The sequence below is a fragment of the Triplophysa rosa genome, linkage group LG7 (assembly GCF_024868665.1).
Source record: "Triplophysa rosa linkage group LG7, Trosa_1v2, whole genome shotgun sequence".
Classification (NCBI taxonomy): Eukaryota; Metazoa; Chordata; class Actinopteri; order Cypriniformes; family Nemacheilidae; genus Triplophysa; species Triplophysa rosa.
Genome location: NC_079896.1, coordinates 20,589,537 through 20,661,625, shown reverse-complemented (window position 1 = coordinate 20,661,625; position 72,089 = coordinate 20,589,537). Strand labels below are relative to the sequence as shown.

Here is a 72,089-nt window from a genome sequence, read left to right as displayed (position 1 = left end):
CCAGACGTGAACCAATAGGCTTCAGTAATGGATAAATCAGGAGTTTTCCCTAGCGTTTGCTAAACGCAATGCTCGTTCCCGTTATCTCCCGTTACCTTATCATTCTTTGATCGATGGATGTACTTTTTGGAGCTTCAAAAAATGATACCGCTTGGAAGTAAAAGGATACGTGATATTAATAACTCCGACTGCATTATTCTTCAAGAAGAGTCGTATTCAGTTAGGATGCCTTGAGGGTGAGTAAAACAGAGGGACATTTTGTTTCTTGGCTGAAATATCCGTTTCAGTCTTCACAACGCGACAAGTTGGTCTGCAGCTGCCAATCAGTATGGCTTTGGAGCACCAGCATCATATGTTGAAGACAGATCTACAGTAAATAAAGTGTTTTTTTATTATAGAATATTATTCTTGTGTCTTTTGTGTCATTTGAGTAGGCCTATTTTCATGTGTGTTACACCATACTTGATAAATGTATGCACATGTATGTGTCTGCATTTGTGCTCTTTGAAATGGAATTTTCTGATGTAATATAACCTTCAATAAAAACACTGACAATAAACATATTGCCCTGGTGTATTAGAAAGCATTAAATGTATTAGAGCTCCATAATGAAAACAAGCTTTGGAATTTGCTATGGCTACAGAACAGCTGATGCATATTTATGCAGTGTATGTAAGTCATTGTTTGAATGCCTTTTCAATGAGTTTATTAGGAGCTGAAGAAAATACATGTTAACGATATAAATGACAAATACAATTGATTCAAAACAAATATTAGCATGAAAAAAATAAACAAGCAAATAATGTAAATTGCCAAATCTTTTGATTTTACATTCACAATGAACTAACTCTAAATTAAGAGTTCAAAAAACATTTTTTTCTGAGATAATATTACACATTTTTATGATAATAGACCCTGGCATGCACAGAAAGCCCCTTTAAAACTTATTATGTATATAAACCCTTTATTAGACAAAAATTAAAGCTGGAACTTCGATAGAAGAGTTAAAGGTTAGGAAATGCGTTGTGTGATCAGATGTCTTTGACACAGTCAGGGCACAGAATGTCATCTCTCTCAGTCAGGAACCCACGACCCACCAGGGACATTGAGCATTTCTTGCAGTTAAAGCAGTCATTGTGCCACTGTCTCTCTTCAAAGGAGATGTATTTGCTACCTCCTAAGCCTGTAGAGAGGGTCAATAGAAAGCAGGATTCCTGATCACTATTGAAATATTGTAATGTGAAATATGGGTTATTATTTGCTAAAAGGTAAAGAAGAAAAATGTACAGGTGAAGTGTGTAATTTCTGTGCCACTAGATGTCTCATACACAATGTAAATCTGGCATATTCTTATTTTTTCACCAGTGGCATCAAACAGTAACAAACGGCCCCCTCTCATTTTTTTATTGGTCAGTAAAAGTATTAGTCCCACCCAGAATGTAACCATTAAGTCAATATTGTATCATATTATAACATATTGCAATTCCATCTGTTGCAGATCAATTATAAATTTTACCATATAAGTGGATTTTTTATTTATTTATCAAAAGTACGAAATCATTAGTTATTTCATTTAACTTCATAGGCTACAACTTAACAAGAATCTTCAAAAAATAAGATGTAAATATGGAGGCTGATGGGTCATACCACTAATAGGGGTGGTGCAGGCAGCACACTTCTTAGCATACAGGTTGCAGAAACAGTTGAGGCAGTAGGCAAAGTCATCACAAGAGGTAAAACGCTGGCCAGACAACTGCTGCTTACAGCCAGTGCACAGGAAACAGTTCTTATGCCACGGCTGGTCATGGTAGGTCACGCCCCCAGTGGTGATTGGCTAAAGAAGAACAGGAGTTATTGCAGGAGCTCTATCTCAGGTTTTGTATGTTAATTTTAAAAAAGCATACTAAACACGTAACTTAAAATATTTATGTAATTATTTTATAAAATTACGTCAGTCTTGTATCATTATAAAAAGTAAACACAATAAAACTACACCAGCACACATTCTTTGTCAACTATGTAATAAATATATATTTTAAGATAGATTATGTCAGTATGAATCATTTTCATAATTTACAGGTTAAATGTAAATTAAACATCTTTAATACGCTATGTAATGGTGGTGTAATCTTACCTTCTTGCAATGCACACACTGCAGTGCAAACTGCTTTTCATAGCAAGGCACGCAGTAGTTAGTGTTTTCCTTAGGAATGAAGCTTTTGGTACCAATGGGTTGCTGGCAGCGCTGGCAGGTAAAGCAGGTCTCGTGCCAGCTGTTCCCCTTATGCTCCATCTTTCTGGAGCCTAATAGAAAAGAATCAGAGAGACAACAAAGACAATCATACAGAGAAATAACACAAACAAATCTTATAAATCTTATGCTATTTGGTACACAGCATTCAGTTTCCAAAGTTAAATGTTTTCAAGAACAGGTGTGAAAGTCACGATGGGCAAACTACTGTTCCCTCACCTGGCATAATTGTCTTCTTGCACTCATAGCATTTCGAGGAATACTCATTAGAGTAACACTCAGTGCACAGTAGCTGCTCATCCTTGGTTGAAAATGGCTTGTCCACCAGAGAACGAGGACATTTGAAGCAGTGGAAGCATTCATCATGCCAGTGACGATCCTTGTAAGACAGATCCTGGATGGAGACAAACACATTGAAGTATTGAAACTGTGCACCTCACATGCATTAATCTTGGGTTTAACGAAGAAAAGTGCTTGGCCTCGGTGGTCTTTTGGGGTCATTTGGCAGCCCCTTTTTCAAGACTTTGAACAGCTGGTGGGTTTTGCAATGTCAGTTTCACAGCAGGTCGTTCTCCCAATCACAGCATGATCTGCCATTTGAAGTTTGTTAGTGAAATTCTGTCGTGCGCGGTGAGCACACATGGCCTCAGGATAAGTGTATTACACAGCATTTTAATTATCCACCAATTTGGAAAGAAAGACAGAGTGTGTGCTGGCCCAAGGTGGTATGAGGTCATACTGATTGGCTGCTTCTAAAGGGGGGAGGTGGCTAACTGGGCCAAGGACGTGACACACAGATGTGGCCCACCCCAGGCTTGTCTTCTAGCCTCCTCACCAAGACTAATGACCATGTAATGTGACACAGTAATAATAGGAGCACACAGTCTACTCTACACCATCATGTATTAGTAAACTATAGTGTATTGCCATTGACCCTATATATCATCCCCCAAATTTACTGTATTTTCTGGGTGATGCTTGCATTCCAGCGCTATGGATGTGACATTTTGAGTCAAATTCTTAGAGAATGTATTTATTACCAATATGTTTATATTTTACTAAACCCCTGATGATAGAGTCCAGACATCAGAAAAATTAATGCATTATGAATATGACAAAAAAGGACGCACGCACATACTTTGTAGGATTTCTGTGAATTAAAATGAGACAAACAAAAAGCAATATTACCCAACAAATGGAGAAGGGATGGCTCTTCATAGAACAAGTTAATTTTCATAAATTCATAAAGTGCTCATATGAGGAATATGGACTATTATGGATGTGAGAATTCCTGTCAAGAACGGGTGGTGAGACAAGGAGAGAGGACCCAAACGCAGACAGCAGGTAAGGGGTATTAACAAGACATTTATTAACAAAAATACAAAACAAAGACCCACGTGGGGGTAACAACAAAACAGGGGAATCTACAACAGGACAGGACTAAGACTAAATACACCTAACAAGACTAAGATTAGCATAAACATGAACTACAAATGACTAAACTAGACTGACACGGAACAGGCACTCACCATACAAGTGAAATACACGCACAATGAACCAGCACAGGACAGAGAACAAAGGGGCATTAAATAAGGGACCAAATCAAGAAGGGACAGGTGTAGGGCATGAAACCAATTACAAGCAATAATGAGGGATACAAGAGAGCGGGGACAAAGACGAGACCTGGAGAGAGCATGTGGAAGGCCAAAATGCTTCTCTCCACATGGCTCTGCCACAAGATCAAGAAAAGCAAGACAAGATGGGGCAGAACCATGACAGAAGCCCCTCATTAAGGAGCGGCAACCTGACGCCACTCAAGGAACAAACAAGATAAGACAGACTGTGACATTAACAAAAAAACAGGGCAACATGATAAATATAATGGCTCTGGGGGGGGGGATGAGCACAAGAGTCCACAGGAGGAAGGCAAAACTGGGGAACACAAATGTACACACAAGTCCAAAGACACGGACTGTATGCCGGTGCTGCGGCCGGACCTGGACTGGATGCCGGCTGACACATGGACTGGATTGCCGGTTGACACACGGACTGGATGCCGGCTGACACACGGACTGGATGCTGGCTGACACACGGACTGGATGCCGACTGACACACAGACTGGATGCCAGCTGACACACGGACTGGATCGCCGGCTGACACACTGACTGGATCGCCGGCTGACACACGGACTGGATGCTGGCTGACACACGGACTGGATGCCGACTGACACACGGACTGGATGCCAGCTGACACACGGACTGGATCGCCGGCTGACACATGGACTGAATCGCCAGCTGGGCAACCGGCTAAGCAGGGTTGGGCGTCGACAAGACAAGACAGGATGTCGGTGGCTGGGCAGCGCTCTCTGGCAGCTGGGCAGCATTCTCCGACGGCTGGGCAGCGCTCTCTGGCAGCTGGGCAGCAGCTGGGCAGCAGCTAGGACACCGGCTGGATCGCCGGCGGGACAGGAACAACACATAGGACAGGGTGTCGGCTGGACAGGCCTGGGTACCGGTTGGGATGCCGGCAGGGATCTGTGGCGGGAACAGGACACCGGTGGTCTCGACCCTGGAGGGGAACCCGACGACCTCAACCCTGAAAGGGAGCCCGGCGGTCTCGACCCCGGACGGGATTCTGGCGGCCTCAACCCTGGAAGGGAGTCCAGTGGCATCGACCCTGGAGGGGAACCAGGAGGCATCGACCCCTCCCGCTGCAATCCCTCTGTCTGCTGGGTCCAATAAGGGCTGGTTCATTCTGTCAAGTTTCACGTGGTGAGACAAGGAGAGAGGACCCAAACGCAGACAGCGGGTAAGGGGTATTAACAAGACATTTATTAACAAAAATACAAAACAAAGACCCACGTGGGGGTAACATAACAAAACAGGGGAATCTACAACAGGACAGGACTAAGACTAATTACACCTAACAAGACTAAGATTAACATAAACATGAACTACAAATGACTAGACTAGACTAAACTAGACTGAAACGGAACAGGCACTCACCATACAAGAGGCACATACACGCACAATGAACCAGCACAGGACAGAGAACAAAGGGGCATTAAATAAGGGACCAAATCAAGAGGGGACAGGTATAGGGCATGAAACCAATAACAAGCAATAATGAGGGATACAAGAGGGCGGGGACAAAGATGAGACCTGGAGAGAGCATGTGGAAGGCCAAGTGGGCCAAAATGCTTCTCTCCACATGAAACAAGAGGTTCTGCCATGGCTCTGCCACAAGATCAAGAAAAGAAAGACAAGATGGGGCAGAACCATGACAATTCCGTTATAGGTATGACAATTCACTCACATATGGAAAACTATGCTTTATAAACTTTAAGAGAGGGTATTTAAACCACCAACTACTGACATCTGACCTATCAGTATGGTGAAAACCATGGGTAAATTTTTTTTGTAAAAATGTCTTAAGGTTGACATTTGCATGGAATTGCTCATGTGCAAAACTCATTGTCAAAATGATGTGGATGGTTGCTAGGGGGCTGCTAAGGCAGTGTTTCCCAACCGCTGTGCCGTGGCACACTAGTGTGCCGTGACAAGTTGTCCGGTGTGCCGTGGAAAATGGCCAATTTTGAATAATAATAAATAAAATATAGATGTACAGCAATGTTTTACAATTAAAAGTAAACCAACTGTGACCTCATCGCGTATTTGACCACGTATACGTGATCTCATCCAGGAGACTGTACGTATACGTGACCTCGTAGCCCGCGATTTTCCCATGTGTGAATTCCACACATAATTACGACCACGCTACTAAAACCAACGGGAAAACATGGATAAATTCTTGAAAAGAAAATCTAACGACCCTGAATCGGAACCTGGGCCCTCTAGCAGTGGAGACACAGGAAAGAAAGCAAAAACGGTGAGCTCAAGACAATACAGCGACAGTTATCTGTCATATGGATTCACTTTCACCGGGGATCGCTCGGCAGCACTACCCTTATGCTTAGTCTGTGGAGAAAAACTATCTAACCATGCAATGGTTCCTAGCAAGCTTAAACGTCATTTACAAACAAAACATCCATCACTTATTAAAAAAGACATAAACTATTTTGTGCGTTTGAGAGATCAAACGGAGAAACAGGCTTCTTTGATGAGAAAGAGTACCACAGTGTCTGAAAAAGCTCTCGAAGCTAGCTACCTGGTTGCTGGTTTAGTGGCAAAATCGAAAAAGCCACATACGGTGGCGGAGTCATTAATTATGCCTGCATGCAAAGCAATTGTGAAAACAATGTTGGGTCCAAATGCTGCCAAAGAAATTGCAAAAGTGCCCGTTTCAAACAATTCAATCGCCAGACGCATTGACGATATGTCCGCTGACATTGAGAGTGTTGTACTGGAAAAAATAAAAACTAGCGTCAAATTTGCACTCCAAATTGATGAATCAACAGACATAAGTGGGAATGCTCAGCTATTAGCGAACGTGCGCTTTGTGGATGGTGAAATCATCAGAGAGAATTTTTATTTTTGCAAAGAGTTGCCATCAAAAACAACAGGAGAGGAAATATTTCGGGTGACATCCGATTACATTGAACAAGGAGGACTAAAATGGGAAAACTGCGTGAGTGTGTGTACCGACGGAGCAGCATCCATGACTGGGAATACCAAGGGATTCGTCAGTAGAGTCAAAGAAAAAAATCCGAACGTAACGGTCACGCACTGTTTTTTGCATCGCGAGGCAGTTGTTGCCAAGACGTTACCAAAGGAGCTGTCGAATGTGTTGGATGGTGCAGTGCGTATTGTCAACTTTATAAAAACAAGGCCTTTGAAAAGCCGACTAGTTGCTATCTTATGTGAGGAGATGGGGGCAGACCATAAGACTTATTGCTTCATACGGAGGTCCGATGGCTGTCCCGTGGTAAACTTTTGTCGCGTGTGTACGAACTGAGGGAAGAACTGAAAACCTTCTTAACAGCGGAAAAATCGGAGTACGCATTGCTGTTGGCAGATGAGGAATGGTGTGCACGGTTGGCATACATGGCGGACATTTTTGCACACTTGAATGAACTGAACACGCGAATGCAAGAGAGAAATGAAAATGTACTAACTAGCACAGACAAACTGCATGGATTCAGATCAAAGCTTGCCCTCTGGCGACAACATGTGGAAAAAGACTCTCTTGAGATGTTTCCCCTTGCCCAAACTGGACATTCAGACAACTTTGCGGCATTGTGTGAGGTAATTTGTAAGCATCTATCAACTCTCGAAGAAAAATTCTCTTTTTATTTCCCCTTAACATCACCTGAAGCCTTTGACTGGGTTCGAGACCCATTTAGCTCATCTGCAATGGATAACGCAAATGGACTGTCGCTGCAGCAACAAGAGCAGCTCACTGAAATGAGACAGGACCGTGGTTTGAAAATTACATTCAGTGACCTGACAGTTTCTGGTTGACTGCTGCCAAAGAGTACCCAGTCATTGCAGACAGTGCAATCTCAGTGTTGTTATCTTTTTCCACAACCTGCTTATGTGAGCTCAGCTTTTCTAGTTTGACTTATATAAAGAACAAAACTAGAGAAAGTTTGAGAGCAGTTGACCAAGAGCTCCGTGTGTCGTTGTCATCAATTCCAGCGAGGATATCATCTTTGTGTTCATCAAAACAAGCTCAAGTTTCACATTGACATCATATGTGAGTACTACGTTTATTATAATATGCTGTCTTAACAAGCAATTTAAAGCAATGCAGTTTTGTGCCATTTTGTTATATTTTAGTGGTTAATGTGATGCTGGTGTGCCGTGAAATATTTTGCAAATTAAAACTGTGCCGCGGCAGAAAAAAGGTTGGGAAACACTGTGCTAAGGGTTTGGAGTGCTAGGGAATTCTGGATGTCCTGGCTAGAAAATATTTCAATTTAATAACAAGATTTACCAGTATTTACAGTTTTATCTATACATCTAACTTTGCGTACCTTTATATAAATAATAATTATATGTAAACTAATAATTAAATGGCATGTATCTTTTATCCACAAATGCTTTAGTGTACCTCTTAAGTGTAAGTTTTAAGTTACACAGGGTTTGTTTTGTCCTTGATATGACAATAAAGGATTATATGTCCATCACCAGGGTCATGGGGTGCTGGTAATTCCACAAAAGCTCATCTGCTCTCTTTGTTTGGGTTTGGGCTCACACCCCAGCAATGATTTCCTGTGTTCAGCCAAAATGAGCTGGCATTCATTCACCCCTTCCACTCTCCATGTGATCTCATGGCTTTCTGGGGGGAGTCACACAAAGCTCCAGATCATTGTGCAGTGTTACTATATAAAAATGACATTTTAGCAGTTAGATTTATCTAAATGCTCAGATCCAATCAGTTTTGTTTTTAAACTAGTCTGCCAGAAGAGTCATTGGTTGTGCATTTTTCAGAACGTCTAATAAAAGGTGTACCACAACTTCAAGCAAATTTAAGCAATGACAAATTTTACCTTCTCAAGAGCTATTTCTGAATAATATGTGTGATTCCAGTGGACTGTAAAGTATAATTTTTTACCCTGTTGAAAAGCCCAGCATGGTCAAGAAGAAGTTTCGAAGTTGTATCGTTTTGGATGCTCTTAACTAACCGTGCATGACTTTACCATTACTTTTTGCTAGTAAAAAGAAGCCATCACCAGATCAGCATAAAGGTTTCTAACTGTGAAAAAAGCTTACTCTGCTGTTGCAGCCGATGGGTTTCTTGCACTCCTCACATGTGTTTGAGTAAAGGCTTTCATAGCACTTCACACAGTATGGATTTTCATCACGCAGAACATACTTCTTTCCAAACAGAGACTCCTTGCAATAGTGGCAGTCATAGCGCTCTGACATCTTGGGCTTTATGTGCCTGAAAGATAAAAGTTGTGATTTTAAATGTTGCAAACATGCAGGGTTGTTGATAGTCGAAAATACATTTGGAGACGTTTTGGCATGAAACTGATGAGCACATAACCCAGTAGGCCTATAATACCTGTTCTGCTAGATAAAGTCTAACTATGACACACACTTTCTAAAGAAAGAGAGGAAGGCATGCCAGTGTATTAGTCCAGCTGTTCTGTCTCCCTCAGTAAAGCTCTGCTAATATTTCTCTGTTATCCTTCAGAACTGTGTCCAGACTGGAGTTTGTGAACAGAACGCTATGATCTCCACACCAATCATGTGGTCTAATTTCACAGATAGTCTCTTATCATTTCAAAATGTATCTTTTTTAACTTTGATGAAGATTCTCATTGATTTAAATAAAAATAAAAATCACAGCGCTTGAATATTCATCACAGTGACCAAAAAGAAAGCATGATCTCATAGATGCCTGTATTACATTTACATTTAGTCATTTAGCAGACGCTTTAATCCAAAGCGATTTACAGATGAGGGAAACAATGGAAACAATTGGAACAATATAAGGACAACAAAAAGCATAAGTGCAATAAAAGAAAACTGGTCTCATATAGCCACCACAGTATACAGAGCTAAGGTTTTTTTTTTGAAAGAGTAGAAAAGAGATAGAAGTGAGAACTGATCAGTCAGGTGTTGACGGAAGAGATGTGTTTTCAGACGATTCTTAAAGATGGCTACAGAATCTGCTGATCTTGTAGCAGCATTAATACAGTCTCCCACAGAGAGGTAAAAGAGTCCGCTAAATCTATGCCGTGAACAATTGTCAGAGCACACACTGTTGCTTCTGAGCAAATTCTTTGATCTGTCCTAGGTCTTGCAGGCTGGCACTAATACTGGGCACCAGATCAAGAGAGGTTCCAGCTGTCCCATGCCTTACTATCAGGAAAGAGACATATTCCTTTAGTCTAAGACAACAACACACTTACAGAGAATTAGCATGGTATGTAACAGAAGGAGGTGTAAGCACAAGGTCCTTTCATACTAAAGGTCAATCCACACAATCATGCCCAATTAAACCACACGTGATATCGTGAAACATGAAGCTCATTAAAGATAACAAGAGGGTGTCTGTGGGACATTTCAGGACAGGTGGTTGAAAATATGTCTCCAACTAACAAGCCAACTACAATAATTTTCATACCAGACCTGCTGTGCACACTTCATATCATACTAACCCAACATACGCAACACCTACAAACACCAACATTCTAAATGCTAATTCACACTGATCTACAAAATGCCATCAGGGGTTTACATTGATCTAACAAACTCCAGCAAACCATTGAAAGCTCCCATAAAAGTCTTGAACACATACTTTGTAATACCAGCATGCTGGTGCTTTAGCATATAGCATCTGTAATGTAATTCATTTTCAAAATGCTTTAATAAATAAACAACACTAAGCCAGAAAAATAGTTATAGTTACAACTACAAGTTATGTAAGACACTTACAAGCAGTTGTTTTACAGGATTTGAATGCCAAGGAATGCAAAATGTATAGTCTAAATGCATCATGAGTTGCTTTGGATTACTTTATGAATCCAAATACTTTTACATTGGAAAAATACGATAATCATAAAATTGTCTGTATTTTGTTGTTAAATAACAGAATATTGGACTGCTCGTCGCAGACTGCAAATACGTTTATTCCATTAGATACTGTATACTTGCATTCAATATTCTTCGGTGTTAATAAAAGTCAGCATCTTATTATGAAGAAAAAATCTATAATAATTTAGAGAATGCTACATGAAAAAAAATGGAAAATGAGAAAAGACCAGAGGAGAAAAGATCACATGAGAAAAGAAAATAGGAGAGGAGAGGAGAGGAGAAGAGAAGAGAAGAGAAGAGAAGAGAAGAGAAGAGAAGAGAAGAGAAGAGAAGAGTTTCGATGTTCACTTGCCTGTGCTCTTAAGTGGTGTGCTTCTTTGCACTGTCTGGACTGTGTTTCCTGAAAGTGAGCTGGAGGTACTCCTCTTTATTGGATAACTTTTGGATGGGGCAGTGGGGGGATTGAGATGGGATGGACACTTTATCAGACACTATAAATACTGAGTCACTATGCTCTTGAACACATGCAACAATTCAACAACATAATGATTCATCTACATTTGCCTACATCTAATGCTTAATTTTCATTAACTCTCGCAGTAAAAGGGCCAGAATCTACAATAAGTAAACTTCTCCAACAACTTCAAAATAAACAGCAATACAATTATACCACAACATATACTAGGGACTGGACAATAATTTGAACAGTTTGGAAGATCGTTTTTCAGATTCTTATGCATTAGTCATTCAGTTACTTAATTTATTTAGCGTTTTACATAAATAGGTAGAAAATTGAGCACTTATAAAACTTATTTCAAAGAAATGCCCAACTGAAGATCAAGTTTAATGTACTTCTCAAAATCACTTTCAGTGAACAATGGATCTTTACACAATGTAGCAGTAACAAAAACTCTTCAACTCAAAAAAGGTCTCTGCCTTACCCACAGTTCCCACCACCTCAACACCTGAATCTCAGTTACAGACTGTGGACACAATATCAGAGGTTGCTAAGTGATAGAGTGGAGGAATAGATAGGGACTCAAAAAAGCCTTTTTCACAGTAGGTGATGCCTTCTGATGGGACCGTGAAGCTCAACACCTGTTCCTTCATGCCTGTCAACTGTCAGTCTCATGAGTAGTAAGATTTTGCTTACAGCTATAGCTAGAGTCCAAAACGTCATGTATGCAATCAATTAACACATGATTTCCCACAGTCAGATTGCGCTTTGTGCCTCAGAATTTGTCAAATTTTGACAATAAATTTACAGTGTCGCTGATGAGTAGTACAAGATTCTTTATGCACACTTCACGCATTCAGACAAAGATGATTTTTACACACAATCCCTGTTCTTATAACACATGATTGATGCTTTGCCTTTTACTGTATGTCAAGTAACAATTTAAAAAAGCAAGCATTTGATTTGATTTAATGCAATGTATGATCCAATTAATGTTATATAAATGGGTGACATTGCATGGTTGAATGCAATTAAAACTTTAACTCTCAACAATGTTTATATGAACTTTTCAGACACACCAGCCAATCAGCCAAGATCCAAATATAACCCCAATGTCATGAAGCAATCAGAGAATATTCATTCCGGAGTTTGACGGAACAGATAAACTGTTTTGCTTGCTCTGGACTGAAGAAAAAATTTATTTCAACACAATAATGATGTGAACTATGGACACCACCATTCCACCACATGTCCATTTAAGGCTTATCAATAAACATATGCTGTCCTGGAAGTGCAAGCCTTTCTGCCTGGTGATAAGGCTCTAGCAACTCTAGATTACAGTATGAGAGGTACAGCTCAAAATTTCTGACAAGAGATAATGGCTGGAAGAGAAGGTGATCTGTGATCCTCCTGGACCATCGCTCTGGCTGTAAATCACCCAGAGCTGGCAGATCTCACCTGTCGGACAGCAGCTTAGATACAGTCTCTAAAAAAGATGTGTTAATATCAGGATCTGATGTACCTTTATAGTTGTCTGTTATTTGGCCTATAGTACATTATAAGTCAAATGTATTGACCTGGCTTTGATGTATCATTTCACTTTGTGCATGTACGTTGTTTGACTTTAATTCCCAAATAATTGATTACCCAGCAACAGATCAGTAAAATTATGAAATTGTTCTGTGAATCAATGAGCTTCACTTTATTATATTAGAAGATGAACACTACACAGGCATTTTCTAGAATGCCCTAATTTACCACAATATCATCATATGGAGCCAAACAACATGGAGCAGATCCAAGTCAATATCAAGTGTGTTTTGGTGAAGAACGTACATTGGATCTTGTGTTGTAGTAATTTCATTTACATTCCAATGGATTAAAGGGAAGTGTGGCAAATTCTGAATTTTGCTCAACCCTCCAAAACATTTCTTACCTAATGCTTAGGAATGTCACATGTCTCATGTGAAGCCTCTGTGGTAAAATCTTGATTTGTTTGAGGTCTCTATAGGTTTGCTGCAATTGTTATGTGCAACAACAAATAAAACCTCCCCATTTTCATCATTTAAACAAAATATGTTATTTTGAATCAATTTTTTGAAATTGTATCCATATATTATTTTACCGACCTCATTATACCTGTATGTGAGCTCTGTTGTTAAATCAACCCAAAGGCTTTGTATTTGGCAACTGCATTATTGTTTAGTTTGGAACACAATATCACTATCAGAGACTGCATGTACAAGAGAACTCTGACGCATGAAATGAGCCCCCTGTTCTAAAAGACCACCAGTTTCCAGTAGCCACATCCAAACCTCTCGCTGCACATTAAAAGTCTTAAAGGCATAGTTCACCCAAAAATGAAAATTCTATGATGAATTACTCACCCTCTAGTTGTTCCAAACTTGCATAAATGTCTTTGTTTGGTTGAACAAAAAAAAGATATTTGGAAAAATGATAGCAACCGACAGTTCTGAGGCACCATTGACTGCCATAGTAGGAAAAAATATTGTGTAATTTTTTTGTTCTGTTGAACACAAAAGAAGATATTTTTAAGAATGTAGGAAAGCAAACAGTTCTGGGGCACTTTTGACTACCATTGTTATTTTTCCTACTATGGTAGCCAATGCGGTCCAAGAACTTTTCGGTTTCAATCATTTGTCCAATTATATTTCTCTGTGTTTAACCAAACAATGACAGTTATACAAGTTTGGAACAACTAGAGAGTGCGTAATTCATAACAGAATTTTCATTTTTGGGTGAACAGTCCCTTTAATCTTGAAACTAAGTCTGTAATGTTTTTGATTACAATGACAAAAAATTGTCGTTCTTGCTTGTTAAGCCAGAACAAAAAAGATAAGTGTTCAAAACTGTCTCCTTACCTTACTCCTATTCAAATGATTTATAACTTGAAATGTTAGAAAATGTCAGTTTGACTTTGACTTCATTTGACTTAATCCCACATGAAGAAATGTATTTTACAGAAATGGTAGTGAGAATATTTTTCTTTTGAGTTCTGTTTTAGATAAGATTAATTCTGTTTAGAATTGTTTTATTTATTTAGTTAACAAGGACATTGTACATTAATGAACATTACTGTAAATGTACCAGAATTAGCAGAAGCTATTTTTCATCTGTAGTCTCAGGACAGATAAAATTAAGAATGTGGCATTATGGAAAGCAAACACAGATTTCTGTTAAGCAATCCTTTTAAAATGAAGTTTGACTATCGTTTGTCTATTGTACATTGCATGTGTTTTGTGGCCCTTAACTTGAGATCCTCTGAGCCATTATGTAATTTAAAGAACACAATGTTCTGTCCATTAACTACATGAATGTCCAGAGACTTTAACTCTCTTAAGAATATCATATTAACCAGTTCCCTGCTGTTCTTTCTGTTTAAATTTAATTATATGGGGATCAGACCTGCTACTGTTTGGCACTAAGATGTCTCAGTCAACACAAGTATCTGTATTTACTACTGATGTACAATTATTATCCAAAGCACATGCAAGCATGAAAACTTTGCTGTTTAAGTAAATACAACAAAATTCTAAACTCATTAAAGAAAAAATGAAAATTATGTCATCATTATTCACCTAATTGCAACAATTTCCTTGTTCTGCTGAACACAAAGGAAGATATTGGAAGAATGTCAGTAACCAAGCAGATCTCATCCCTCATTGACTCCCATTTAATATTTATTTTTCCTACTATGAAAGTCAATAGGGGATGAGATCTGTCTGGTTACTGACTGTGGCAAGGGGGGCGTGATTCAGCGAAGTCTGCAGCGGGAGAGAGAGTGAGGAGATGAGAGGTGAATGAGTGGCGCTCGCACAAATAATGAACACCTGTGCCTTATTCCAGTAACTGGCGTGGGGAGGCTTAAAAGCCAGCAAGGCAGAAACAGTCGAGGAGGGAGACCGGAGCTGACGGCTGGCAGATTTCGGAACTCTGGACGAGCGAGCTACAGTCTGAGGCGAGAGGCTCGGAGCCAGTAAAAGACTTTTTACCCACGGAAGTGGGAGTATTGATTTATGCGCCTACAGCGCTTATGTTTAGTAACCATAATAAAACTTTGAAGTCGTCAGCTCTACCCCGATTCCAGCCACTTCCTTCCTGTTCCCTTGAACTCTTGTTACACTGGTGCCGAAACCCGGGATGGAAGGAAGTAGGAGCGCCACGACCGGGGGTTCGGGACCGTCCGGTTCGCCATTTGCGGAAGTAATTTCATCGCTCGCGGTCCTCCATCAGGAACAACATCGAGCGCTGCTGCAGCTGAGGGAGGACCAGGATGTACGCTTCCAGGCGGACCTCCTGGCTCAGCAAGAGGACCGCGAGTCGTTCCGGAGCTGGGTGCACCGGGAGGTTCAGACGGGGTCTCGCGCCGACCTGGTCCTCCAGAAAATGGGCCCACAGGATGATCCCGAGGCCTTCCTCGAGCTCTTTGAGCAGGTAGAGGTTGCGAGGGGTTGGCCGGAGGATCAATGGGCCTCATACCGCTTCTTTCTGGAGAGGCCCAGGTGGCGGCGCAGCAACTACCCCCAGAGAATCTCCTGGTGTACACTGAGCTGAAGAAGGCCATCTTGCAGCGGGACCCTACCTGCTAGCTCAGCAGCTCCGGGACTCCTGCCGCAAATGGCTGATGGCCGGGGGAAGCGACGTCGGGAGCGTCATTGACAAGGTGGTACTGGAGCAGTTCACATCATGTCTGCCCCGGAGAACAGCTGCCTGGGTCCAGTGCCACCGCCCGACGTCACTGGACTCGGCCATCCAGCTGGCGGAAGACCACCTGGTTGCGTGCCCTGGAATCGGGGAAGTCTTACCAGCGGTCTCTCTCCCAACTCCCGCGACCCGACCGATACCAGCACCACGGTCCCGCCCACCTGTCCCGCCGAGGGGAGGGCCCTGGGGACGCGGGGCCTACGGGACCGGACCGGCCGACGGAAGGGGGGCCTTGGCCGGGAGGTCTGCCGGGCTGGAGACGTCCAGCCACCTCTACACCCCGCCCTACAACCCGTCTGCCTCGCCCTCCCCACGCCATTTAGCGGGCCCACTTCCTGCCATCGGGGCGGCGGGAAGGCCTGGGCCGGCTTGTTGGCGCTCCGGGGACCCGGACCATTACATAGACCGGTGCCCGATGATGGACGTGGGGACCATGATCCGGGTCCCCGACGAGCCACGAGCTGCCCTTGGTCCGGCTGGCCTGTACCAAATACCCGTGAGTATTGGGGGGGGTACATACCAGGCTTTGGTGGATTCAGGTTGCAACCAAACCTCCATCCACCAAAGCCTGGTTCGTCTCGGGGCATTGGGTAAAAGCCGCGAGGTTAAGGTGCAGTGCATACATGGGGATGTGGTGAAATACCCGTTGTTGAGGCTGCCCATTAAATTTAGGGGGAAAAAGCATAGTGTAGAGGTGGCGGTTAATCCACACCTCAGGCATCCACTAATTTTGGGGACGAATTGGCCGGCTTTTCCTAAATTACTGGGGTTATTGTGTGCGGATGCCTCTTGGAGAAAAAAACACGGTAGGGGAGGCTGTGTGCATGCGGGCAGTGTGGAGCCGGGTCCATCGGAGCCGAACTCCGGGGAGGCGCGCAAGATTGAGAGGTTGGTACTCTCAGATCGCGATGACTTCCCCCTGGAGCAGGCCCAGGATGCAACGCTGAAACGGGCGTTTGAGCAGGTTGCATCCATCGACGGACAGCCGGTTCAGCCCACACGTGCCCTCTCCTACCCATATTTTGCTATAAGAAAGAATTGGTTATATCGAGTGACCCAAGACACTCAGACAAAGGAAGATATAACCCAGTTGTTGATTCCGAAAAGCCTTCGGGAAATGCTTTTCCAGGCGGCTCATAGTAATCCAATGGCAGGTCACTTAGGGCAGGGCAATACACTGAGTCGCCTCATGGCCCGATTCTTTTGGCCGGGCATTCACGACAACGTGCGCAGGTGGTGCGCGTCTTGCCGGGAATGTCAGTTGGTAAACCCACCAGCCACCCCAAAAGCGCCTTTGCGCCCTCTTCCGTTAATGCAGGTTCCCTTCGAGAGAATTGGTATGGACCTCATCGGGCCATTAGAGCGATCTGCACGGGGATATCGCTTTGCATTGGTCCTGGTGGACTATCCCACTCGGTATCCCGAAGCAGTGCAGCTCCGCAGCATTTCCGCGAAGAGTGTTGCGGACGCCCTGTTTCGTATCATCTCCCGGGTGGGGATCCCCCGCGAGATCCTCACCGATCAAGGCACGGCGTTCATGTCACGTACGCTACGCGAACTGTACGAATTGCTGGGCATTAAATTGATTCGCACCAGCGTCTTCCACCCACAGACCGACGGACTGGTGGAACGATTTAATCGCACGTTGAAAACCATGATTCGTAAATTCGTCCACGAGGACGCCAAGAATTGGGATTAATGGTTAGAGCCCCTCTTATTCGCAGTACGAGAGGTCCCCCAAGCCTCCACGGGGTTTTCCCCCTTCGAGCTCCTGTATGGGTGTCAGCCCCGTGGGGTTCTTGACGTCCTGAAGGAGAACTGGGAGGACGGGCCTTCTTCGAGTAAGAATGAAATTCAATATGTCCTGGACCTGAGAGCAAAACTCCAGACACTGGGGCGGCTGTCGCTGGAGAATTTGCTACAGGCCCAGGACAAACAAAGCCATCAGTATAACCGGGGTTCTAACCTGAGGAAATTCACGCCGGGAGAGAAAGTGCTTGTATTGCTCCCGACATTTAGCTCCAAATTACTTGCGAAGTGGCAAGGACCCTTTGAGGTCACACGGCAAGTCGGGGACCTCGACTATGAGGTCATTCGGACGGATAGGGAAGGCGCACGTCAAATATACCACCTCAACCTCCTTAAAAAATGGAGCGAGGAAGAGGCAGTGAAGCTGGCGACGGTGGTATCCGCAGAGGAGGATCTCGGGCCAGAAGCAAATATTAAACCGCATTCCATTGCTCTGGTCCCGAGGGGAGACCACCTCTCACCCTCGCAGCTCACTGACCTGGCCCGCCTACAAGCGGAGTTTGCCGATGTGTTCTCTCCCCTTCCGGGCCGAACGAATCTCATACAGCACCATGTCGAAACCGAACCTGGGGTAGTGGTGCGTAATAGAGCCTACCGTTTACCTGAACACAAAAAAAATGTGGTTCAGGCAGAATTAGAGGCCATGTTAGATTTGGGGGTAATAGAAGAGTCCAACAGTGACTGGGCGAGCCCGATAGTTTTGGTTCCCAAAACAGACGGCTCGGTTAGGTTCTGTGTGGACTACCGCAAAGTTAATACAGTGTCGAAATTCGACGCTTACCCAATGCCCCGGGTCGACGAATTGTTGGACCGGCTCGGCTCGGCTCGTTTTTATTCGACGCTGGACTTAACAAAAGGGTACTGGCAGATCCCCCTAACACCAGTATCCAAAGAAAAGACAGCCTTCACCACGCCATTCGGATTACACCAATTAGTAACACTTCCGTTAGGATTGTTTAAAGCACCGGCAACCTTCCAGCGCCTCATGGACCGTGTACTCCGACCCCATGCGACGTATGCCGCTGCCTACCTAGACGATATCATCATCCATAGTAACGATTGGTAGCGGCATATGGAGCATCTGAGAGCGGTCCTGAGGTCACTAAGGGAGTCTGGCCTCACGGCTAATCCGAAGAAGTGTGCGATTGGGTGGGTGGAGGTCAAGTATCTGGGCTTCCACTTAGGTCATGGGCAGGTGCGTCCCCAAATTGATAAGACCGCAGCAATTGTGGCCTGCCCGAGGCCTAAGACCAGGGTGGTGAGACAGTTCCTGGGGTTGGCGGGATATTATAGACGGTTTGTACCTAAATATTCGGAACTCACCAACCCGCTCACTGATCTCACTAAAAAGGAAGTACCAGATACGGTCCATTGGACGGAGCGGTGCCAGCAGGCCTTTACCAAATTGAAGGCTGCCCTGTGTGGCGGGCCGCTCTTACATTCTCCTAACTTTTCTCTCCCTTTTATCCTGCAGACCGGTCTGTAGTCAAGGTCTAGACGCCACCGTTTGAACCCATCTGGCGATTCATGACAACTTTGTAGGATTGGAGAATCTTATCCAGTACACCGTCCGCATGTCGCAATGCCTCGCGGCTGTTCCCCCGACTTAACCCGCTGCATCTCTTCCACTCACCCCCATCAGGACACCCCAGAATCCTCCAGACCCAGAATCCACGCAAATTGACCAGTCCCGCCTTTCTCTCTGTTTCAGCAAGAGCCCTTATAGATTCTGGTGCTGCAGGAAACTTCATTTCCCTTTCTGTCGGTCTCTCGACGTTGTGTCAAACCGACAGATGGGGTTCGCTCTTGAGAACCTATTGCTTCCGACTATTTTAGAAAAGGCCAATGAAATTGGCGAATGAAATTTGCATGCCGGACTCAGCTCCCGGATATCTGGGTATAAAAGGGAGACGGCGTGCTGCATTCATTCACCTTTTGTTCTTCGGAGCCTTCACACTGGATCGACTTCGAGACTTCAAACTCTACGCTGAATTACTGCTGGAATCTTACGACGTGGTACAGCGGACTGTCCCTTCCTGCGGCGACTTCCCCTGGGCATCTCGGCAGTGCCAGAAGTGTTCGAGTTTTTTTCTCTAAAAGAGCAAATTTCTCCGGCATGGCATGTCCCGCTGTTCTCAAGGGTGCAACACACTCATCGAGGAGGGGACGGACACAATGTCTGCTTCCAGCATGCTGGGGCAGACGTTGTGGATACGTCCTGCCCGCACTGAGGCCAACACATCGTCTGCTTCCCGTTATGTGACGGTAGGACTACGGCCCTGCTGTCCACTACGGCGAGCAGCGAGGGTGATATGAGGATTACTGTGAGCGTTAATCCATCAGCCACTGGCTCGTGGACCGTTCGCACCTCGTCTCGCTCGTCAGCTGGAGCAGACCATATGGTACTGTAACAAGCTCTCCACAGCTGCCAGCCACACCCCTGGCATCTGCACCTTTCCCCCGGTTCACACGTTCCCATTCACCGGACTTTTAACAATCACTGACTACACTCCCCATAATCCTTTGCACCAGTTTATCACCATGATTGCACCTGATCATCATTCCTTGGACTCTTTATAACCCTTGTGTTTTGTTCTGTTCAGTGTCAGGTCAAGTTGTATTATGTTTGCTCTAGATCCGACATTTTGACTTAGCCGTGGATGTTACCTGTTGTCTTTGGAATTACTTACCTGTCTGCTGTTCACCCGATCCCTGCAATAAACATTCATCAGTCTACTTCAGTTTCCCTGTGTGGCATCGTCCTTCAGTCTGTTGGTATTGTTACAACATCACTGTACTATACACTCTTAAAAATAAAGGTGCTTCACGATGCCATAGAAGAACTAATTGTCTAAATGGTTCCATAAAGAACCGTTAACACCCAAAAGGTTCTTTGAGGTGAAAAAAGGTTCTTCAGATCATCAAAAAGTAAGAAAGAGATGGTTCTTTGTGGAACCAAAAATGGTTCTTCTATGGCAGGGGTGTCCAAACTACGGCCCGCGGGCCATCTGCGGCCCGTTGTCAATCCTGTGGCGGCCCCCGAGGGATTTAAAAAAATTATACAGATCTGGCCCGTTATAGGGAAAAATAAATGAAATTCACTAAATACCCATCGGGTGTCGCTATCACATGCAGCCAAGGCAGTTAGTACGTAATCGGGCTAAAAAACAACAAATTATTGTTGATCACATTTTGGTAAGTCATGGCGCAACAAAGAAAACGGAAAATCGAAAGTGAATGCAGGAGATTTCAAACACGTTGGGGAAATGAATATTTCTTCACTGAGGCCAGCGGGAAATGTGTCTGCTTAATTTGCCAGGAGTCTGTTGGGGTGATGAAGGAATATAATTTTAAAAGACATTATGAAACAAAACATCAGTCTTTCAAATCTTACACTGGTGCCGAGCGCAAACAAAAGGTGAAACAACTGGAAGCTACCTTGTCAGCACAACAACAACAATTTTTTCGTGCTAATAAAGCACAGGAAAATTCTACATTAGCTAGTTATGAGGTAGCTCACCTAATGGCGCAGCACGGAAAACCCTTCACTGGTGGCGAATTTGTAAAGGAGTGTCTGATGAAAGTTGCCACTATAATTTGCCCAGAAAAGATGCAAGATTTTAAAAACATCAGTCTTTCAAGGAACACAGTCGGACGGCGAATTGAAGACTTGTCGGCAAATCTAAAAGAACAAGTGACAGACAAAGTACCCACGTTTGATTTTTACTCAATTGCGTGCGATGACAGCACTGACTCGACAGACACTGCACAGCTGTTAATTTTTTTGCGAGGTGTGGACAGTGATTTTTGCATTACAGAAGAGCTTCTTGATATGAAGAGCCTTAAGAGTACAACAACTGGAAAAGATCTTTTTGAAGCCGTATCATGTGCGATTGAGAGCATGAATCTCCCTTGGGCCAAGCTCTGTGGCATTACAACGGATGGAGCGCCATCCATGATCGGCGAGCGGAAAGGAATGGCTTCCATGGTATGCAACAAAGTTCGCGAAAGTGGAGGTGAGGCTGTAAAAATGCACTGTATCATACACCAGGAAGCGCTCTGTGCCAAAGCCATCCAGATGGACGATGTGATGACCACTGTGGTGAAAACTATAAACTTGATTCGTTCAAGAGCGCTCAACCACAGAGAATTCCGGGCATTTCTGTCTGATATTGACGCAGAATACGGTGACGTAATATATCACTCTAACGTGCGGTGGCTGAGTCGCGGCTCGGTTCTACAGCGATTCTATTCGGTGGGGTCTGAAATTGACCAGTTTTTGAAAGAAAAAAACCTGACACTTGATCAACTCAATGACCCTGACTGGCTGGCAGACCTTGCTTTTTTAGTTGATTTGACCAGTCACCTAAACACACTAAATAAAAGCCTGCAAGGCAAGGACCAGCTGATATCGGAAATGTATGCGCTCCTGAAATCCTTTGCAATGAAGCTAAGACTTTTTGAGAGACAAATCAGTGACTGCAACGCTGTGCACTTTCCTAGTTTGTCCGAAATTATCTAGAGTTTTTCAGACTCCAACATCCTTGGAAAAATGGATAAATATTCGATAGTGCTCACATCTCTAATCACAGAATTTAATCAGCGTTTTCAAGACTTTTCCGCTATTGATAACGACATCAAACTGTTCTCAACCCCTTTATCTGTTAACGTAGAAGAAGTGCAAGAGAATGTGCAGCTGGAACTCGTTGAACTGCAGTGCGATGATTCTCTTCGCAGCCGCCACCAGCTTCTTCCCGTGCCTGAGTTTTACAAGAGTTTGGAAACATCCAGATTCCCCTTAATCAAACGTCATGCACAAAGGATGATGAGCCTGTTTGGCTCCACATACATATGTGAGCAAACATTTTCGCTGATGACGCTGAACAATAGTCCACTGAGAGCCAGTCTGACTGACAACCATCTCTGTGACCTGCTTCGTATCTCTACTACACGACTTACTACGGACTTGACATCACTTCTGAAATCCAAGGCACAACATCACTGTTCACATTAATAAAGTTAATGGTGAGTAAAAGAAAAAATATTGCAAGCAATATTTTGTAATGTAGCCTAATGATTCCTAGGTTAAAAATGTATGTAATATCATGGGGCATATATAAATATATATTTAGCACACACATAACATTTTAAAAAAATAGCACATTTAAAATATAAGTAGACAAAGACAAATTAATGGCAATAAATTAATTAGCTTGTCTAATAGTAGCTTTTTATTATTATTACAGACATGCGGCCCAAGACAAGAAATTTTTATGCACCTGGCCCCCAGCAGAAAAAGTTTGGACACCCCTGTTCTATGGCATCGCTGTGAAGAACCTTTTAAGCACCTTTGTGAACCTTAGTGAACAGCTTGTCACTTTTGTGTATTTTAGATTTAGAATACCCCGTTCTAATAACAAACAGAAAAACAAATTTCTGAACTTGCACAATGATAGGTTTTGTTTTATGGTGAGTATCAGATGAAGTTGGAGGATGGAATACTTCACTCAAAATCCACAAAGCTTTTAATGACATGCCAAAACAAAACAGAACCATAAACACAAAATATTTGCAGTAACAAATAGTATTTGAAGGGTATGGTTAGGTGTATGTATTCCATTTTTTTAAGAATGTCTAGCTGACTAGCACATTTGGAGAAACTCTTCAAATCCTGTCTTATTTACAGTATATGTGGGAGACTGTTGGTCTATGGATTGACTGATTCAATTTAGCAGCATGATAATTTGACAAATTAACAACATTTGCATTGCAAAAAAGAATGCTTGTCTTTGAGGTTTTTGCCAGTAATGGCATCATGATGATGTCAATCAATATAAAATATCAAAAACCTTGTAATCACAAAATCAAATTTTGAATAATTAAATTCCTTACAACTTTACAGAGAACTCATTATATTTTCAGAGAATTTGTGGTGTTGTTTGTAAACACAGGAAAAGTGTAATCCTTTGGCAACTATCCAAGGATTTGATGTAAAGTGATGAAGTTTAGTTTTATTTGGATAAGGCGAAACACTGTCTAGGGCAGGGCTAGTCAACTGGCGGCCCACGGGCCAAATGCGGCCCGTCAATCATCTTTACCTGGCCCGCCTTAACATTTCAAATAAGTGGAGAAACTTTAAGAACGGTGTGCTTTAAATGCACGTCCTCCTGAGACGCCACATCTTTAAAAGCCCAAAACGCTGCTACATTCAATACGAAAGTAATTCCCGCGGCTCATAATGATACGTCTTATAAAGCGATTTGATCGGTCAGTCCAAGAAACTTAATGTTATTTACAACGTTATAATCAGCAATGCATTGCACAGCCACAGGCAATCGGTTTGCGCACGCGATAGGTCGGTTCTAAAACGCGTTTTGTGCCCTTGAAAGTAGGCTAACTGTAGGAAGGGTACACCACGTGAACGGTTGTCTCAGATAAGGGGAAAACGGTGTTGTTTTTATTACTGCATTCATTATGTATAATCGGCTATATTTACGAAAAACAGCTGTTCATCTCCCCCAGAACTCGCACTATACAAAGGCTCTGCCCTATAAGTGCGTGGGGCACATGAATGCGATTGGAATTCACCCGAAGATGTGATAATAGCGTTCAGTTTCTTGCACAGATCAATTGACTCGTTTATAAGACGCTTATTTAACGTCACAAGGGGCAGGGATTACTTTTGTGTTGAATGTATTTGCGTTTTTTACTTTTATTGATTTAACTTTAATTAATTCAATCTTCTTGAAAAAACAATGCCACCCACATCTTGATGTACTGGAGAACTGTGGGTGAGTAAATTAGTAGCATTTTTGGGTAAAGTAATGCATTAAGGAATATAAAATACAGTTCCCTTTCTGTCGGTCTCTCGACGTTGTGTCGAACCGACAGATGGGGTTCGTCCCTGAGAACCAATCGCTTCCGACTACTTAGAAAAGGCCAATGAAAATTGGCGAATGAAATTTGCATGCCGGACTCCGCCCCCGGAAATCCGGGTATAAAAGGGAGACGGCGTGCTTCATTCATTCACCTTTTGTTCTTTGGAGCCTTCGCTTGTGAAGATCAACTCTCGCTACTACTTAGCAACTTCAGATTGCCGGTTCTACGACGTGGTGCAGCGGACGGTCCCTTCCTGGGCGACTTCCCCTGGCGTCTCGGGGTTCCAGAGGTGTTTGAGCTAGCAGACGGTGCCACATCGTCTGCATTCTAAAAGACAAATTTCTCCAGCGTGGCATGTCCCGCTGTTCTCGTGGGTGCAACACACTCATCGAGGAGGGGGACGGACACGAGGTCTGCTTCCAGTACGCTGGGGCAGCCCTTGTGGATACGTCCTGCCCGCACTGCGGGCGTTGACGATTCAGACGTTGCGTCACGGGTGGCTGTGTTCCCACGGGCTCAGCCACCACCTCGTCTGCTTCCCGTTCCGTGACGGCAGGACTACGGCCCTGCTGCCCGCTACGGCGAGCAGCGAGGGTGATATGAGGATTACTGTGAGCGCTAATCGTAGCACTGCTCCACCGTCCACTTTGCTCGTCGACCGTTCCATGGACGTCCGCCGTCTTATTCCTCAATCACGTATCGGACACGGTACGTGATGATGAGATGTCTGTTGCAGCATCGGAGGGTGACTTACTGGCATCAGATCCGACGATTCCTTGAGCTCCCTCCCTCGGGGGTCGAGATCAGGAAGAAGCGGACGTCGAAATGTCAGCCATGCTTTCCCGGGCCGCCGGCAGTTGGGTTGCAGTGCCCGCACTGCCTCTCCCAATGCTCGCGGCTGGATACATGGTACCTCGGGTTTGAGAGCGGCTCCATGCCGTACTCGCCCCTGCCTGTTTCCCCGGAAGTGCATGAGGAACTTAGTACGACCTGGAACGCCCCCTTCGGCGCGTGCACGTCAACTAGTTCCATCACCCTTTCTTCCCTCGATGGTGGGGCAGCTAGAGGATAGTCGAGTCCCCCTGGGGCTCGACCTAGACTCCCGTCCAAAGCACGTAGGCTTTTCGGCATCCAGGATGTCGAGAGCTTACTCTGCTGCGGGCCAAGCTGTCCCCTCTCTCCACGCTATGGCCATCCTGAGGCAAGGCGTTCAGAGAGCTCCACGAGGGTAAGACCGACCCAGCGCTTATGCAGGAACTCCCGCCGTCACCGCCTCGGTCTACGGGCGACCAACGTGACCGCCGGGCCCTGGGTCGGGCGATGTCCACACATGTGGTCCAGGAGAGACACCTCTGGCCAAACCCTGCACAGATGGGTTGCGAGAAAGTCCGCTTTCTCGAGCACCCATCTCGCAAGGGGGGGCTGTTTGGTGATACTGCCGAGCCACAGTTCTCGACAGTAAAAGGAGCAGACAGAGGATATCAAGCATATCCTCCCCCGCCCGACTCGGCCGCCCCCTGGCCGTCGAGATCCCTGCACCCTCTGCTTCCCAGCAGCCCTGGTCTCTTCGACACTCGTCGGGCCAGACTCAAGGAGACCACCACCCCATCAGCAGCCGCGCGGAAGCCGTAACGGCCCTCATGGGAAGACCCGAGGGAGATCGAGAACACCTTTTGGGCCCGACCCCAGCCATTCCATTGCTGGTTGGTCGATCCGGGACGGTTCCTGCCCCGTCCCAACTACCCACTTCTAAAGGTTTTTCTCTCTCTCTCTGGGTGTTTATCACAGCCGCTCTCACCCTCTACATGACGGTGTTCGGCAACTCGACGTTGCGTCATGGCGAGGCGCAACATCGAATGTACATTGCAGCCCTCAGCACTCTCAAATCGACGGTGGTGGAGCTGCATCGCCAGGCAGGCGAACCAGCAGAGCCAGTCTTCTTCCCGGGGGCCCGCCCCGGGAGAGACCCGCACTGCCAGCCATCGAACCACCCCCCGGGGGGTCGATGAAGCAGATCGTACCCTTAGTCCCCCTGTCGCGGTCCCTGGGAGCTTGGCTCGAGCTTCCCACACCGTCACGGTGGCTGAGGAGAAGATCCGTCTCGGCTAGCGATCCAGTTCGCCAGAAACCCGCCCAAGTTTCGGGGCATCCTCGCCACCTCGGTCAGAGGCCGGGATGCTCCCGTACTACGGGGCGAGGTCGCCACCCTGGCCCATGAGATCAGGAAGAAGCGGACGTCGAAATGTCAGCCATGCTTTCCCGGGCCGCCGGCGTTGGGTTGCAGTGCCCGCACTGCCTCTCCCAATGCTCGCGGCTGGATACATGGTACCTCGGGTTTGAGAGCGGCTCCATGCCGTACTCGCCCCAGTGCCGTGTTTCCCCAGAAGTGCATGAGGAACTTAGTACGACCTGGAACGCCCCCTTCGGCGCGTCAACTAGTTCCATCACCCTTTCTTCCCTCGAAGGTGGGGCAGCTAGAGGATACGTCGAGTCCCCCTGGGGCTCAACCTAGACTCCCGTCCAAAGCACGTAGGCTTTTCGGCATCCAGGATGTCGAGAGCTTACTCTGCTGCGGGCCAAGCTGTCCCCTCTCTCCACGCTATGACCATCCTGCAGGCCCGTACTACGGGGCGAGGTCGCCACCCTTCTGGCGTAGGGTGCGATCGAGTCCGTCCCCCTAGCCGAGATGTCCAAGGGGTTTTACAGCCCTACTTCATCGTCCCCAAAAGAGGCGGGGGGGTGCGCCCCATCCTAGATCTGCGTACCCTGAACAGACACCTGCACAAGCTGCCGTTCAGGATGCTCACGCAGAAGCGCATCCTGACATCTGACAGATGTCAGGATTAGTTCATGGCAATCGACCTAAAGGACGCTTACTTTCATGTCTCGATTCTCCCTCGTCATCGCCCGTTCCTACGGTTCGCTTTCGAGAGTCAGGCATATCAGTACAGAGTCCTCCCCTTCGGTCTGTCTCAGTCTCCACGAGTCTTTATGAAGATCGTGGAAGCCGCCCTCTCTCCCCTCAGGGTGAAGGGTGTGCGGGTACTCAACTATCTCGACGACTGGCTTATCTTGGCACACTCGCGAGATCTGTTGTCGGAGCACACAGGGACCTGGTGCTCCGGCACCTAGATCGATGGGGGCTACAGGTCAACCGAGAGAAGAGCAAGCTCTCCCCTGTGCAGAGCATCCTCTATCTTGGTATGGAACTCAACTCTGTCACCATGACAGCGCGACTGTCCACAGCATGCGCCCAGTCGGTGTTGAACTGCCTGGATCATTTCAAGCAGTCAGCGGATCCCCTAAAACTATTTCAGAGGCTCCTGAGACACATGGCATCCTCGGGGGCGGTGATACCCCTCGGGTTGATGTACATGAGACCGCTCCAACACTGGCTTCAGAGTCGAGTTCCCTGGAGAGTGTGGCACACCGGCAGCAGGCGGATGGTGATTACGCCTCTCTGCCGACGCACCCTAACCCCTTGGACTTCCATGACCTTCCTTCGGGCAGGGGTTCCCCTAGGGCAGGTTACGAGGCATGTCGTGGTGACGACGGCCGCCTCCCTGCAGGGTTGGGGTGCAGTGTGCAACGGGCACGCAGTGTCAAGGCTATGGACGGGCCCCCGCCTGCGATGGCATATCAGTTGCCTAGAGTTGTGGACCGTGCTACTCGCACTGAAGAGGCTGCAACCTCTCGGGCAGGGCAAGCACGTGCTGGTCCGGTCAGACAGCACTACGGAAGTAGCGTATATTAATCGTCAGGGTGGCGTTCGCTCACTGCAGTTAACACGACTCGCCCGACGCCTCCTCCGGTGGAGTCAGCAGGTGACCCGCTCCCTGCGTGCCATGTATATCCCAGGCGACCGGAACCAGACAGCTGATGCACTCTCTCGTCAGTCGACGCCTCGCGGAGAGTGGCGACTCCACCCCCGCGCAGTCCAGCTCATTTGGGTGCAGTTCGGGCAGTTCGGGCTTCCCTCGAAACCACCCATTGCCCGCTTTGTTACTCTCTGACCGAGGGACCCCTCGGCACGGATGCCCTAGCGCACAGCTGGCCGCGGGACAAGTGGAAGTACGCCTTCCCCCCAGTGAGCCTCATTGCACAGACCCTGTGCAAGGTCAGGGAAGAGGAGCAGCAAGTGTTACTCGTTGCGCCACACTGGCCCAACCGGACTTGGTTCTCGGAGCTAATGCTCTTGACGACAGCTCCCCCTTGGCCGATTCCCCTGGCGAAGGACACGTTATGGCATCCCAGGCCAGACCTCCGGAACCTCCATGTCTGGCCTCTGGATGGGACGAGGAGATCCTGGACGAGTGGTCTGCCCCCAGCGGTGGTAGCTACCATTTCTCAGGCTAGGGCACCTGCCACTAGGCGACTGTACGCCTACAAGTGGCGCCTCTTCTCGACCTGGTGTGCTTCTCGAGGAGAAGACCCAAGGAATTGTGCGATAGGGTCCGTGCTGTCCTTCCTACAAGAGAGACTCGAGACTAACCTCTCCCCCTCCACACTGAAAGTGTATGTAGCCGCCATTGCCGCTCATCACAACTCAGTTGCTGGGAAGTCTCTAGAGCAGCACGACCTGGTTATTAGGTTCCTAAAGGGCGCTAGGAGGCACAATCCGCCTCGTCCGCGCTCCATACCCTCTTGGGACCTGGATGTAGCCCTGACAGGTCTCACCAGGCCCCCCTTCGAGCCCCTAGGGGATGCCACTCTTCCTCATCTTACGATGAAGACGGTTCTCCTTATGGCGCTCGTCTTCATCAAGAGGGTAGGGGACCTACAGTCATTCTCCATGTCCCCTGACTGCCTAGAGTTTGGACCCAGGGATTCTCACGTTATCCTGAGACCTCGGCCCGGCTACGTGCCCAAGGTTCCCATCGCTCCTTTTCGGGACCAGGTGGTGAACTTACAGGCGCTCCCCACTGGGGAGGAAGACCCAACCCCGTCCATGTTGGTTTCAGTACGCGCACTGCGCCTTTACTTAGACTGCACGCAGAGCCACAGGAGCTATGAGCAGCTCTTTGTCTGTTTTGGAGATCAGCAGGGAGGGCTGTCTCAAACAGAGATTGGCGCAATGGATCATGGACACCGTCACTATGGCGTACCTGTCCTAAGATCGCCTACGCCCACTGGGTGAGAGCTCTCTCCACATGGAGTACAGCCTCCTCGTGGGCACTGGCTCGAGGCGCCTCTCTGGCAGACATCTGCAGAGCTGCGGGTTGGGCTACACCCATCACCTTCGCGAGGTCCTACAGCCTCCACGTAAAACCAGTATCGGCTCGAGTCTTGCAGGCATCAGGCAAGACTGGCGGCCGGTAGGGTGTACGCCTATGACAGTACCTTCCCCCTTTCTCCTAAGGGGGTCAGCGTACTAACTAGCCTCCCTTCTTCCCCCACTGGGTGAAGAACAGGCACTCCATCCATCACTAGCAAGCACCTCCTGTGGGCGGGCTGGGCAGAGCAGCCCTGCCCCTTAGGCCGGGTATCACCTGAGTTATTCGCAACATAGCTCTAACCGGACCTAGTGCTACCAGACGTTGCAACCCCCCAGTAGGGCGGTTCCGTCTGATGTATCCTCATGCTGGTTCCCACCTTGGTAACCCATGACCTCCTTAGGTGGACCTCCACCTCGCGGTTAACTCCTTCAGTCCGCACTTTCTTCCCATGAGTTCTCCCCCATCGGTGAGACCATGTTGGTATCTCCACTAGTCTCCTCCCTGCGGTAGGAAGTGGTCTCTGTAGCGCATCCCCCACTTGAGGAAGTAGCGCTTACCCAGTGGCCTTACGGTTCCGGGCGGCTTCTCGCTGTTAGAGAAACAAGGCCGCCGCCTGTGAGGCCGAAGGTAGGGGCCTTCCCACCTTTCAAGAAAGCTCTGGGACCCCCTACCTACCCACTGGTAGGTTACAATTTTGCGGTAGCGCTCACGGCTGACACGCCCAGGCCAGTCACCGTCGCTTCGTTGAGATTGTGACAGGGCACAGTGTTATGGCGTTTTCCATTGGAACCCCATCTGTCGGTTCGACACAACGTCGAGAGACCGACAGAAAGGGAACGTCTGGGTTACGTTAGTAACCTCGGTTCCCTGATGGAGGGAACGAGACATTGTGTCCTCCTTGCCACAACACGTGCTGTCCTCTGCAGCAGTCGTGAGAGGTCTCAGGCTCCTCAGAACAAAGGTGAATGAATGAAGCATTCATCCCTTTTATACCCGGATTTCCGGGGGCGGAGTCCGGCATGCAAATTTCATTTGCCAATTTTCATTGGCCTTTTCTAAGTAGTCGGAAGCGATTGGTTCTCAGGGACGAACCCCATCTGTCGGTTCGACACAACGTCTCGTTCCCTCCATCAGGGAACCGAGGTTACAAACGTAACCGAGACGTTAAAAAGACAATTTCCTTTTAATTTAATATCATGAAAAGGCACAAATACTGGATGCAATATTTGTGTGCATGTTTTAATATATGGCCTATACGTAACAGCAACAAAAACAGTATAAAAGGAACAAAACGAAATGAATAACAGAAATACAAAATAACAGAAGAAATGAGTATATGCTAAAAAACTGGCCCGCTTCCTATTTATACTTTTGGAGTCTGGCCCTCAAAGAAAAGTAGTTGAAGACCCCTGGTCTAGGGTCTGGCATTCATGCTGGACATTCAAGGTCTGGATCATGGGCTGCGTTTCCCAAAAGCATTGCAACCTACAGTAGGGATAGTTCACCCAAATATGAAAATTCTGTCATCATTTATTCACCCTAAAGTTGTTTCAACGTTGTATACATTTCTTTGTTCTGTTAAACGCAAAGAAAGATATTTGGAAAAATGTTAGCAATTTTCAGTTCTGGGACATCATCCGCTACCTTAGTAGAAAAAATATTGTGTATTTTTTGTTCTGTTGATCAAAAAATGAGATACTTTGAACAATTTAGGGAAAAAAAACAGTTCTGGGCCACTTTTGACTACAATTTTTTCTACTATGGTAGTCAATGATGTTCCAGAACTGAAAATTGCTAACATTATTCCAAATATCTTTCTCTGTGTTCATCAAAACAAAGGAATGTATACAGGTATGAAATTACACGAGGGTGAGTAAATAATTACATAATTTTCATTTTTTGGTGAACTATCCCTTTAAGCCATCTTAGAACCATTGTCACCAATGGAGCTACAATCAACGTAGGCTTATGTTGCTTTTAGGAAACGCAGCAGAGGACTGATTCAACTCACCACCCCACCCTCCAAATTCTACAGTTGGCACAAACCTGTCAGGTAGGTAACAAGTCTGTGACTCGCCAAATAGAGAAGTGATTTGTCACTCCCCAGAAGATGATTCCACTGCTCTATCGTTCAATGACTGCAGTGTTTTTGCACCATACATATTTTTGCACATGTCTACATTTACTGTTAATGGGTCAGCAACGTATAACGACCACTCATCATGTGGTGTCACCAATAAATTGCTATAATAATTTCTGTGGCTGAAATATTGACTGTCATGTTTACCCAGAGACCAGACAGGAGTGAAATCCAAACGGTATTTTATTCCAAAGGTAAACAGTAAACAGGTAAGTTATCCAAAACCATCCAAAAACAGGTGAGTAATCCAAGAACATGTGACAAATGGCTAAGTGTACAACATAACATGGAATAGGATGAGTGTAGGTAATGGTGAACAGGGGTTATGGCTAGAAGGCCTGTAGCTGTATCCCTTCTAGCCACAACCGTGAACAGGTGCAGGTGAAAATCCATGATGGCTGACAGGCTGCAAGGGATTCTGGGAGATGTAATCCGGGTAGTGAGAAGACAGGGAAACAGACAGGGATGTGACACTGATACACCCTGCATCCCAATTCGTCTACTTATACTATGCCCTAATAGTAAGTACTGTTTTTATGTTGGAATAGTAGGTACTTTTGAGTGCATAGCAAAAGAGAATGCACACACTTGGACATACGCTCTATTGAGTGACAGAAACATCAAAATACAACTCCTTTTTGCATTTAAACATTTATTAATTTATTATTTGTCATGTAATGTTTACTGTATAGTTTAATTTATTGATTTACTTACGCATCATGCATTTAATTTATTACATTGCAACTAAACTCCACCCCTTTCACGGTGGGTTGTGGGTAATATCAGCCGTTTGAGTGTGTATTGATCTACACTTCGAATTTTCACCAAAAACAATAGACCACACGGGAACTTTTTGGATATTCATTTCAACATACTATGATTTGGGACATACTAATAGAATTTTCGAATACTATACTTTCGAATCAATATAGAGGATCTAGATAACAACTACTAAATTCACTTTTTATTCTGCATTTATGTGCATCACATTCTATTTTAATTATTGCAATAGATATTATTACTTTTTAACATTTTTAAAATTGCTGGCTGTGATTAGGCCAGAGGCCGAAAGCAATCACAGCCCATGATTTAGAGCACTATCATAAGACTACGAGAGCGATATTGTATATATATACAACAGTTCTACGGCACAGGTGTGTAGATCAATCAGAAACAACATTGGAGTGTCTTTCAAACACTCCTGTTTTTAAAGGAAATGGGGACTTCCGACACGAATTTGAGCCCAACAGTTGAGCAAAACGTCCGTTGAGCAAAATGTCCATTACTAATTCCAAACCATCATGTCTTTTAAATTAGTGCAGTACTGCTTCAGTGAAGTTATGAGAAATGACATGCGTGTGAATGAAAGAGGGAGATTGTAAAAGGACACTCTCCGAGAATGCGTTATTCCCTTTGCACTGCTGCACTTTCCATTGTTTTTTAATGTAAACATGTACTTGGTTACAGTAGCGAGTTCTCTTTCTCACTCTCTGTTTATATGGCGGGTCACAACCAACTTGTTTAGATGCATACTGTACACTGCAGTGGTGTAAAGTATTGGAGTAAATGTACTTAGTTACTTTACTTAAGTATCTTTTTGGCTACTTTGTAGTTGTACTGAGTATTAAAGATATTAGCAACTTTTACTCTCTACTTCTAGTATCTCTACCCTACTTTGTAGGTCACACATCTACAAAAGCTCTTATTTTTAAAACTAACTCTTCCTAAATGTGCTCTAAACATGTTTGCTCAAAATTTGACCATATGGTGGGACTATTGCCATGAAGTGATGTAAACCAGTAAAAAGAATGTATAGTATTTCAATTTTCAAAAGTGCTCTCACACTATATAGACAAAATATTAACCTATAGAATGAGTCGGACACAGAGAAATGAACAATCCACATATGAATCTCAACAATGGTGACAATCAACTGAACAGCTTCATGCTGCAATGCATGCTGGGTACATAGTACAAAACTCATTCATGATTGTTTGTCACCATTGATGAAGTTTGTATGTCAAGTGTCTAACTGTGTCTCAATTGCAAAGAAAGATTTTCTGACAAAGATCTTTCCATTATAACATGTAATCACTTAACCAAACATATCTTAATAAATCTTAAATGCTATATTATTATTATTTAATGATTGAATTCTTTCAGATGTATCTTCAGTTACTAAGCAAACATAAAGTTGCGGTTCCTGTAAAGTCCCTTTCAGTGTTATTGTATAAGTGTACATTTTAAAGCTACAAGAAAGTCAAAGAGTCCAACCAAAGCACACACTGATCACCATAATGTTGACTTAAAACATAATTGAACCACTATGAACTAGAGTTAAATCTCAATAAGATCTTACAGAGATGACAGAAATAAAGTGAAAGTGGTGTCTGTAATATGTGAAGATGTTATTGATGTTTGTGTTTAATTCTCCTCTGGTGAAATCTTGACAGATTTATTGTGTTCATCTGTTATTTACACTTGTTCATCTAAGACTGTGTGACATAAGTGCGTTAATAGATTCTTTAATAATGTATCTTCAAAAAGCCATTGCAGTAGTTTACTGTAAAACATCTACAGTAACTAGCTGGCAACAGTGTTGCCAATATATTACTGTAGAAATGGCAGGTAAGGGCTAACAGTGTATGTGAAATGAGGACATGACTGCAGCTGGCGATGAGGCCCAAACCAGCATGTCCAGTGCAAAAAGGCTTTGACTTTTTAATTCTACTTAACATAATTTTATTTATCAGTTATATTGAAGAGACCTTTTTGAAGGAGTTTGGTTTACTTATGAGCACTTGAGCTTAAATGAGAATTAGGGTGTTTGTAATGACGTAGGTTATGGTGTCGACCATGATTTGTTGCAGTTTTGAGGTGTTCAGTCTTATTATGATTTAAGAAAATAAATGCGATTGCTCTCCTCACAAATCAACTGTTTCTAGTTTTTCACTGACGTGTCTCTTAAGTGTTGAGGACTAGTGCTTCTTTGAGCCTACATTCAGTATGAGTAAAATACCCAAGTACTGTTAAAATCAGATACTCAAAGACTTTTACTGAAGTCGTTTTGGAATTGGTGACTTGTAACTTAATGGAGTAATTTTCACTGCAAGGTATCTGTACTTTTACTTAAGTATGGTTTTCAGGTACTCTTTACACCTCTGGCATACTGTAACAGCTGTGAGTTGCTCTGAGAGACACTGCCAAATGTGTGTGTTTAACTTAGTTTCATAAGTCCACAAGTTTACTAGTTTCATAAGTCCGGCGGAGTGATACAAATGGTGAAGCGGTTTCCGTGGTGATGCTGGTGGAATATCGCGTGGCTGGAATGACTAAGAAACTTTATTTTGGTCTTCACATGAAAGCTTCTGGCTTCAAGAGGAAGACTTCTACCTGGAAGATCTATCGTCTATACTAGTTACTTAGTAATCAAAGACAAACACTTGTGACAACACATTTCAATAAAACGTTTTTTTAGTTTAGTTGTGTTGGATGTGCCACCTTGCTTAGACATTTGCCTTGGGGTGTCCCTTACTGTCCCTTTCCCATAAAGAAATTAGATTACCTCTTATTTTCTTTTGTTGAAGTTGGCAAGCTGTTCCTTAACACGTTCACTTTCCAGTAATATGCTTACAGTTGACCTTGTAATGTCTAGCAGGGTGGGATGACGATTTACTGCTTTATTGCAAAGCTGGCCTCTTATCACAGGACCATAATTGAATTTATTTAGCTTTTCATAATCACCCTTTTTTCTGTTTTTTTTCCCAGAAATGCTTATATATGCAGACTGTATGGTATTACTGTAACAATAAGAAGGCGCGAAATAATGTATAATCATAGGATATGAATATGTCTCCCTCTGGTGGCTAAAATGAGACCATCTAGTGTTGTTTGATGACGTCACATTTCTGCGACATTGTCGTCACAGGAGGCGCATGTTGAATCAGCGGCTTGCTGTAGTTTAAGTAGTGTTCGAACAAATTAAATAGATAACACATGTCGGTATTTCACGACGAAGTTGAAATTGAAGATTTTGAATATGACGAAGAAACAGAGACGTATTATTTCCCCTGTCCATGTGGGGACAGATTCGCCATAACGAAGGTTAGTGATCAAGCAAGCAATACTGGACACTCATAACTTGACAGGTTACTCAGACCAGCGAATAACGTTAGGATATATCATGGAATATCTACAATAGATTATTTTCCCACTTATTGTGTTGTGGTTTAAATGAACGAATAAAGTTATAAACTTATAGATTTACTATACACAACCAGAGAAACCATACATATAGTACAATATAGTGGCAAACTTTCACTTATCTCTTAGTTCTGGCGATTTATGTTTAATAAGGAAAGTTATGTTTTTCAGGAGGATCTTGAGAATGGTGAAGAAGTGGCAACCTGTCCCAGCTGCTCACTAATAGTGAAAGTCATCTATGATAAGGTAAGATAGCTGGAGTGTGTAATATAATTTGATATTTGTGAATAGTGAAATTGCTCGGTTGTAAAAAGTCACCACCAAACACAGTATTTCTAAATTGGAACCTTTTAGTACTGTTGAAGAAAGTAAGCAATACAGAATTAAACATAAGGGTGGATAAATAAATTTGAAATGATTATTTGAAACTTAAATCGACTAAACATGCCATTTTGTGTTGCAGGATCAGTTCATGTGTGGAGAAGTAATTGAAGCACCAAAAACGGAAAGAAAAGTGGAGCTGGCCCAGAGCTGAGACATGGATGTAACGCCTAATCTTCAACTCTGACAATGGACTTGACACACACAGTTCTCATTTCATAGAGCTACTTGCTTCCAAATACTTTGTGAGAAGCACTGCCTGGACGTCATGGACACTTTTAGCGCCAAGATATTGCACATAAAGTAGCCTTCTGTTGGTTATTTATTTTTTTAACTCTTTTAAAATGGTTTCTGTTCTTATTTGAAAATAAATTGTTGAGAATTTGAGCACAATTATATATTTTTATATATACACAAAACAAGGGACTAACAATTAGAAACAAAATACCACTTTTTTCTAACTTGACATGAATAAAACAGTATGTTACATAGGATTGCTTTTTAAACACTAGATGGCGGCACTTAAACATACATATTATGTCCAATGGTCCCATAATTATATAGCCATATATTACAGTTTACAAAGTAGTGTAGTAGCCCAGATGTAAATATTTGTTTGAGGTAAGGCCAAGAAAACTTGTTAAGTGAAATACGTCAAAATAATAAGTAATGCACAAGACATGCTGCAAGATAACCTTTTTCAGTTAATTAAAAATTGCTTCAGAGTTTTTAGTAGGGCAATCAGTTCAGACATCAGGCCAAATTCAAAAGGTTGAATGTACCGTAATGGCCGGCCACACCTCTAATGTCAATATAAATTAGAATATGTTACACTGTTTGTAGTGCACATGCATTATCAGAACATCTCAGAGCACATTAGCATAAGCCTTAAGGCAATGCGCTGACATAATACTGTATATGAAGCTGTATGCAAAGCTTTTACATAAATAACCCCAAATAACAAAATATGTTGCGGCTGCAAAAAGCGGCTTTGTAAAATGTTGCATGAGTTGCCTTTATATTCCTTTAGCTCAACTAGAGTGTGATCTTATGACATTTTCAACTGTATAGAATCTTAAGGAAGTCACTTTGTATAAATTCAATTTACATGCAAAAAACAGTTTTGCATATTTCAGTGTTTGCTGTTATTAATGGAGTTTTTTTATAATCAAATAACCATACATGAAGATTAATTTTGAGTCTCATCTAAATATAAATATAACACAGATGCACAGTAAAATATGTTTTGGCATGGTTAGTCCAACCCTGCACAGTAATGTATCCTATTTGCAACTGCATACGGTATATTCACAAATCACAATTTGGCTTTTATTGAATTTCTGTCATCTAGATTTTGTTGTACGGCCTGTCAGCAGCCAGTCGTGGTGAGTGCACAGCAGTATGCTGCCCTTCAGATGATATTGAAGGGCAATGATGACCGTGGCTTCCTTCATGAGCCAGCATCACAGACACTGCTCTGTCAATAGCATTTTAACTCTGTTTCTCACTGAGCCGATCAGGGACGTGGACAGCTGCACACACACACTCCCTTTACTGAAAGAATTGTCTTTAAAAGCATAGTTAAAGGGATAGTTCACCCAAAAATGAAAATTCTGTCATCAAGTACTCACCCTTAGATTGTTCCAAACCTGTTTAAATTTATTTGTTTTGCTAAACACAAAGGAAGATATTTGGAAGAATGCCAGTAACCAAACAAATCTCATCCCCCATTGACTCCCATAGTATTTATTTTCCCTACTATGGCAGTCAATAGGGGATGAGATCTGTTTGGTAACTGACATTCTTCCTAATATCTTACTTTGTGTTTAGCAGAACAAATAAATTACTACAGATTTGGAACAACCTGAGTTTGAGATGAATTTTCATTTTTGGGTGAACTATCCCTTTAAAGGATACACAACAAAATGGCATACAATGTACATTCGACAATTATTATTTTTTAAAGGGGCATATGCACAAAAGAATAAGAAAAAAACAACACAAAAAATATATATGAAAATAAAGAAATAAACAGACAAAAATAAAACAAAAAAGTAAATAACTAGAAAAAATAAAAATAAACACCATATTATTAAATATAGATCATACAAAGGGGAAAATATCATAATAGATTATGCCCCGGTTTCACAAACAAGGTTTAAGATTAGTCCCAGACTACAATTAATTTTGAGCTGTATTAACTGAAAATAACTGGCCCTGACGTATCTTAAAACATGTCAGTGCCATTGTTTTGTTTCAAGATGGATATCAGTAATGTTTTTTTCTACGGCATTTTAATAATAGTGAGTTAAATAGCCTAAATTAACTAAGGCATAGTCCTGGCTTAGGCTAAGCCTTGTCTATGAAACCAGGCCTATATTTATCAAATAGATCTAATAGGACTCTAGCTTTTTTATTCTTAGTTTTTATGTATTGTCTTCAATCATTTTTAAATACAACAAACAGGGGGGTGATTAAAAAAACTTGCATTTGTTAATCAAAAAACATTTTTGACCATCTTCTTCATAGTTTCCATACTTAATGTAGGACTATATAAAAGAAAGACTCACTTCCACCACATTTTCTCCTTTTTAACCACAGTTTTCTGGAAATGAATTACAAAAATTACATCGTATCGTTTCAAAATTAAATCGAATCCTTAACTCCAGATGGGTTTGAATCACGAATAGCGCTCGCCCGGGGCAGCAGTGACGTCATCAAGCGCTGGGTAGTGCAGGAGAGACAGCGGGAGCGCGCTGCGGCGGAGTTCCTACAGGGCCTGCGAGATAGGAGGGAGGACAACGCAAAGCAAGACGAACAGGAATTGTCGTCGCCTTGGTCTGCATGCATTCACACCGGAGCTCATCGGTATAGAGGCCGTCTTCTTCAGCATCCCTTCTCTCCCCGATCCGCCAGGAGTTAACCTGTAAGGTAAAAACAACGAGCGCTTAAAGTTGGTGCGTGAGTGTGTGTGGCAGCTTCAGGCGGATTCGGTGTTTCGCTGTTACTAGAGGTTTCCCTAGAAAAAGTCTAACCGAAAAGCGAAAGATTCATTTAAATTGCGCATAAACCACAGAAGACGTTTAAAGTAACACACAGTGATTATATATTTTCTTACTGCCGCTGATAAATACTGAATGAAGCTTTTGTGTACCCACGCCAGTACAATAGCAGCGAGGTCAATAAGAATCGAGTCCTTGAACCTTCAGTCGCAATATCCGCGAGCGATCAGATCGCAACGCTATTGTTTTTTTATTAATGCCATAAACAAGTACAACACAATGAGAAATATCGCGACGCTGTTGTTATTGCACCGCAGTCTGCTGTCTTTTCTAGTGTGGTTTTGGTTGATGATGCTGTGAATCAAATATTTTTCTGTTCTAATTATTTGCTTTGTTTGTATTATTGTCATTTTTAACATTAGTTTATGCTACTCAGCCCCTATTCTACTGTGATCTTTTGTGAAAGGAGCAGACTCTGTAGCTTTCTAGGCAATGTGCATAAACAGAATTGAATCGAGTGTCATTGCTCTTATTTGAGATGAAACATGGTACACCGGTCACATTGCTCTCTGTTGTTTTTCTGGTAAATAATGTAAATCGTATCAGTCATATTCAGTAGTCACATTATGGGATATAATGTAAGGTCAAAGATTTCCCTTCTCAGCCCTTCCAGAGATTTACCTTGACAGATAAAATTTCATTTCACACCAACAGAAAGTCACGCTTTAATGTGCTTCTCATATCTCATGTATTAGAGTAACAACATGTTGTACAATCCCTCACTTTTCACTCAATGGCAAGTTGAATTCGTTGCGGATTTTAGCCGAATCTCTCTCAAAGGGAAGTTCTCTTAAGACTCTGCTGGATCTCATCCTTATTCCAATATAAATACCGAAGAACTGTGTTTGTTTGGCCAGTTTAACAGAGAGAGATACACATTGTCAGTGGGCTCTTTGGTAAAGGGGGTGTGTGAAAATAATTATGCTCTCACTCTTTCACGATATTCTTGTTACTGCTTCGTCTCTCTGTTGGGATCAAGACTGCCAGACATAACATCCTCCCCCTATATCTGAACCCCGGAACCTCTTCCCTGTTGAGGGTTTAATTGCTGAATGTAAAATAGCATCTCTGAGCCTTTCCAATTGATCACAGATGATGCTAATGAATATGAAAACACTTTAGCTCTAACCAACAAGATTACTTGGATAACAACCAACAGGCGCCAGAAAAATAAACAAGTAGCATATATTTCGTTTCAAAGCTTATCAAGTTGATATACTTTTAGGGAGCTTTTTCCACCATCTTCCCCATATTTCTTAGGAGTTTTCTGCAACATTCTGCCTTCTCTGTTATTCACACATTGCATGTGAAGAGAATAGCTGTAAACTATACGTTCTGTCCTCATTACAGTCTCATATCTAACCCCCAACCGCCCAGCCACCAACCCCCCCCCAGCGCAGGAAAAGAACAGTTAGCTACTCAGCATGGATGATGCATGTTTTATTAACAGTCTGGGAAAATGTAGCATCTCAATATTTCATCAGTGCACAGCTTGTCATTAGTGCCAGGAAAAAAAGCGTTTCTATAAATAGGCTCTGTTAAAAGTTACCGGGAGGAGGACAAATTACAAAAGTTTTGGATCCTTGTCTCGTTGACAGGACGTTAAAACTCTGGCTCCCGCTGAGCAGTAATGGCAGAAAAGACCTTTCTGAAAACCGTTTTGGCAGAAGTATTGGAATAGAAAGGCCACATAATAGAAACAAGAGAGGAAAGATTGTTGATGTTGCACTTCATCAGATTTTTTATTATTGCTCATTTTTAATACTACGTGTACTTCAGTGTATATATAAATGTGTTTGGCATGGCAGATTACACAATGGCTGACTTTCTGTTATAACACCGTGTAAAGGCATGTTTGGGAACATGAGAAGAATTGTGACATTGGACTTTGTTTACGTAGCTTCCTTCATTCCACTGTGCCTGACACTGCAAAATATGTCATGGCTCGGACTGTTTAAGTGAGAGGTTTTTAAAGGTGAAGTGTTTTATTTTTTTATGTTAAACTAATACCTGACCCGTTCCTTTACCAGTTTATTACTGAGAGGCTGCTATAAAGCCACGTGTAGGGACTCTTGCCTAATAGTTTAAGCACTGTGGCTTTTTACAATCTTCAAAAAAAAACACGTTTAAACGTTACATCATCCAAAGTCTCTTTAAGGGAAGTCATCCCACTCTGCGGGCGTTTTTACAACACCTCCGGACAGCTATTTTAGTGCAGATTTACAAGTGGTAGTTTTATATTTCTGTGTGGTTTAAACCAACCAGCAAGTCATTTGTCATTATTGTGTTTTTCCTCACCAATTAGACGATTCCAAACTAAACTAGAGTTGTATTAACAAAATACTTGATTTGGCCATTGTGGCTAGCTAAAAGAATTAGCAGTCATCCACCCACCAAGCCTTGCAGAAAGTGGCAAATGAGGACAAATGTGATATTATCCCAGTTAAATGGTGGAGCCCATCACAGACCCAGATGTTTCAGCACAGATCATGGACCAAGTAACACAATGATCTCCTCTGTTCACAGGCAAGTGCGGATTTGGAGCATGTCAAGCCTGTGGATCGTGGAGACATGAAACTTCTCTTGCCTCAAGCCGAGCAGGCTAAAGGGCTCAGCATACTACATTCGAAACAGAAAAACGACCGTCTGTGACCTGATTTCGAACAAAATCTGGTCCAAACGACAATTCGTTTCACTAGTTCGCCACAGCAAACCAAACAGAACTTTCCGGGAAAGTTCATGTTGGCCGGGAAAGACCCTCGAGCCACCATTGGTCCATGGTCATTACGTAATAGGTGGGTGTGTTGTTTGTGTGGCCACGTGCGCAGAGGCTATTTGCATACGTCATGTAAACCCCACCTCCAGAAACAAAGGGGTGTTGGATTGTTCGAAAACACTATACCGTCTCTCAGCGTTTTCGAGCTTCGTTTTACCCCAAAACGTAGAACGAAAGCACAATTCGCCTGGACTATGCTGAGCCCTTAAGTCAAGCACCCCAGATTCAGCTCTTCCGCAGTTGCGCAATTGTGAAAAACTAAAAAATATTTCATTGAGCTGCAATCCTGTTGCATTAAAAGTGATTATTTACACTGCAGTTACATGTATTTTAAGAGCATGAATGCAACTGAGACGTTTTGTGCAGCTAATTCACAGTGTTGTTGGATTGTAAATTCTTTTAAAAAAAGGATCAATGTTCATTCCACAACAAAAAAAATAAAAAACAATACGTGCATGTTTAGCTGTGGGTCACATAATGCTATAGCATCCTAACGTTATAATCCAATGCTTTTAATTTATGAAAATGAAGCATTTTAGATTTGTGCTTATAATCTTATGCACTTTGGAAACTGTAGTTAAGGACTAGTTGTAGTATAATTTGGTCAGGTTTGTTTACTAGTGGAGTTTAAAAATTGTTTGGTATATCAATTTACAAAAACAATAGTCTATAATTCGTTTTGTGTGCAGTGTGAGTTGCAAGGAATTTATTAATTATTAAATAAATGTAGATGTATTTAGAACTGGATGTGCGCAGGTTTGTGTTACACCGTGTCTACATCAGATGCGGCGCGGTGCGATGCAACACGATAAAAGACAATACAACGCATTAGAACTTATTATAATTTTACATTTTGTGCACACTGGATGCGGCGCGATGCGACACAACAAACACATTAAGAACAAGCCGTTGTCGTGTCGTGCCAGTCGCATCCAGTGTTCACAGTGTCAGGATATCTTGTTTCATTCCCCTTTTAGTTTTGCTTTGTTTCTTTGTTTGGTAAAGGTAGAGATGTCACAAGCTTTAATTATCAAACAGAACCTTTAAATGCATGTAGCTGAAAGCTCTTCAGCCTAGAAACATGTGTTTATGTGTCCCTTTATGTGCAGAAATGCTTCAGAATATGACCCTTGCGTGGAGAAGCAGGACTGTCTGGCAGATATGGGGAGGGCAGAGTGAAGGAGAGGGGTGGAAAAAGAGGTTCTGCTTGACCGTAAAACAGCCTGTCAAACAAAAATACAGCTTGTCGTCCTTGCTGGCTCTCCATCCTTCTTTTTCTGCTCCCTCTCGGGTGTGAAGTGATAGCAGGCTGCTGGTTCTTTAAATGACTTAATTAAGTAAGATGACCTTAACTGCTTTCTGTGAAATCGGCCAAGAGCGTGTCAGTTTCTCTCACTTGATGATGTCTGACAGTTTAAAGGCTCGATGCTAGAGGGTCTTAACCGTGAAAATGATGCTATCATGCTAATGGTGTTTTATTTTACTTTTTAATTAGAATAAAATCAGATTTTTTTAATGTTGCTGCTTTGATAGATATTTGTATCAGTGATACAAACACATAGGTGTTAATACTTTATAGTAATACTGTGGTGGCAAATATTTGCAGGCGATGTGAAGAGCGCGCTTGTAATTGATGTGTGAAATCATTTGTTTCCTGGCTGTGTTGCAGCAGTTGTTAAGGTCACAGGATTTCATTTATTCACTAATATTTCAGTGTTTCACAGCTTGGTTGTGATTTCTCTATGGACTTTTTATTTTCCTGTTGTTTCTCTGTCTAATATACCTGTTTCCCCCTGGTTTCTCCTGACCTTTTTCTTACACAATTTGATTTATCTCACGAAAGTCTCATACTTGGCAGCCATGTTTGCAACGCCTCCAGGCAGTTATTTCAGTCACAGCAAGACCACAGTCCTCCTATCTCTACTTGAATAGAGGAAAACAGACATTTCTGAAATCGCCGGCAAAAATCACAATTCAATCACATATTTCAGACCAACAGTTAAACCTGACATCAACTGTATCATAACAATTGTTTTCTAAGCTTAAATTGTGCAAAAAACCACCTTTAGCTACCGAAGTAATTTATGAGACTCTGTGTAGAGCCAAAGATATAAAAGGAACCCAGGGTATAGAGAGATGTATGGCTTAATGCGTTGTAATACAGTTTACACTATTTTTTTAATTTCACATTAAAGTCAATGCCATTGTTAATATATTAAGCCATACATCTCTCTATACCCAAGGTTCCTTTTAATATTAACAAGATGAGCCACATCTATTTTCCTGAGTTTTTTTTGTTTGTTGAGGGAACCAGAGTTTGGGTTATTTTTTAAATACAAACACAAAGTTATGGAAATAACAAGGTGTGCACTAAAAATCATCAAAATGCTACTGGAACATAACTTTCAACAGTATAAAATGAGGAATGAAGTATGCAAAATATGCAACTGTATATTGGGACATGTTAATGTTAATGTATGGATGGTGTTCTGATCACTGACTAGGAATAGTTTCAGAAGTTTGGTGGAAGTCTCTAGACTACTGCTGAATAATCTTATTTTTTCTTTATTTCCTCCTTCAGACATGCTTTTAGTCTATTTTTACCCATTTGTCTCAGACCAGACTAAAGCAGAGAACAATCTTGAACTGCTACTGAATCACCCCTGCTGTTCCTCTCTATGGCTTATTTTTAGGCAGCTGATGTCTTCATTAATTCGCATTAAGAATTCATAAAATCTGAATTAGCTGTCGTTTCGCAGATAATACATCTTGTCATCCATTTGTGCGGTCACCTTCGTACTTGCATGACTCATGCTTCACGGTTTTCCAGACATGTACACATCTATGCCACATTACATAGTCACCTCAGGCCAGATTTTATTTGTTTATTATTTTCCCCATTTGGAATGTTTGCTTGGTTTCTTGGCCAATATCTCTTCACCGTTCGGAACAGAAAGGCTTGTTTTATGTATGTGCCAGTGAGTAAATTTCAGCTGCAAAACAGACATGCTTAAATCTGTACTGAGCCGCAACCTCTCTCAGTTCTCAGAGTTGCGGCATGACTTCTCAATTGTTCTGTTATTATCTAACTTAATAATGAAGCCTCTTTTCTGATCAAACAGGAAGCAGAAAAGTAGGAGGAAGCCTGCAAACCGCATTTTGTCATCAGAAGTGAGGCACACCAGATGCATGCTAAAATTGTGTGTGTGGGGGATCCATAAAGAAGCTAACAATCAAAAGCTTGTAATATTGTTGAATAGAAGATTTAGAAACATTAAGTCTCCTGCTCTCCCCGTCTCCTCTATGACCAACTTTACTAATTCATTTTTTTTGTCAGAGTGGGGAAAGTATTCTCAAACTTTTTCTCAAACCTTGCTTCAGAATTTGTTTAAACCATGTGCCAAGTCACAGTTTCTTTGGTCACACTTTATTTTACAGTGCCCGTGTTACAGTGTAATTATACATTTAATTACTGAGTAATAAAAATTAACTACATGTACAGTACTTACTATAGGGTTAGGATTAGGGTTTGGTTCAGGGTTATTTACATGTAATTATGCATAATATATAGTAAATACTAAGTAAATACATGTAACAAGTGTAACAAGGACACCATAAAATAAAGTGTTATCTTTTTTTGTAGCACTGATGTATAAATTTGTCACCTGTTGGGTCAGCAAACATTGGAGGGATGGACTTGTGGTTGTTAATGCACTATTTTGGATGTTGCATTTAGTTGGAAACTTATTTACATTTAGTCATTTAGCAGACGCTTTTATCCAAAGCGACTTACAGAGAGTTCAAGGAGCAATAAGCGATATGTCATACAGGAGCAAGGTGCTAATACAAAGGTACTAGTTTCAACAAAAGCTAGACTAATACCTGTTGAGAGAAAGAGAGAGGGTTAGTGTTTTTTTTCCCTCATTTGTCTGTCAAGTATTCACAGAAGAGATGGGTTTTAAGTAGTTTTTTGAATGTTGTGAGAGATGTGGTTGACCGGACTGAGTTAGGAAGAATGTTCCACCAGGAAGGAGTCGTGAAGGAGAATGAGCGGTAAAGCAATTTACTGCCCTTATGAGAAGGCAATACAAGACGCCGCTCGTTTGCTGAACGCAGGGTTCTTGATGGGGTGTAGGAGGGTTGCAGTACAGCAATGACTTGTTACAGAAACCCTGCAAATGTCTGCACTAGAGGATCATCTGTGAAGTGCATGTGCTGGCGAGTGGACTAATATAACACGTAAGATATTGCATTTTGCACGAAGAACATTTGACAAGCTTATTTTTTCTAACTGGTCAACCATTGATGGATAATTTTAGCTTACTTTATAATCATGCGGTCAGTCCATTGGCCAATCACGGTTTTTGGTTGCAGCCACTCCTTCAGTATCTGTTTGGGTGATGTGAAAATGACTAATGGTGAGCTGTCAGCTGTGAGCAAAATGTGAAGCAATTAATGAACACATCACTTCTGATGAGACTGCAGTCGTCATCTTCACCTGCCTGGTGACAAAGCTCATTTAGCGCTGTAGTTATCTGATGTGTTAAACATTATCATTCTACTACAGTAGCCATTGTGTAACTATGGTATTTGTGGTAAAACCATAATAAACAAAAATAGTTTCAGATTATAGTGTCAGTATAGTCATCATAATTAAACCATAATGTCTGTAGTAAAGCTATAAATTAACCTGCATCAAATATCACATGCTGTGACAGTAAGTACTGAATAAGTATGTTCTAGTGTACACTCTATATAGTGTGTGTAGTTGCAGAATACATTCTGGACATAATAAGTCCACCTTGTTTTCATTGTCATGTGACCTGGATGCTCTTTGACCTGTGACATATTAACAACAGGCCTAAAAATAATGCACTTAGAAGTCATAAACAAGCACAAATTAATCACTATGAGCAAATTTCTGAATTTGAAAAAAAGGGTCATATTACAGTTTTCCTCTACTTTTAGTTCGACTTTTCGACTTTGGCGGCTGCTCTGCTCCCATGGGATATTGGGAATGGAAAGAATAGTGTCCATCCAATTAGGGGGGTTTCAATAATTTCATATTTGAATATTTGAGCTCATAAAAAACGAATATTCGAATATTGGTTTATTTAAATGAAGTTAATAATGACGTAATTTGTTACGTTTTTATTTAGTCACAATTTCACATCAAGCTTATAATTATCATTAAATATTCATAATGCATTAATATTATATCCTGTATATCGTTTTTTTATGTTGAAAAAATAGAAAAATACATAAAAACTGCATTTAAACCTGCGCGGAATGGTATAATACAAAAAGAAAACAGACAAAACAAAACAAACAAAACCCAACGTATATTAACAGTCTGTGATATATGGTTATCTTGTTTATTTTGTTTTACATGTTCTTGATAAGAAAAACAAGCACATAGGTCTATTCTACTCTGGTGAAAGTCTGTTCAACAAGCCGACGGTTAACAAGCCGACAGCAGAGAAAACGCGCTGCTCTTCTCTAACTCCCGGTAACAAAACCCAGATCTGACAAGAATATCTGGCTTTATTGTTTATAATGTTGATAATAAATAAAGTAAACGGGCTCGATACCTCATGCCGACTGTTAAAATCCTAAAAAATACCCCGCAACAAAGACGGAGCCATGGTGCTTGATTCCCTGATTACGTGACCGTCATCTGAGGAAGATATGCTGATAAGCACGCATATAAATATTTTTTTCTTTTGTCGTTCTTTTGTCAGTGTATGTCTTGTTTAGCTTTGCATTGGATTTGCATCAATAAATAAGGTAGGCAAAAAAAGCATCCGTGCGAATTTATTTGCAGGCTCTAACTTCAAGGCGACGACCCTATTTGAACTTCTAGAAGGAAAATTCTTGCTTTTAGGTATCTTATGTTAAGGCCAAATTCATTAACATTTGTTGGAGTGAAATGTACATTTTCATGTTTCAAGTTGTTGAAATTAGCATTACTTGATATTTTTAACGAACGAATATGAATTTACTAAGAACAACCGCTCCAAACAAGTAATGGTAATACATAAATTAATTATTGTTAATCATTTAACATTACTTTGATATTTTTAAACCTAATGTAAGTAATGTTAACGAATTCCGTGGCTCACCAGTTTTGAAACATTTGAATATGGTGTTGCATAAAACGCGATCCGGGCATCCAGTGTGTAAACTTAAAATATTTAAACTAGCTTGCGATCTGAGTGAACAAAGATTTAGGAACTCATACAAATGATTTTTTATATTTTCTGTACATTAAAAAAGCATTACAGAAGAAGCGTTAAATAAGACGTGACAACTCTAATGTCTTCTGGGTAACTTAACCTTGTGGTGACGCAGCTTTATTCTTATGAAAAATAGGAATATTCGAGCATTTTTAATAGTCGAATAGTTATTGCGGATCGAATATTCGTGCACATCCCTACATCCAATGCAAACTCACAAATCTCAGCAAAACCAGTAGAGCTTCCGGGTATTTCTCACTCACTATTTTTGCATACTTTGTTTCAAGCATATTATTTATGACTGATTTTTGCCTACTATGCGATACTATACTATATAGTAGGAGATTTTGGACTCCGGGATTGTTTTATTGTCAGATAATATACTAATCATGTTTTTGGCAGATTAACAACCATTTGTATAACAACAGTTTTGCTGCAAAGTTAATGGCTACTGTAGCAAAACCATGGTTAATTTGTGGATTCCATGGTTTAACTATAGCAACCATGTTTCTTGTTATATTTGTTGTAAAACCATGTTTTTTGTAAGGCATGCTTGCTAGTATAAAACAGTGGTTAACTGTTGGCCGGTATGGTTTGGTTGGGTTATGACTGATGACTTGAAGATGTAAGCCCACAATGTACTGTAAGTTAGTCTGTCAATGGTATACATTTATTAATGATGCAATCCATATTTTTCTTTGTTTAAAACAACAAATTAATTAGGCAAGTATGCCAAAAATCTTTGTTATAGTCTTACAATAATGATTTATAAGTCAAGCCCATATAATGATACTAAAGAAATACAGAACAGCAGCCTGCAATTTTAGGTTTCAAACAGAGATGCTGATATGGAAAGCTGAGCATTGCAGTGGTCCTCTGGCAGACCCTCGGGATTATTCTTTGCATCTGTATGGAGTCAAGTACCTTGAATGGAAAGATAGAAAGGCTTCTTCTGTCCTTTCACTTTCACGTCTGGTGTGCCATTCTGTTTTTCTCTCTTTTTGTCATAGAAAAGAAAATGTACCTCCTGTTTATCTAACACCATCAACAACATCTCCAAACTCGGCCTGAGTTTAACGCCCCCAGAGGAAACAATAGAAATGCGATGTATCTCTTAAGTTAACATCTCTATTGCTTACCAAAGCAAGTAAACCCTTTTGTTAAAAGATAGCATGTTATTAGTTTGTGAAGCGTAGTGAGGGTGTCATCAACTTTGCGTCAATTGCCAGTAAAATACCAGTTCCCTCCAGCACAGGTGATTGATAACAACAAAACAATGATTCTTTCCATACAAATCAATTTACCCTGGGATCAAACCCATGACCTTGGCGTTGTTAGCGCCATGCTCTAACCACTGAGCTACAGGAAAGTTATAAATAAATGTCATCAGGCACACAGAGCTATCTGTACAATCAGTTGCAGGGTTTATAGTACAGAAGTTTTCATATTTCCTTTATATAGTATTCGACAAACCAGTTTTTCAACTCGTCATACACATATGATTGTTTTTGGAGCTTTCAATGTGTCAAGACTTGTTTTTGTTCTTTATGCACCACTATAAACACTCATTTTTGAACTTACAGTTAAAGGGTCTGTCTCAGGGTTTTTCCTGGCTCAAAATGAGACGGAGGTGGTGCCATCCTTATCTTGTACAAACATGCACTTGTAGGCCTACCGTACCTTTAAATGGCTTAACCAAACACTACTTATTAAAACATAAAAATGAGATGAAAATTACAATTATTGAGTTATATAAAACATAACTTTTATTCAACCAAACAGAAATGTTCTAAATCAAATAAAGCTTTTTATCGTTTTCATCTAACGTTTCAGCCCACAATAGCAAACTAACCAGTCTTACTAAATGAGCAAAGCTCATTCACATCCTGCGTTCTCTTGTGGCACTGAGCTTTGAAAGATTCACTTATCTTTATATTCGCTAGTGACTGAAAAGTTTAAACATTTTAAACAAATCGGTTCAAAGGAGTCATTTGTTTTACGAGTCGTTCTGATCGCAATGTGCGTTCATACCGGCGAACTCGCGGTGTACAGTATAAGGGGCGAATCACATTTCGTGCACGCACAAATAGGAAGCGACGCTGGCACATTTTTCTAGGCGCGTCGGTGCCGCATTGAGATGGAAATAGTTCAACTTTACAAACGGAGCGGCTCGCGTTTTCCGCGCGGTTTCAGATGCGAAATGTGAAAACGCTGTTTCAACGAGCCAACTGCACAGCTTAAAAAATTACAATGATGTACGCCACGTTAATTTAAGAAACCTTTTAAGAAATTGAACGTACTTGCAAGCAAAACAAACAATATTCAGCTCCTATTAGCTCTTGTACACTAACTCTGCCACCTCACTGGGCTGATAACAAAACAGCGCCACCTCTGCGGCGTAATGCCGCAACTGCAGTTATAAATGAAAGTCCTTTGACAGAATACACGTGTTTTTTGTGAAGACACCCGACATAATTTGGGCGAGAGTCTGAGGCGGCACGAAAGTTGACGGAGGCGGCCGCCTCTAATTTTTTCTATGCAGGAAAAACCCTGCTGTCTTCACTTATTATTTAAAATGTATAACATCTTTTACATGTCTTGGTGCTTTTGAGGTACTGAGAGGTTATCAGTGAAACTGTCTGTTTTTGCCAATGATATTGTTTAACTTTCCCAGTATGGGGTCTAGAAGCATTTTTTGTATTTGTAGTTCTTCGTTTTTATGGCAACTGCATTTCATACATGTTTAGAGTAGTCTCTTTTTTTTTTTGGCATTTTGTGTCAAGCATGCACTGGCGCCTGGTTGCTTGAAAATGGGTAAAGAATAATCAGTTAACTACACATACTTTTATACTGACATGCTTGGCTCAATAGGTATTTCAAAGTAAGTCATAATGTATCTCAACTGCATTTAATTAACCCAACCGTTTATTGAGCCAAGACCATGCCTATAAAATATTACTACAATATTAATACTATTATCATCAACAAATGTTAATAAAATATTTGCTTAAAGGTACAGTGCGGGATGTTTTGTATGATCTATTAACAGAAATGCAATATAACATACAAAACTGTGTCTTTAGATGTGTATAAAAACCTTACATAATGAAAAGTTGTTTTTATTACCTTAGAATAAACCAGTTGTATCTACATAGGGAGCGGGCCTATCTACATGGAATTTGTTATGTTGCGCAGCCATGTTTTGTACAGTAAGCTCTAATGGACAAACAGCTCTACTGAGCGCGTTTCGTATATGTTGGTCTTCTTCTGTGTTTTTTTTAGACGCAGCTTGCGTCATCACTGAGTTGAAGATGCACAAAGTAGTAAGTCGTAGTACGGAGAGAAGGAGGAGTAGTCGTCGTCTAGCTGAAGCAATTGATTGTTCTGTCTTAGAAGTTTTGATAAAATGGAGGACCATGCGTATTGTGCACAAGAGCCGACAGAGCGTGAATCTCCGTCGTCAAAGAAGCGCAAACGTGATGCTGCCAGACGAATTGGAGACAAACGGCGGCAGAAATCCAGGATAAACATCGGCGTATCTATTAAGTTACCAGATGGAAGGCACTGTTGAAAGACAAATGTTTTCAAGGCGACTCCGAAGTTGCCTGTTTTCTGCTAGACTGGTAAGATAATTCAACATTTTCAATGTTTCCACTTTTTCAATGTTTACCAAACAACTGTTTTGTTGAAACGGAAACGTTAGCATTTTATACAAATGGCCATATAACCTCCGAATAATAATGTTTTTCCGTCCCTGCGGTACGTACTCCGGTTGTTCCTGACTTTACAAAGGGGGAGACAAACGTCTACTAACTTACACCTAACTGCCTATGTCGCTGTCAGATCAAACGCTTTGAACAGCGTTGCTATTTATGATTAGCTAACTTTAGTTATTTCACTACTCTCAGCGTGTACTAGATAGCACGCAAGAAATATATCTAATTATAGAATTGTAACAGTAACTTTCGCAATAGAATACATGTTAAATGATTAATTACGTTAATATAGTGCCTTACCTTTGTAAAGAAACATCGTTGCTTGTATCACTGCTATCCGCTGTCTCAGTAGACGACATCTTTTTTTTACTGTTGCGGCCACCGTCGTACTTCGAAAGGGAGGGGTGAGCAAATGACTCAGAGATTCGTTGCAAAACTATAATACATCGCTAGTGGCCGCTGATTTTCAAGAACTGCGCCTTTAAATTGTTGTCAATGAATGCTTTTTGTTTTTGCTTTTTTGTATATTAAGTTTAGAATAAACCCATATTCCCTGATATCCTTTTTGCCGAATCATTTTGCCCAATTATAAATGCCTTAGTTGTGTTTTGTCAAAAAGAGGCTGGCGATAAACAGAAAATTGAATCCTGACAGCTGTTTGTTTCTCCAGTGCCAAGTTCAGAGTTGTCATAGTTGAAATTATAATTTTTTCCCTGTCTGGTGCAGTTGATTAGATCATGACAGATTTAGAGCGCTTTGTGCTTTCCCACTCAGAGCATTCTTCATGGTACTGTGATGTCAATCAAATTTGTTAGCTTCCCATTGCAGCTTTTGTTTCCTGTTGGCGCAAGAGTGCCGTGGGGCTGAGCTGGGCTATCTGCACCTGCATTTCAAATCAGGATGGGAAAGGAGGGGTTTGTTCTCAGTTGGAGCTAAGACTGCAGCTGGACCATTTGGGATCTGCGGTTTGAACCAGTAGATCAGGGAACGCAGAAGTTTTAAACTGGGGCTTAAATCCCTCGTGCAGTATGACCTCGTGCAAAACATCCCATGATTCCGTCGTGATGGACACATTTTCAGCAGTGTTGGTAATGTTTAATGTGGTTAATGTTTTAGTAGTGACCACAATATTTAATATTCAATATCAGTAATTGAATAAAAATGAATTGAACAAAAAAAAATTCTTGAGCTTGTTCCTTTGCATTCTTGGATAGCCTTCTTCAAGGAGTATACATAAGTGATGCTGTCATATTATTTGACCTGAAAGACTTTTGCCTGCAGTTTTGGAACAGAGCACATATTAGTCACTTTGTTGTGTAGCATGTCTTATTTGTTAAACTGTTTGCTTGGCCACATACACAGAACACCAATAGAGCTTCAGGGATTGTTTTCAGAATGGCCATTTGTGGATTTGATGCAGAATCAAACTTTTGTTTATATCCCCAAATAAAGGATTAGGTGTTCCTTTTTGTCACTATCAAATTTTTATTTGAAAAAACGGTAGTGACAATTTTTGAATTCTTATGAGCCTAGCTCAAAGATGCTAATCAGCACATGGTTAGCAAGCACAGTTCTGAACAGCCATTTAGTTTTTATGTACACACATAAAACTACATTTTATGGAATAACGACCAAAATGATTGCTTAATTGCAGAAAAAAAACATGTTTGGTAGTGACGTTCCTTAAAGTTACACACCGACTTCTGAACACATTTACTTCAAATTAATAAGACCGATCTACTCACCATGTAGCTATTAGAGAGAGGGACACAGAAGTTATTCTTGATAAAAAATGTAGGCGTGTGGCTTAAATCAGTCTCAGCCAATGGACCAAAACATAAACTGTTTCGGTGACATGAAAATGCGGGACACATTTTTTTTACATAGTTTAATCATTTTAAAATAAAATAAATATTTTTTGAACTTATAAAACCTCAAAAATGTATTTAGTAAAACAACTATGGAAAAAAATGAAAAATATATTTTAATATTTACATAAGTTGAAATTTAGGGGTTGGGGTTCGGGACAGCCCTCTCCCAATTGAAAGTACCCAATAAATGATAATTTTATATATATATTAAGCTTAGTGATATTTTAAATATTATTGTGGGTTTCTATAGAGAAAATAAGGATTTTGGTAAACAATTGAGATTTGAATACTTGAATCCTTTTTAAATGTGTTTAAATGTGGGACAGCAGTTTGCACAAATTCTGTAGAATGGCCCATATATATATATATAGCCCATAACAGGAAGTTAGTCATACTGGATTGAGTAGATAAAGACATCATTTTTTATTTTTGTGAACTGTCCCTTTAAGGTCACATCTCTGACTTCCTCTGTGTCACAGCTGGCCCATGTGGCCTCATTCCCCTCCCCCTTCCTCTGTTTTCTTCCCTCTTGGTCCCTTCTTCTCCTCAGGGTCAAGGTTTTCCCAGCAACTCGGATACAAGAGCAGAGAGTCGTGCAGTTTAGCTTCATCCACTGAGTGCTGAAAAATGAACACACAAACACATTAAACATGGTTGACAAAAATACACAGCTTTTCCTCCCTTCCTCTTTCCCTTTTCTCATTTGACTAGTCACTGTCCTTTATCTCCACAAAATGCCACATTATTAAGGATCCCTTGCTAGTTGCACTCAGAACTGTGGAAGCAGAAATCTAAAGGCTTGAAACATCAACTTCTATTGTCCAAATTTGGTGAGCTCTGTAGCTTTAGTTCTTTCTGTTCTCGGCACTTGGTGTGGCCATTCTCAGTATGATGGTTATGAATGAAAATCCTAGTTGATGAGCACTTTCTAAATTACTCCAACCAGCCCGTCTATCACTAACAACCATGCCAAGTGTGGAAAAGGCCATTTTCACAATGACAGTTAACTTCCGCCTTTCCGCAAAGCACTAGTTCCGGAAATAATATTAGTGGTAAAGTTAATGTTTTCATGTTCATGTAATATCGTGTTCTTTTGGTAACTTTGTTGATAATTTCTAATTCACCATTCTGTAAATGCTTAAGATAAAAGTAGGCTAAAGCTAGCAGCTACAAGAAAAAAAAACGTGCATCGATACTGGCCTGGGCTGTATCAATATATCTAGCACTATTTTATATTAATTTATAACCACTCACCTTTTCAAACTCCAATGTTTACGAGATATTGAAAGATAATCTAAGCTAAACGCTTATCCAATAATACCATATGCTCAGTGCTTAATTTGTCAATTCCGAGGTGCCGGAATAAGGGGGCGTGGCACATCCGGCAATTAGTGGGGTGGTGAGAAGTAACGGAATGTGCAATCTCTAAATGGAAACGGACATGCGATGATAATCTCAGAATTATCAAAGAAATTGACGGGGTCACAACCATGGTAAATATGTGGTTGCCATATATTTTCGGTTTTATTTGTGGTAAAAATGTGGTTAATCTTCATTAGAGATTTGCAAATGAGCAAATTAACAGAATGATAACTTCTACACTTATCCTAGTACCTTAGCTAACGCAAAAAAAGACAAAAATGTGTACCTTCTCTAACCAAACAGGTACTGCTAAATGAAGAATTTAAGGCCATTGTCAAGTTTAGATTGTCTTGTGAGAAAAATCTGCCGCACCATCACTAAGGGATAATGGGCAGCCGGTTGTTATCGCAGAAATAAGCCCCGACAGTGTGATCACTGATCAGGACCCGACCCGAAGCGGAGGGTCTTGTATCACACTGAAGGCTGCTTTACAGCCGGCTGCTTGTAAATTATCCCGTTTTTTTACACGGCTACTTGCCACATGAGAAAAAAAAAACTGGACGTGAATTTGAAATATTTTATTAGCTCATTTTTACTGAATGCAGACCTTCCGCGAGGTAAACGACGTTCAAACGTCACGAACAGGCAAATTGGTTTAATCATTTGTAAATATAATATCATGTATGTTATTAAAATACATATTTATAATTTATTTTTGTGTAATATTAAACTGCCCCTCTCAAAATGATTAAAAAATGCTACCTTATTTTCGCGGGTTTTTAAGGATGGAACGAATGTATCCTTCACAGCTTTGGCTATCCCGAGATTCATTGCGCGCCTGTAACGGCTTGAAATTTGTCAATAATCATTCAAAACTTTAGTTAAATAAAAGTATGTAATTCACAATAGTTACATACTTTTTCTTATATTTCAAAGAATTACCATAAAAGCATGTGTAAAGCAGGTGTTCACAAGTGAGCCAAAAGTTCTTTGTCTGAAAACTTCTTTGTTTCTTGAAGCTGTGATAGATCCTTGTTCATTCAAGTGCTCTCTGGAGTTGTTCAGCTGATGGGACCTTCCAGCTGCCAGTTCAAGGTTCTGTAAAAATGAGTTCCCATACAACATCCCCGTGATCCTGCTTCTCTGTGCATTAGGAAAGACTTGGGATATGGATAAGCATGATTCAGATTCTGTACCGTAAAACTGCTTTTAATCAATCTGTGTTGTCATAAAGCACTATATAAATAAAAGTGGCTTGACTTCCTATCATAACATTATGCTCGCCGGTCATTAGTGCTATGTTTAGTGGTAATGGAGATTGATTTTTAACCGCGTTGGCTATACTATTAAAGAGAGTATTTGTGATCCATAATCATATTGCATAACAGGATTTTGATTTTAGAGGATGTGATTGAGCTTAGCACCATGATTGAGTAACATTGTTATAACACTGAATTACAAGCACTCCCTTACGAAAATTAACCATGTTTTTTTTTTGTGGTACAAGTGTAGTAACCATGTTTTTTTGGTGCATTGATTACTTGGGGCAAAACCATGGTTTTACTACAGTAACCATCGTTTACTATGGTTTTTACAAAAAACGTGGTTTTCAAAACCATGGTTATTTTGTGATAACCATTGTTTTACTACAGTAACCGTGTTTTTTTTTTGGTTTTAACTGTAGTAAAACCATGGTAAATTTTTGTAAGGGGTAAACAAACCTGGTGGTAGCTGTAGTGTACCCCATGTGTTAGAATTTAATAATTATATGAGAAACTGACTCTCTCGATTTGACAGGTGAGTGTCAAACCTGTTCTCATGTCAGTATTCACAGCAGGATTCTCCTTCAACACCACACGAGGAATGGAACCTAGAAGAAAGCGCGTTTATCAGGGCTCCAGACTAACTTTTTTTACTAGGAGTGCTGTAGCCCCTGACTGAAATGTGCAGTTTTATTTTCATTTCAGAGGGATATGACATCACCACTCAATAACAGGGACATACGGAATCGGCAGACTTCTTTGTTAATTCTGTGCTTAAATTTAGGAAAAATCTGCAGAATTCTGTTGAACAGTTTTAAATGCGTTTACATTTGTACAGAAATGTAAATGTGTTAAAATAGTTTTAAAATACTACCTGTCTATGCATTTAACTGCAGGTGACAGTGGTTTGGTTCTGCTCATCATTTAAAAAGAGGCAGAGCTTACAGAGAAGCTTTAAGTGCTAAGTAAAGAGACCGTTTAAACTCTAAACACAACAGACCAAATTAGTACTGAATTCATTTGAACCAACAGAATATGTGCATGTCATTGTGTATGAAAAAGTATATATTTTATTGTGTATAGTGTTAAAGCAAAACGAAAGGGCTCGTCTTAATACGTTCTTATGATGATTTTATTGTGTATTGAGGACACTTTTCATCATGTTCACAACACAATGTAAAGATAACTTCATATAAAGTTAACAAGTTCATTCTTGTTGTGAACGGGTTGGAAATGATTCAGCGCTGTCTCAGTAATCAACAGATAATGGCGTATTCTGAACTCTTCTCGGTTAGTTTCGTTTTAGGCCGATTCACATCGCATATTCATTATTTAAATGTAGATGCGTGACAGGCGCGCGCAAATAGGTTTCTACCTGTCGTCCTGTTCGCTGCTTTTTGTCAGCTGTTGTTTTGTATATGATTTGTGGAGATTTGCGGAGATGCGGCGACCTGCCACTATAACAGTTGAATGTCATTTTGCTTCAGCATTATGGATGAGATTCCCGCTGACACTGATGCGAGGAGCAGGCGGGCATGAAGCAATGAAATGACGAGTATTTGTGTATGGTATCATGAAGTATCCGCTGTTCCCTGCTGACTAGCGCTCAGCCAGCATGTGTGTGTGTGGCAGCTGTCAGAGTGATTGGACAGCAACACGCTGAATGTCCATGAAGCAGGAAGCAACCCTGTCACAGCACCATCACGGCCCAGTAAAGCCTCTTTCATACACAGTGCCATTGAATGCGACATTTGAGCAATTGCTTTTTAAAGCCACTCTTTTTGTAACCCGTTTCCTCTTTTTTTTTTTTTTTTTTTTTTCTCAATTTGCTCATTATGTAAGTTGCTCAATATGGTCATTTCGATTACACACTTTGGCCCGGTTTCACAGACAAGGCTTAGCCTAAGCCAGGACTATGCCTTTTAAGAAATTAGCCTATTTAAGTCAGTTATGGCGCTTATATATTTTAAGTTGTGTCAGGGAAAGTTATTTTCAGTTAAGACCGCTCAAAATTATTTTTTGTCTGGGACTAACCTTAAGCCTTGTCTGTGAAACCGAGGCTTTATGTAATTTTGCTGAGAACAAGCTACAGAAGTGATGTGCATGAAGGATTTGTGTTTAACTGTTAAAGCTAAGTACTGTATAAAGACCTTAATTTGGCAACATTTACAACCTGTTTCCATTTTCTGTCAATAGTTATGTTTTGACACCCCAATAAACTGGTTTTAAGCCAGTTGTTTGCATCTTTTGCTGTAGTTTGTCAGGCAACATTTTTGAACATTCCTTTTGCCATTATTTGTAATAATCCAGTGAGAGTTTAGAGTGTCACAGCAGCCACATGGAGATCTGGTCCCATCATCATCAAGTCTATATATTATATTACATGAAGAAGGAGAAAAAATGATACAAACTAAATCGAAAATAACTGTGGCAATGTCTCCCAGACGCTAGAAGAAACGTACCTACTGATTGAAATTCTTTTATAGCTCATTTGTAACAAAACATATTTGTAACCTGGCATGAGAAAAGAGACAGCGGAGTGATGCATTAAGGTTCCAGTGTATGAAATTTAGCAGCATCTAGTGGTGAGGTTGCGAATTGCAACCAACGGCACACTCCACTGGTCACCCCTCCTTTCTTTTAAAGCACTATGGTGGCTGACACAGGCCTAAAATGTGGTCATGTTTTGGCTTCTTTGCCGAAGGAGATAGCGTATTTACGAAACCCGCTCTGTAGAGAGGTTTGTCCGTTTAGGGCTACTGTAGAAACAACATTGCGAATTCCAAGGGGACCCGCGCTGTATGTACAGTAGATAGAAATAGCTCATTCTAATGTAATAAAAACATAACGCTTCATTATGTAAGGTATACACCTCTGAAGACATAATTATGTATATCATATTGCATTTCTGTTAATAGATCTTAGACTTTTAAATATGAGTAGTATCAGTCAAGGTACCCGGATGAATGGGTTTGTGATCAGGTTTAGATGTTATCGGGGGACAACAAACCTCTGAATGTTGTGTCTAACCAATCAGAATCAAATTTCCTAAAGCACTGTGTAATAATTTCAGGGAATTCATTTTTTTATTACCAATTGCAAGTAGAGTTGTGTGACATGTTTTGCCTCATGTCTCTTATTCTTGAGTGATTGGACTTATTCTTTATTAATTCTAGTTTCTTTATAGTCATTCAGATACCAGCTTGGATCATTCTTGCTCTGTTTTTCAATGTCCCTCTTCCTTTCTCTCTGCTTCAATGTGTCTGTTGAATAATTCACTGCATTTAAGATGGGAAGGTGAAAAGGGGAATAGCTTTAAAAGCTGTGGAGGGCCAAAGATGCTGTTAGTGCAGAGTGTGTAAATGTAGACTTAATGTTGTGTGTATGTGTGAGAAAGGGAAAGCCGTTCAGGGCTGTTTGTACAGAAACAAGCTAACTTCCAAACTCGACTGCAGGGCTCTTGATCCTTCCTGTCACTCAGCCCTGCGGCCGCTACTTGGTGTCTAGGGATTGCGAGACAACATCTGTTTGGAGAAGCGCTGCTGGCTGCACGATAGCTAGCGCAACACTGAGACAATCTACATGAGCGTACGGGAGTCCAGAGCCCTACTTTGTCTGTTAAAAAATCTTTTGGCTTGACAGCTGCCAACCTGCTGAAAATATGCTTAGTTAGAGAGCATGTTTGCATCAGTGTGTTGCGTCTGAATTGGGAGGGATTCCAATTTTTCTTGTTTTGTTTAAATTGCAGAGAGACTCCATGAAAGATGTCAGAGGAGACAATTGTTATTGCCAAGTGGGACTACACGGCGCAACAGGACCAGGAACTTGACATTAGGAAAAACGAGCGTCTGTGGCTCCTGGACGACTCCAAAACATGGTGGCGGGTACGAAATGCATCCAACAGGATGGGCTACGTTCCTTCCAACTACGTAGAGCGCAAGAACAGTTTGAAAAAAGGCTCCCTGGTGAAAAATCTTAAAGACACACTTGGTAAGAGACCTACTGACCTTTTTTCAAAAGCAAGAATTACTTGCAGCAACAGAGCAAGTGGTGATGTGTCGTGCTTGCAACAGAGTTGTTATGAGTTCGACTCCTGTGAACCACCACTTCATAAAACCGTCTGCAAAATGAATCAGATATGTAACATTTGACTTTATAATATTCCAAAATTTCAATGTATTTGGTATAAACCTCCACTTTTTTCCGCTTGAGATCTGTACTTTAAGGACCTTCAGAGGTGCACAATTAAAAGAACCTTCAACGTTAAAAGGGTGCAAGCAGGAGACAGTAATTTAAAGGCTTTTGTTGTAAAACCTAATTAGTTTCCTGGCAGTTAATCACACAGGGGAGAGAAGTGAACAGATCAATCAAGCGTGTCTCGAGGCGTAATGTGTGCGTGTGAGTTCAGAGGTTTCAGCCTCAACTATCCTGTGGTTGGCCAGCACAAAATAATAATGCTGTTATTTGCTAAATCATATTGACGTCGGAGAGGCGCCTGATTATTTGTTAGGTCACAAAAATCACTTGTGGTGCAACGTCGAGCACTGTGGTTTTGTTTTTATTGCTCAGTTGTTGTTGTGAAGATTTGATTACTTTTTAACCACTTGGGCTTACAAGCTAAAGGCATTTTGATAATATGCAGACAACAGGAAATGAGCCGTGCTAATAGCATGAATGATTTTTCCTCAGCTTCTTGTTTAATCTCCATGTCCTAATTTTTATGAATATTTCATGGGTAAATTGAAATGAAGCAGAGACTCTTGATTTGATTTGTGTTTAAAGATGAGATGCTGAGAGGGCATTTTAATTTATTCTGTATGAGAGTTGAGGGAAAGGCTTGTGCAGGGGAATGTGGGATTGCACTGCATTGCATTTGGAGCAAGTGCTGGGAAAATGTAAAATTTATGCAAACGAGAGGAAAAAATGTCAGCCGCAGTGAGGTGTAGGTAACGACGGGTGTCAAGTGCTTCAAAATTTGCATATCAATTCTAGCCATAGCCTTGTGGCAGAACGCTTCGGGCCCATGAGTTCACCCATATTGGCCAAATATTGGCCAATTCTGCTGTAGTTTCGGTTGCCTAAATCACATATATCATTATTTCATTTGGATTTCAGGATCAGTTTGTATGTTTCAGAGATATTACAAGTTTGTAGTTTGATTAATTTGTATTAGACTTGATTTTTATATTTTTTGTTTTCATGTTCATTTTAGTTTAATATTTAGCCATTTGGTAGCCATGTGCTTTAGTTGTTTGAAATTTTCTTTATTTTATGTTGCAATATAAGGTGAATCGATTTTTATTTCAGGTTTAGCTTTTTAGATTTAGTCAGTTTTTTATTTATGTTCAGTTGATGATTTTAGAACTCAGCTTATTTCAATTTATTGCTGAGTTAACATTTCAAATTTTTGTTTAATTAAAGGTTTGTTATTTTATTTTATTTCAATTAACAGACATGTTTTGATAGTTTTGGTAAACTACAACAACCTTGCTGTGTTTTCTTTGCGGCTAGGCTGGTAATTAAAGGGACACTTCAACCAAAAATGAAAATTCTGTCAGCATTTACTCACCCTAAGATTGTTCCAAACCTGTAGAAATGTCTTTGTTTTGCTGAACACACATGAAGAAATTTGAAAGAATGTCAGATCTCGTCCCCCATTTACTGCCATAGTAGGGAAAATACAAATAACGGGAGTCAATGGGGGATGACCCATATATGCAGTACGGTGACTTAATTGAAAGTATTGAAAAGATTCATAGATCAAACTGATGATACGTGTTAATGGACACACCCTCAATATGCCAGACCTATTGCGTTTTGAGTGCTATCAAGAGTCTTTCTAAATGCCAGTAAACATGTACCATAAGGATCAGGCATGGCTTTTCATGCGAATGCAGGTAGAATGCTAAGGTGAAAGAATACATCAATACATCCCTACAAAGAAAAAGAAAGGGTTGTTTTGTGAGTGCAAAGTCATCACTTTCTAAGACAGGCAGAGCAATTAGGAGCATATTCTACATCATTCTCCTTTCCAGCTGACAGCTATTTACAAGTTGTCCACACAAACACACTGCACCATCCTTTCTCTGTCAGGATAAGTGGGCCGCAGCTCTCTGCCCCCTGTAGCATTGACCTCTCTAGAGCATTCCCTTTTCTCTCCTCCCTCGCTCTTCTTATGAAAAGCATTACAAGCGGTGCTTAATTACTGACACACAAGACTCCGCATGGACTCAGCCCATCTCCAAGAACGACAGGAAATGGGGGAGTGGCGGTTGAAGACCTCTGTGTGCTTAACCCAGTGAGATACTGCAGACTCTGTCTCCAGCTATTGGACTAATGGCTGTTTTGATGATGTTTCGGGGGTCTGGCTTTTGGGTCATTGGCAGATGCACCCCTGCTGGTCAGGAATATTTAAGAAATCATATCCACTACTATTGGCCAATTGATCCTAAACTGTAGGTCTGTGTGATGACTCTTTCATTATTTCAGCATGCTTTATGTACTCTTGACATGCACACGCACACACACACACACACACACGCACACACACACACACACGCACACACACGCACACACACACACACACACACACACACACACACCCTTCTCACCCTCATGGTTTACTTAGCTAGCTCCCATCAGTACAGAAAATGTAAATGTGGTGTCAAACTCCAAAAATAACAAAACAATATCATGACCAATACACCTTTGCTCTCAAATGTCATTTTTGATGTCAGGTGTGGTGAATATTTGAATATATTAATATTTAAACATCAAATTTATTATTTAAAAAAGAGCAGCCACACTTTCTAAAGCTTTTTGAGCAGCTGTATATTTCTGAATGTGTGAATGTAATGTTCTGAATAAAATTTGCAATAATACCATGTATTCTATATATTTGTTATATTTCATAGTTTCTTGTTTTTCTTTTTTCCTTTTTGTCACTGCTTTCCGTATTAATATGCATTTAATGCAAAGCTGCATGCTTTGCAGCATGCGCTATATAAAAGGGGATAAAAGTGCTATAGAAATAAATTGGAATGGCAGAATAACTCATAGGATATTGTGTTCAACAGACGGTTTGGAAAAACATGGGGATGAGGAAATTCATTGAATTCATTTTTTATTAAGGTTAGTATAATCTTTGTTTTCATGCGCATGAAATACAGTACAAGTTTATTAATACCATGACAGTTAAAATCTCAATTTTAACATGTTGTGAAAACAGCCTGAGGTGTGAAGGTTAATTTTTCTTCTCTGTTGAAAGAGCGGCATGTTCTGTGCTCCTGCTGGGACTTGCGTGATTGACAGCTTGCCTCTCTTCCTCTAAAACACCCTTTAACCTCTGGTACATGACACACACTCCCCGATGACTTGGCAATAAATGTGTAACCCTACTGACGTCTATAAAATCATATTAAAGTCCATCAATCACTGCAATTATATCAACAGTTCTGTGAGTGTCAGATGTGTTTTTCAAAATCAGATTTGCCACCAATAAATAAACTAGTTTGGCGTTATTATGTTTGTCAAGTCATTCGCCTGATTGAAAAAGTCTGCAAGGTGACGGGAGCATAAAGAGGCAAAACATGTTGTCCTTTTGGGTGTCGAGTTTGAATGTGCGGTAGCCAATGAAATGACAGAAGTGCCTGGGCCACGCCATGCTTTTTTGCATGTAAGCAACATGACTCAGTTTCTCCAACCAGCCATAAATGGTTGGGCAGGCTCACTTTTGTTACCAGGAGTGCTTGATAAGATGTGGCGTTTGGTCTGCATATGAAACTAGAATGGTAGATTTAATTTGCCTAATTCTGACTTCAATCCTGAACTTGTCTAAATATCCTATGTATTCGATAGTTTTGGTTTCACTGTTCGAATCTGTTAAACCACTGAAATGTTTCGCACTGACTTTAGACAGAAGTCCGGCTGTGGGAGCTGCATCCTGCTGTCTTGAGAAACTGTTTCTGTGGAAAACATTGACCTTAAATTCCCAGAGCTGCTTTCTTTGGTGAATTCCCACTCTTTTTTTTTCTGGTCCAGCACTTTCTCATGCCACAAAACCCATTACTGCCTTAATGAAGCATGAGATCTTCATTGCTGGTTTAACAGTGGCTGAGGGACAAAATGTTTGAGGTTTCTGTCGATAAGAGTGTCGTTGTCTCTTGGGAAGTGAAATCTGCTTCCTCTCTTGACTTTCTCTTTCTTCTCTGATTGTTTCTAGAAAAAAGATCTTTATCTTTAAATTCTCTGATAAACAAGGGGTAAACAAAAGAAATGCTAGATATAATTTACGTTCCCTTTTGTTAAATGTCTGAAGCGGCTTTGTGTCATTTCTGTGACACTAGCAGAGGTGGACAGTACTTCCGTATTTTTACTCTACCTTTACTCAAGTACATTTTTTGGAGTAGAAATACTAGAGTAAAAGTAAGGAAGTACTAGATATTTAATGTATCTAAGCATTAAAGAAAAGAATACATGTATTTATCAAATATAGTGGCGTAAACAGGGGTTTTCAAACTTTTTCATGCCAAGGAACCCCAAATATGATTAATCTTTTGTGAGGGACCCACTTTCTAAACATTTTTTTTGCATAAAGCAGCATTTAAAAGTAAATGTTTAAACAAATAGTAAGTGTGATATAATAAAGACAACATATTGGCTGTAGAAATAACGTTCAGTAGATTTGTACAACTTTTGCTGTCTTTTTTGGGGGGGACCCCATAGAACATTCTGGAGGTCCCAGTTTGAAAACCCCTGCTTTATAATGTAGAAAAGTACAAATTACCCAAAGTAAAAAGCACAGATAAATAAAGTACTTGAGAGTAAAAATACTTAAGTAATGTCCACCTCTGGCCACTAGCAGCATCAAACAGAATAAAAAAAATATTGACTGTTTCCAATCAGATTTCCTAAACACTATCCAGGTCTTCGATTGTTTGGACAAAAGGATACTTCTATCTCAAACCCAAGGGTTGAGACAAAAGAACCTGTAAATGGCTTTATTATAAATTAATAAATAATATTATAAAATTATATATTATTAAGTATTTTTAATTAACATTGAACAAATTATATTTATCAACCTGTGAAATTGTCTCTGGGACAAAACAAAATTTTCGCTGAAACCTGCAAAAACGATTAGATTTATTCCCTCTGAAGAAAGTCATTGTCATTTAGTGTGCTCTGCAGGTGTGCACTGAGATGGGGGTTGTGGAGGGCTTTGTTTGTGTGAGTGTTGTTTTTACTGAGTGAGAAAGGCAGTGGCAAAATGAAGTGTGTGCAGGCAGGTGCAGAGAAGTGCATACAAGGCATGGATCATATGCACACAGGAAGGAAACTGCTTACTGGGTACTATTGTGTGTGTGCACGTGCATGCAAGCAAGTGTATATTTATACTGTACAAATTTGAGTCAGGAACGTAATTACATGTTTTGTAATTTGATGAAGCTGCCCATATTAGGTGGATGATGGGTTAGGATACCTTTTAGTTTTTTTTTATCATATGCTGACCAAGGTCACAATAAAACATTTCAAACCAACAATTAAACCTGACGTTAAATGTACCATAAATTCCATACATTTACGAAATTGTTTTTGAATTTTTTGGTCTGCAGATGCTGTGCAGATGCGAAGACGCTGAAGATGTGTAACAGTGCTCCCTAGCATATTACAGTGAAAACATGGATTGTCCTAAATTTACGTCAATGCCAATGCATAAATGACAAAAAATTCTGTTGATGGTGGGGAAAGAGTTTACATCAGGTCATCTACAAAGCTTGGTTTACAACATTCATTACAGAACCCCTCTCGTAGGAAATCGTCAGTCTTTAACAACCCCCAGTTAACTTCTTGTTTGTGTTTGGCTAGTGTCTAATAATATAACTATTTTATTTCATTTTTGTTAATATTAATTTGTATTTTGCTGTATAACAATTGCATTAGATAAACGAATTGTTGTATGTTCATTTAATAAAATATACAATTTGTAGAATGGGTCCTGTAGTTCGGTCGCATTTAAAGAAACCGTATAGTACATTGACATCTAGCTTGGTATCGCAGTCTAAATTCAAAATATTGGAGAGACAAGCTTAGCCAAGTAACGGTTGTTCTTGGTTTCTTTTGATTGTTATCAGAAATAATCTACAGGCACTCTATTGTTTGTGAATGTGTACCGGAAGTTCAGTTGGGGTCACAAAAGTGCGCATGCACTTATGTTTGTTAAGATGAAACCGTCAATATAATATCTGTATAGTATAATATCTGTAATCTTTTTGTTATGAATCACAAAAATGTGCATCAAATGATTGTGTGTAATGTTTTATGATCTCTGTCTTCCTCAGGCCTAGGAAAAACAAAACGCAAGACGAGCACACGGGAAGCCTCTCCCACGCCCAGCACAGAAGAGTACTCATCTAACGGTGGCGGTACCGAAAGAATTTACGACCTGAATACCCCCGCAGTGGTGAAGTTTGCCTACAACGCAGAGCGGGACGACGAACTCACTCTGGTGAAGGGCGTACAGCTGATAGTGATGGAGAAGTGCAGCGACGGCTGGTGGAAGGGCAGCTATAACGGCAAGGTGGGCTGGTTCCCTTCCAACTACGTGCAGGAGGTTGAGGTCGAGGAGACTTCTGCCGACTTCCCTGTGGTCTTCTCCTCACTGCCGGACCTCAGTAACGGTCAGGGCCCAAGGGTGCTTCATGCGGTTCAGACACTCTATCCTTTCAGCTCAGTTTCAGAGGAGGAGCTAAACTTTGAGAAAGGAGAGACGATGGAGGTGCTGGAGAAGCCAGAGAACGACCCAGAATGGTGGAGATGTAAGAACTGTCGCGGGCAGGTTGGCCTGGTGCCAAAAAACTATGTGGTAGTACTTAACGATGGACCTTTATCGATAGCCTCGGGCTCCTACTCCAAGCAGAACAGCCACACGGGGCCTTCCCACACAGGAAAGTTCGCGGGAAAGGACTGGTACTATGGCAACATTACACGGCACCAGGGGGAGCGTGCTCTGAACGAGAGGGGTGTGGAGGGAGACTTCCTCGTGCGAGACAGCGAGTCTTCTGTGAGTTGGCTATTTATCTGGATCTTATCGAATGGGGCACAGTTTAAAACTGTTTTCACTGGCTGTGAAAAGTCATTTTTGTGACATTTAGTGTGACATATTTATAGAGTCATTTCACGTAATTGGGTCTAAAAATCTCTGTGGGTCTAACTGGATGTCAACACAGTGTGTCATTCTTTAAACACAGTACTTGCTATGTCTATCCGAAATACTCTATGGGACATTAAGAGTTTTGAGCAATGCTTACAGCTCCCTCTGTTGGTGGCCATTCACTAAAAATGTTTCTTTCTCTTTCTTTCTAGCCTTGTGATTTCTCTGTGTCTCTAAAGGCAGTCGGGAAGAACAAGCACTTCAAGGTGCAGTTGTCGAATGGAGTTTACTGTATCGGTCAACGCCGCTTTAATGCTATGGATGAACTGTTAGAGCACTACAAGAAAGCTCCCATCTTCACTAGCGAACATGGAGAGAAGCTTTACCTTATCAAACCCCTCCAGTGACTTTCTACACAGAAATGAGCCTTAGAACCAGACCTGACTGGAACAGAGCTGATTTGACCTCACACTGAGCCAAGTGATGTCTGCAACATCTCGATGGTTCTGCATTTCTCACCAGCAACCAGAGGACTTTCAGAAGAGACTTACCAAGCCAAACAGTGTGGGTCATTTATGGATTAAACATTACTGTGCTGAGTTAGAGTAATAGTGTAATGTGTCTTTTTGCTGAGGTCGATAAACATTCACAAAAAATGTCCTTTGTGATAATTCTCTCACTCATTGCCTTGAAAATGCAAGACAGCCTTCATAAATATTTGTCATACAAAGATCTTTATCGACACATCCTTGTTGATCTTATACTTTAGTTCAAGATGATAGTTCAGACGATTTCAGTAGCACAATCCTCAAGTCCTCACAGAGCAAGTGCTGGCTCTTACCAAGAATATAGACACTGGGGAGTTGCAGGAAACTACGTACATAGTATCTGCCAAAGAGAGTGTTGATGACCGGCAGACAGGTACTTGTCGCCCCCTGGTGGTTGAACTTGGAGGTCTGTCTTTTATAAGAATGTTTTGTAAATGCTTAACCAAATGTGCCACCCTCACATTCAAAGCACTGCTCATCTGTTATATAAAAATAACTAAATTCACCTCATTTCAGATTCACTTCTCTCTGTATCAACAGACCTCCATAGACCTCACACACTGTTGCCGTTTCAGTTTCGTAATGGTTTTGCCCATTTACAAAGGAATTCATTCATCACCTACAGCTTTTATTAAAGTACGAAATGTCTGAATGTGACTGAGCATTGTTATTTAAAACCATGTTTATTTAAATGGAATGAGAAAAGATGTTGAAATGTACTGAGCTCCACATCCATAGTAGGTGTGCAAAAAGTTAATATACTTTTGTTTAATTAAACATTTTGCAAAAGTGATGGTTAAGTGGTGTCTTCTTTTTATTGCTTCTTGGTAATGTTTTGTTTGTAGTGATAAATGTGATACACTAATGTGAGATCTAGTGTGCTGCTCATTGCTCCGTATATCATTGATGTTTGAGAAAACATACATACAACAGTAAACAATTAGAAATTAGTTGAATCTAAAGAAAATCTGTAATCTAAATTTCAGTAGAATTCTTTTAAATGCATGCTCTGTGCTTGGAAAATACATGTAATTTAACCTCCTGTCCTCAGCATGAGGTCACAATGTCAGACTGTTTCAAAATACAATAAATTCCAAAATATATATTTCAATTGAAAAATGGAGATGTGTAAAGGCTGGAATACACTATAAGACTTTTGCACAGATTTTGTCCAGAGTTTCAGTCTGGATTTGTTGCACAAAGTTTGCACTAGTCTGCAGATTTCATTGCGTAGTGGGTGAAGACCTGTTTTTCTCTGCAGACTTTCAAAAAGTCTGCAAGTGTGTGATGTCTAGTTTTTTACAAATCTGTTCAGATTTTAAAAGTCGCGTAGTGTAATCCAGTTTTAAGATATCAAACAATACATAAAGTAAATTCTTAATGTTATCTTTAAAAATGTCTGTGAAAGTGATGTCTTGTCAACTCAGTCAGGATTTTTATAACCCTTAAAAACTCTAAGCCACAGTAAGACGCATGGTCTGGAATTCTTTGCAGTCACAGCTTTAACAAGTCAGCTCCATCATCCAGTGATAATTCTGTTAATAGTTGTGGGATAAATCTATGTTTATTATAGCAGCTTCGATTAAGAAAAAAATGGCTCTACAAAAATATGTAAAAATATCCACATTTGTCAACTTGTCAGAGTTGACTTGTAAGCTGAAAAAGGGTAAGTTTTTATGTGGTGACATGCTGGCTATCACATGATATTGTTTCATGTAAATAAACATAAATAAACATTTATATATAACTTAAATTATTGGTAAATATAAATAAATCCATCTAAATATTTCCTAAATATATATACATGAACTGTATGTTTTTGTGTTTATAAATACACAGCTTATATATACACGTTTTTGAATACTACATTAATTAAAAATGGATGTACTTGTAGACAAAGGAAATTTAAGGTAATCAAGATAATATATATATATATATATATATATATATATATACTACATAGACATATATTATGTTAACACAAACATTTATTCTGGATGCGATTAATCGTTTGACATGTACATGTTGTAGAATGTACTTAATCACCCAAGTCCTTTTTCTGTGCATTATAACTAAAGACTTCACACTATAGCTGTATGGGTCACATTAAAATAGCACGCTTTTTCCGTGACGAAGTTGACACAAATTAAGTTATGAAGGAGGTAATTATCTTAAATTTCTTTTGTCACCAGTACAACCATTTTTAATTAATGTAGTATTCAAAAACGTATCTCAAGAATCAGTTAAATACTGTATACTGTATATACTATTGCAGCAACAGTTTGCGTTCACTTTGTAATCTACTTAAAAACGAATCAAAGCATGTTCATGGTTGTTACTACTATGGTAACAGTTGTAATGGACGATCATGTCAGCTGCATTATATAATATTGTTATTAAGTGTCAATTTTATCATTGAGATGAAGTCATATGCAGAATGTACTGTGGAATAGTTTTTTAACATTTGAAATGTGGATTTTGCCTGAGCCCTGGTCAGTTTTGACAACTTCTGATTCTGTAGAAATAATACTTTAGTACGCTGCATATGTAAACAGATGTTGTTTAAAACTTTTTGTGCTAGAATGTAATAGTCACTAGATGGAACAGGAGTATTCTGCCACTGAGCCATGCTGTCATGTTATAGGTTTACATCTGGGGTTGTTAACATTTTAAGATCAAATAAGCTCCAATGTAGACTCGTAATGTTAACATTATGTTGATAGCACTACATAGCCGTTAAACAAACATAGAGTTGGTTTAGTCAGTTGATTTTATCTTCAACTGTCTTTACCACCTTTGTTAGGATTCATTGCTCCTTTGTATTGTGCAAACTAAAAACAAAGATTGCCATTAGACCGTTTTACAGTTGATTGTTTAAAGGCAATAAAATAAAAAAATATTTTGCAATGTAAAAAAAGCCATAAACCTGTATTTAGAAATGTGGACTGTTTAGAATTAGGCATGGAACAATATCAGTTTTTCACATTTATTTTCATACATTTATAGGATTTTTATTGCAGTATACCATACACTAATGTTGCACTTAACATTCACATTATGTAGTACACTGTTTTCAGTAGCAATAACTTTATATGCAACTGGTGCATATAAAGGTATATGCATTCTTCTCATAAGCAAGGGTTGTGTTAGAGCATTTTTAACTTACTGATAGTAAGTAAGCTTCTGTGATTTCTGAGCAATGTAAACAAATATGCTAATGTTATCTGAAATTATTCACGGTATTTTGAATTCCCTACAGTAACAATATTGTGCAGTTATCCTGATAAATCATACTATTGACAACAGTCTATTAAAATACAAATAAGTAAATACATAAATAATATTTATTACTACACTCTTAAAAAGTGATTTGTTGTCTCACCAACCATATTGTATTATGTTAAGTAGCTTCTACTTAAAAATATACACATTTATAACATTTTTAGCTTAATTTAAAATCCTTTGTTCATGCAACACAAACATATAAATGACAAGAAAAGCTGAAAATTATGCATAAAGTGAATGGAAAAATTTGAGTTGTGCAAACTCAGTTAAAATTGAGTAAACCTAACATACATTTCCAGCAATGAACTTAA

The 72,089-nt window shown here is 41.1% G+C and overlaps 3 protein-coding genes across 5 annotated transcripts; 2 read left to right on the top strand and 1 right to left on the bottom strand.

Moving 5' to 3' along the window:
* Positions 1 to 695: 695 nt before the first annotated feature.
* Positions 696 to 11,127, bottom strand: fhl2b (four and a half LIM domains 2b). 2 transcript variants are annotated; one of them, XM_057339039.1, is made up of 6 exons: positions 11,051 to 11,127; positions 8,926 to 9,097; positions 2,471 to 2,645; positions 2,135 to 2,304; positions 1,648 to 1,834; positions 696 to 1,183 (listed from the first exon to the last, which is right to left on the bottom strand). In XM_057339039.1, exons 2-6 carry the CDS (start codon positions 9,079 to 9,081, stop codon positions 1,032 to 1,034), a joined length of 840 nt encoding a protein of 279 aa, XP_057195022.1. In that variant the 5' UTR covers positions 9,082 to 9,097; positions 11,051 to 11,127; the 3' UTR covers positions 696 to 1,031. The 2 variants fall into 2 exon arrangements, with proteins under 2 accessions (XP_057195022.1, XP_057195021.1); XM_057339038.1 differs by lacking the exons at positions 8,926 to 9,097; positions 11,051 to 11,127 and adding an exon at positions 4,249 to 4,532.
* A 24,727-nt stretch (positions 11,128 to 35,854) lies between these two features.
* dph3 (diphthamide biosynthesis 3) lies at positions 35,855 to 38,156 on the top strand. The gene is made up of 3 exons (XM_057338450.1): positions 35,855 to 36,028; positions 36,299 to 36,373; positions 36,591 to 38,156. Exons 1-3 carry the CDS (start codon positions 35,921 to 35,923, stop codon positions 36,660 to 36,662), a joined length of 255 nt encoding a protein of 84 aa, XP_057194433.1. The 5' UTR covers positions 35,855 to 35,920; the 3' UTR covers positions 36,663 to 38,156.
* Positions 38,157 to 38,891: 735 nt separating this feature from the next.
* Positions 38,892 to 69,280, top strand: nck2b (NCK adaptor protein 2b). 2 transcript variants are annotated; one of them, XM_057338705.1, is made up of 5 exons: positions 60,719 to 60,783; positions 63,870 to 63,924; positions 66,408 to 66,555; positions 67,134 to 67,855; positions 68,158 to 69,280. In XM_057338705.1, exons 3-5 carry the CDS (start codon positions 66,531 to 66,533, stop codon positions 68,350 to 68,352), a joined length of 942 nt encoding a protein of 313 aa, XP_057194688.1. In that variant the 5' UTR covers positions 60,719 to 60,783; positions 63,870 to 63,924; positions 66,408 to 66,530; the 3' UTR covers positions 68,353 to 69,280. The 2 variants fall into 2 exon arrangements, with proteins under 2 accessions (XP_057194687.1, XP_057194688.1); XM_057338704.1 differs by lacking the exons at positions 63,870 to 63,924; positions 66,408 to 66,555 and adding an exon at positions 38,892 to 39,439 and having other exon boundaries at positions 60,542 to 60,783.
* The last annotated feature ends 2,809 nt before the right edge of the window (positions 69,281 to 72,089 follow it).

Coding starts and splice junctions, on each gene's coding strand:
- fhl2b (XM_057339038.1), bottom strand. CDS start 4,530: ATGTGTCAGCCGGCGATCCAGTCCGTGTGTCAGCTGGCATCCAGTCCG. Junction 1,835..2,134: donor AGTGTGTGCATTGCAAGAAG/GTAAGATTACAC, acceptor GTTCTTCTTTAG/CCAATCACCACTGGGGGCGT. Junction 1,184..1,647: donor CTGCACCACCCCTATTAGTG/GTATGACCCATC, acceptor CCCTCTCTACAG/GCTTAGGAGGTAGCAAATAC.
- nck2b (XM_057338704.1), top strand. CDS start 60,558: ATGTCAGAGGAGACAATTGTTATTGCCAAGTGGGACTACACGGCGCAA. Junction 60,784..67,133: donor AAATCTTAAAGACACACTTG/GTAAGAGACCTA, acceptor TGTCTTCCTCAG/GCCTAGGAAAAACAAAACGC. Junction 67,856..68,157: donor TGCGAGACAGCGAGTCTTCT/GTGAGTTGGCTA, acceptor CTTTCTTTCTAG/CCTTGTGATTTCTCTGTGTC.
- dph3 (XM_057338450.1), top strand. CDS start 35,921: ATGTCGGTATTTCACGACGAAGTTGAAATTGAAGATTTTGAATATGAC. Junction 36,029..36,298: donor ACAGATTCGCCATAACGAAG/GTTAGTGATCAA, acceptor TATGTTTTTCAG/GAGGATCTTGAGAATGGTGA. Junction 36,374..36,590: donor TGAAAGTCATCTATGATAAG/GTAAGATAGCTG, acceptor TTTGTGTTGCAG/GATCAGTTCATGTGTGGAGA.